The sequence below is a fragment of the Perna viridis genome, chromosome 11 (genome assembly GCF_037379345.1).
Source record: "Perna viridis isolate PV_CMFRI_1.1 ecotype Kerala chromosome 11, ASM3737934v1, whole genome shotgun sequence".
NCBI classification, from domain to species: domain Eukaryota; kingdom Metazoa; phylum Mollusca; class Bivalvia; order Mytilida; family Mytilidae; genus Perna; species Perna viridis.
In genome coordinates this window covers 10757641-10818588 of record NC_142455.1, presented here as the reverse complement: position 1 = coordinate 10818588, position 60948 = coordinate 10757641, and the positions used below count along the sequence as shown (strand labels likewise).

The 60948-nt window shown below is 34.3% G+C and overlaps 2 protein-coding genes and 1 pseudogene across 8 annotated transcripts; 2 read left to right on the top strand and 1 right to left on the bottom strand.

Annotated features, from left to right (window-relative positions):
• Positions 1-17177: 17177 nt before the first annotated feature.
• Positions 17178-41101, top strand: LOC148602957 (glycoprotein-N-acetylgalactosamine 3-beta-galactosyltransferase 1-like). 3 transcript variants are annotated; one of them, XM_088551626.1, is made up of 4 exons: positions 17178-17208; positions 34326-34586; positions 38579-39237; positions 40898-41101. In XM_088551626.1, the coding sequence occupies exons 1-4, from the start codon at positions 17187-17189 to the stop codon at positions 41039-41041; spliced, it is 1086 nt and encodes a 361-aa protein (XP_088407752.1). In that variant the 5' UTR covers positions 17178-17186; the 3' UTR covers positions 41042-41101. The 3 variants fall into 3 exon arrangements, with proteins under 3 accessions (XP_088407752.1, XP_088407753.1, XP_088407754.1); XM_088551627.1 differs by lacking the exon at positions 17178-17208 and adding an exon at positions 21223-21567; XM_088551628.1 differs by lacking the exon at positions 17178-17208 and adding an exon at positions 29027-29161.
• A 150-nt stretch (positions 41102-41251) lies between these two features.
• Positions 41252-53584, top strand: LOC148602955 (glycoprotein-N-acetylgalactosamine 3-beta-galactosyltransferase 1-like). Of its 5 annotated transcripts, XM_088551624.1 has the most exons (5): positions 43474-43567; positions 50091-50140; positions 51088-51342; positions 51471-52129; positions 53355-53584. In XM_088551624.1, the coding sequence occupies exons 2-5, from the start codon at positions 50122-50124 to the stop codon at positions 53463-53465; spliced, it is 1044 nt and encodes a 347-aa protein (XP_088407750.1). In that variant the 5' UTR covers positions 43474-43567; positions 50091-50121; the 3' UTR covers positions 53466-53584. The 5 variants fall into 5 exon arrangements, with proteins under 5 accessions (XP_088407751.1, XP_088407750.1, XP_088407749.1 ...); XM_088551625.1 differs by lacking the exon at positions 50091-50140 and having other exon boundaries at positions 41252-43567; XM_088551623.1 differs by lacking the exon at positions 43474-43567 and having other exon boundaries at positions 49939-50140.
• Positions 47862-48790, bottom strand: LOC148602956 (uncharacterized; annotated as a pseudogene).
• Positions 53585-60948: the final 7364 nt, after the last annotated feature.

Below are 60948 nucleotides of genomic sequence, written 5' to 3'. Positions count from 1 at the left end.
TTTTTGACTCTACAAAAATGTTTACATCATGAGACTTAACTAGTTCGATAAACTCTGGACAATTGAGTTTCGACTTCAGTCCACATACGTTCAGGAACAAAATGTTAATATCATTCTTTTCTTCAGAGGGGGGAACAGCTCGTTTCCTGTGAGCGCCATCCTATCTGCCATTTTGAGGACGCAGAGGCCGGTTATTTGGTCCGTTAGGAGTGTTAAATTGTGGTACGAAGTTCGGCGGTCCACGGAAAGGTGGAATATTTTGCTGTCCGTTGTTGACAGGCCCATGATATCTTGGGGGATCAAAGCGTGGTGGTGGAGGTCCAGCGAACCGAGGCCCATAACAAACTAGCTTCAGCGAGTATTTTTTTATATAGCCGTTGGGTAACTGGAAGCCCTTGCGTAGGAAAATATGTAATCACAGGTGGTTGTTGAGGAAGTCAATATGGCGGCGCTTTTCAACAATTTTTGTTGGACATTGTTTTTCACGAATTCAGAAGGTGTGACTTATTCAGTAGTTAAATTATTCCAGTTAAAGCCAACATCACAGCCGATTACAGCTAAAAATTTCAGAAGGTACATGTAAGAACAAATTGAGGAAAACTGGTTGAAAAAAAATCATTTTTTAACAGAAATGTTTGAGCTAAAAAGTGTACTTTTTTAATATTTGGTAAAAATCGAAGCGACAAAGTTTCGTGAGTAAAATAAGATGATATTCAATGTAATTCTATGATTTCAGAGATTTTAATAAGCCTATATACGCTGAAATCTGAGTGGGAACATTTTTTGTACCTAAATTGTGCACGGCCCTCTGAACCCTTATGGCAAATATCGTATTTTTTAATACGTGCAAAAATTATATCATTAGTTTATTTTTTAAGTAAAGAAATATTTAAATAATTTTGCATCAGGTGCCTTTTACATTTTTTTATCAGCATATCTGTCTCAATTCTTTGCCACGTTGTTTCTGCTAAGAATTTCTATACATAGATGATATTCCTGTGATATATATGGATTTTTACCTTGTAAGGATAAACAGTGTAACTAATGGGTGTTGCACGTTCAATATTTCATGCTGGGATATATCGCGATCTTAGTACTTACTATCAGTACCTGTTCTATGTATAATTGCCATTTACTCAAGACATGTCATTTTTACTCGGAAGTCATGTGACTTCTGAATCTTAAAATCAAAATAACTTCCAGTTGATAACCGCCTTAAAAGTACTTCCACCGCGCAAGAGATCTGGCGAATGAATATTAAAATGTATCAAATAGATTAATTCGTTTCAAATTACGTTTTTTTTTTAATTACATAATTGTCTGTCAAAGGAAAATTCAAATTCAAAATTTGAACTATTGGGGCCCCTATATTATTAATGCATTTGAGCGCTAAGCTTGTCGTACAAGGCGACTAAATAGTGCTCAGAAACCTAGCCGGGGGCTAGGCGCTCTGCCCACAGAGCAACTGGGATGTGTGCCCCAGGTGGTGGAATGGGGTATTCCTGGCATATTACATGCTGGGGTTGTCAGGCTATAATACGGAAAACCTGACCGCAAACCATAGTGGTGCACCGTGATGGGAAAGATGCCACGTTCCTCGCACGTTAAAGAACCCTGCTGTGGTATTCGATAGGAGTAGGAACCTTTGCGCTCCGCCACAGGAGGCTAAATTGCCCGACCTTACCCATCCCCCCTTTTTCTAGAAGCAATCAAAGTTTGTCGACCCTATTGTCCTTGTGTCCCATCCTTTTTTTTTTTTCATTTCATGTTCATTTTATCATCCTTTTCATGTTCATTGTCTGAATATAGCTGAAATATTGCTGCTCGGACGTTAAACCCCAACAAACAAACATATTAATGCATTTGAAAAAAAAAAGAAAAGAAAAACGAAATTTAAATTGAAATTACGAATCATCAGTATTGTTTGGATGTGTAGTTCTAGTAGTGGTGAAAGCGATGACCCCGTTGTAAATAATTAATCTTTTTGGAAGTACAGAAAGAACAAATAACCATCAGCCGATTATAAAGTTTTAAAAATACCGAAAAGTATGTCACGACTTCCGAGGTTCAACGCCATTGGCGCTTTGATTGTTATTAACGGTTTCTTGCACAACGAAACATTTTATGGATTAAGGTAGATCATATCTAATATTTTTAGTACATATGGATGGATTTTTCTGGTTTTTCACAAAGACGACATTGAACGAACATAGAATTTATATGTAAAAAAAAACATACGTCATTGAACTCGATTTCGAAATAATTGAACCTGAAAAAAAAACCAATTTTACTACATATTATATGGATTCTTTAGTGAGTTTTCAATATAATATTGCAAACTACTATATAACTGGTCGATAGAATTGCTTATAAATTTATATAAAGATCTTTAAGATTATGTTCTTTCATATTTCAAAAAGAAAATATGGAGTCACCGAACTCTTTTTCTTGTGATATAAAAACCTGTAAATTTCCAGTATATACAGACTGTATCTATAGAACACCCCCCCCCCAAACATCTCCCCTTGAGAAAAAGATTTTATATAAATAATATTTGTAATTTTATTATACAATTTTTATGTAAAAATTTCTTTTTAAATTATTTTCAGACGTTATTTTTACATCATACCATACAATATTACATTTTGTTAATAGAAAATGAATATGTCTATATAATTTTGCAAGATGGCAGAAAAGAATGTTCCGTGCAATAAGAAAGGAAAAAAAAATTTTTTTTTTAATTATTAAAGTTTTAATTTTATATGAATCAACATAAGTGACCGATTTAAAATATGATACCCATAGATTTCAGTACCAGTGAATGTTAGATATCGCAAATATAAACTCAAGCTATTTTATTTAAAAAACGAGCCTCTACAGATTTGTCAAAAATGTGAAAATTCAATCAAGCGAAGTGGCATTTTGCAATATTCAAATTTTACGAGATATAAAACTTTTCCTCTGATTCATTTAAAATAATTAGCTGCTTGATATTCGATTTCTGTCATGGGAGGAATCCTATCGATCGTCCGTCTATGATATCGCCAGTTCTTGTGGAAGATCGACATGAGAAACGATGCAAGGTCTCCTTTTACAAATTTGATTTTATTGATAATGCGACGTCATCACAAAACAGCAAATCGCGAGTTTTTGATATCATTTATTCGTATGGTCCCTTGGTTTGATATTGTAAAATATTCAGCCGTTCAAGAAGTTGAGAAAAGCGACCAAATGATAGAGAATATGCATCATCTATTCAAAAGAACACTTTAAAAATGATGTGCCATTCATTGCCTGATTCTTACACAGAATGGTAAAAACTGTATTTAAATAAATGTTGTGCTTTGGTGCTTCAATGATAAGAAACAGTACGTTTCATATATTTTAACTGAAAATAAAAGCAAATTAAGGCCTGACCACAATAAACAGTTCAAAATGAGGAATAGGCAGCTGTGTTATGCATATTAATGAAGTGCGCTCATTCACTCGAACTGGATCCTTGTAATGGATATACAGGGTTTAAATACCGGTTCATGTTAAATTCAGACACTGCCTACGGTAGAGGTTATTCATGGTGTAGAAAATCCCAACTGAACAAGTGACGCTTTTTCGGTCTACATATGCTATATTTTTACGTAATGATCTTCATTGCTGTATTCTGATCTGCATTTAGTAGATAATGTGCACTCATTTCTTACAGATATCAACCAAATAATATCAAATCAAGAACCACAACTCCTGCAAAATGCCAATTTAAAAAACAATCTATACATTTTTTAAAATATTTTTTTTCTAAAAAGTGCAACAACGCTCATTTCTTACTGATATCAACCAAATCAAATCAAGAACCATAACCCCTGCACACTACCAATTCAAACACAATTTTGTACATTTTTTTTTTTATTTAAAAAGTGCAACAACAGATGACAAACTAAGATTTTTGATATGATCTGTTACTGTGTCTGAATTAGAAGTAAAGGTGATTTTTATGGGTTTTTGACAAGCATGAATCACCTCCTGACTGACACCTACAAAAACTGATACTTGATTCCTTTTTTTGTTGTCGTACGTTTTGAATACATCTTCACCAGTTTAGAAATCAAACCCACGGTAGTCTTACCGAAGTGTTATTCCATTTTTTTTTGTTTTTCAATTTTTCCTATTGACCTTATCTACTACTTAAATTTTGTTATTTTTTGTAGTACTTCATAGGTATCGATACCAGAGCAAGCTTTATCGAAGATCAGAATTGGCAGTTATTGCTATTGTGTCAAATAGACAGCATAAAGAGGATACAGTGGTAGTATATTACTTCTGTGATGGTACACATTAAGTGCCAGTATCTGTAAGAATAAGGCAGGGGGTGAAACATGGTTTAAAAAAAACACCATTTTGATAGTTTCATTTGACTACTTTCACTATCAAAATCAAAAGAAAAAGTCAAGATTTGCCATATCATGCTGGACATTATTGAAATGCACTGAAAATGAACATTTTAAGGGCATATAACCCTGTCAAAAACCTCATTTTTTTTAACATCTTACTGAAAAAATTCTCAGCAAAGCCAGACCTGCAGAGATCAAATAATGATCTTTTCAAACGGAGAAAGTATCTTTGACTGGTATTATATTGTCAGAATGGTGGGATTTTGACATGCATGTTTCTGATTTTTCCATTTTGCCTGATTCTTACAAACGCTTACACTTAAAGAAAAATGGCTCAACATGTAAGACCAGTTCATGGCAGGGTTTATTCGATTGATCCAACGTTCTCGTTTTGAAATGAATAAAATGTACTGCAAGAACAATTAATAGCAATTAATCCATTACAAACTAAATTCATTTGAATAGGGTTATGTTGACAGAGCTAATTATTGTCATACCACAAATTTAATAGTTTCAGTTTACACCAAAGGTCGACCATCTCCAGTTTTGCACTGTGAAAAAAAAATTATTCCATTATAAGGTTTGGATTTCCTGAAAATCTCTTTTTTGTATATTAAGATACTAATTTTATATGTGTTACATTGCTTCATCTCAATAATGACTCATAAATATACAGCTGTGTAAAGTTTATAGACTAATTTACTTAATATATCAGTCCCCATTTATCATTACTCAATAAAAAAAAATTCATTAATTCTTAAGTTGAAATGCACGTTACACACACAGTTACATTACATTTTTTGATTTTTATATCATTTTTTTTATAAAAAAAATATTTAGTATGAACCCTTTGTGATTTGATCAGGAGGGATAGACGTATCTTGAATAATTAATCCTCTGATTTCACAGTTTTCCCAATACGACAATCCCAACCCTTCCTCCGATTCCCACATGGACTGGTGTGTTTAAGGAGGTAGACTTAGGGTAAGAGACATAACTCATGAAATCAAAGATATGTTTGTATTATATTCAATTTCACCAAATACACTCTCAAGCTTTCGTTTGAAGCAGAATAAATTGAATCCAAGTTAATTGGATGCTTACATAAGATTGATGTAAAATGCTGAATATAAACGTTCCAACGATTTTTAAGAGTTGTGTCCCTTACCCTAGGTCTACCTCCTTAAATCAGATCCGGTGGAATATGTTACTTTGTAAGTCAAGTGAGCATTCTGAGATATCACATCTACAAATATGCTGACACGTTGTCTTATTAGTGTTAAAGAGTAACCAAGGGAACCAAAATTAAAGTTAGAGTAATGTCTTGGAAAAGTATTAAAAATGTAAATTTTACATGTAGTATTGAAGCCTAAAACTAATGAAATTAGTTTTGTTTAGCTTCTAGTACTAGTAAAAGGAATAAAGTGGCCTTGTTTGTTTGTTTGTTTGTTTGTTTTGTAATTATTTGAATTTTACAGCTTTTTTGGTGAAGGTTATTTCATCAAGGGAAGATCAAAATTATCTCCTGCAATTCATCATCCTACTTGCTGTTATAAATATTAACTAACACAGAAATTCAAGGGTTAAAAATGCACAAAAAGGTTTAGGAGAATCATCACTAGAGTACACACATGCACGGTTTGAAAGACAATTAAATATTTGCAGAAATAATGGTATGACTCAATTGAAAAATAAATTTACGTGTAGTAAATATATTATCTGAACATATGCTGCGATTTAATCAAATTCGTCATATTCTTGCATCGTCTGAATATAGCTGAAATATTGCTGCTCGGACGTTAAACCCCAACAAACAAACAAACAAACATATTCTTGCATTTAAACTTCTAACTTATTTTGTAATATCAATTATAAAAGAGTGCTTATATTGAATCATCGCATGCCGCAAACGTATTTTTATCATTATTTTGTGACGAGCATTAAAATTGAAAAAGTTATTATCCACCATTTTTTAAAGCTTGATAAATGTTCTGTGATTAAGAAGCAGTCTTCATAAAAATCAGACAGGAGGCGTTTCACGCATGTCAAAAACCCACCGAACTCACTTTTATTTCTTGTTCAGAAACAGTTACTGATCACATAAGCAGTCTTAGTTTTTCATTTGGTTGTTGCTCTTTAGAATATATAATTTTCAGACATATATATATATATATATATATATATAAGTGTCTGAAAAATTCCCAACGATGTTAGAACTGTCAAATTTGCGAAGCAAATTTTTGGTCGTTCCCTCCGCGGGACTCGAACTCGTACCGCTGTGACATCTATGGCAACACCGCCTGCACTAAGTCCAGCGCCCTAGACCACTCGGCCAGCTAGGCTATATAAAAATATAGCTTTCGCTTGCCGGGTCATGTATGGTAGTACGGGACAGTTATATATAATTTTCTCAAAAATACAGATGATTACAGAAAGGGTAAAAACATAGCATAAGAAGACTGAAAAAGCATTATGTGGTTTGTGGGTTTTTCATTACTTTTTGCTAGCAAATACAATCAAAGTCAGATTATTAATTTTACGTTTGATCTTCTCTATCAAAAAGCTGAGTATTGCATATTTTCGGAATATTAAAAAGAGAACTGATGAGGGGAATCTGGGAAATACATTTTTTTTTCATGAAAGTCTACACATATTGTTGATAATTTTTATAATCAACTATAATTATTTGTATATGGCGATACCTATAGGGTTCTAGTTTCATTTTCCTTTCCGGAATTTTCGATGTAGAACGCATTGAAATTCGAAGACCAATTAACATTTTATTGTCTACTTCAGGGATCTGGAAACACTGCATTGAAGTGAAGAATCCTCTATTAAATGCTTTTCTTAACATTTTTATCATGTAGTAATTATCATCTTTATCGATATTTTTTAAGATGTTATGCTTTTAAATACTGAATTCAACGATATCTTAATGACAAATCTCCATGCTTTTGAATGGTTGACGGGAACCCATTCTCATGAAACCAAGGAGTCACATGACGAGTCTTACATACCCTATTTGGAATGTCTCCCTGGCAGTAAACGTGATATCATTCTTCAAAAGCATCTGATCAAGTTTAAGCGAATGTGTTTTTATTTGCTTTTATTTACATGTACGTTCAAGCAAGGACCAAAGATTTTTCATGAAACGTACTGTTTATATCAGAAGAAACGTGCTCCCAATGAATGTTTTATAAACTTTTACATTATATGGTTTCCAGGACAAACATGTGAAATTTAAGTTTGCCTTTTAAACATGTGCCTCTCCTATTTTTTAAATAAAAGTTCAAAGTTCAACTCGCACAAAATCCAGATTACCGTAAATTTCAGGTATTATGCACATTAAAACATGTATCTATCATAGCTGTCATAAGTACATAGCTGTCATAACTACATACAAAGGATTAATCTTGGGCTGTGACTTAGTACACGATGTATGGTAGTACGGGACAGTTCATCTAGGTGTTATGTAGGATTGAGGATCAAATTAATGATGCATGTCACAACAAATCAATATTATACAAACGTCTCAGAATCTGACGACTCTATTCGCTACACGGCTCCGTCGGATCGAACTGATACACAGAAACTTATAAAGGATCTGAAAAATTTCCAACGATGTTAGAACTGTCAAATTTGCGATACAAATTTTTGGTCGTTCCCTCCGCGGGACTCGAACGCGGTGTTGCCGTAGATGTCACAGCGGTACGAGTTCTTGAAATTTGGGGTCGAATTACTGAATATGAGCTTGAATTGCTAGACAGACATAGGTACTTCACAAGATTTATACTACAATTTTTCAAAAAGAGTACTATTGAATCTTGTAAAGCAAACCTAAGCCTATGGTCTATAGAAGGTTTTGTCGACAAGATGAAACTTTTGCTTTTTGGTAGACTTTGCCATGCTAACTGAATATTGTTTTTCAAGCAGTTATTTAATTTACGTGTTGCACAAGTGGTGACTGGAGATTGTAGCGTAGCAAATCAATCACGTATGAGAATGTTGAACTGTTGCGCAAATATGACTTTCTCTCCTTTTTTGAAAACTGTCTAAAAGACATTTTTTCGACCAACATTCCTTTGGTGAAAAATAGTCATCCAGTCTATAGACATTTATAAAGAAAACAAATTGATTTTTTTTATCAGCATATTGGCATGTTGATGACCTGGTCGTGTCAATGTTGGGTGGAGTCTCGACTGCCTTGAACGCATTATGGTCCGATAAATAGGGTCGCATCATGTGGTATTTAGCAGAATATGTCACAAAAATGTACTCAACTTTTTCATTTTTTTTCACCACCTACTTACATTTTCTGTAGGTGATATATATTATTACAGCAAATCAACTGCATAGAATGTATTTTATTAATTTGGTGTCTGTTATGAAAATTTAATTTGTGTATATAATAATGTTTACACAGCTTTGTCTGTATTATAGCTTATTTTGTTTCTAAAATATAAAATCTTCAACTATGCAGGAAATAAAGATAATCAATCAATCAATCAATCAATCAATCAGTCAATCAATTATAATCTATGCACAATTTACTTTATATGAATTTTGATTTTTATGGAAAACATAGTGCACATCTACATGAATAAATACATCTGTAAAGTCTTTTTTTAAGATTTTTAAAAATAATGGATTGGATTTCCCCTTCTTCTTTTACATTAAAAATATATGTAATAAATAATATATAGTAAAAACCCTTTTAATGTGACCTTCTAAGGAAGAGATTATTCAGGGTCACATAAAACAGGTGGTCTTTATATACAGGTCAGTTTTACATTGAATGTACTATACAAACGGATATTTTAATAATATTCTTTTAAGACAGGTTATCGCTGAACACAGGTAGTCAATAAACCAGGTTATAGCTGAATACCGGTGGTCACTAAGACAGGTTATTGCTGATTACAGTTGGTCAATAAGACAGGTTATCGCTGAATACAGGTGGTCACTAAGACAGTTTATCGCTGAATACAGGAGGTCACTGAGACAGGTTATAGCTGTTAACAGGTGGTCACTTAGACAAGTTATTGCTGAATACAGGTGGTGACTAAGACAGGTTATAGTTGAATACAGGAGGTCACTGAGACAGGTTATAGCTGAATACAGGTGATCACCAAGACAGGTTATAGCTGAATAAATGTGGTCACTAAGACAGTTTATCGCTGAATACAGGTGGTCATTAAGACAGGTTATTGCTGAATACAGGTGGTCACTAAGACAGGTTATAGCTGAATACAGGTGGTCACCAAGACATGTTACCGTTGAATAAAGGTTGTCACATAGACAAGTTATTGCTGAATACAAGTGGTCACTCAGACAGGTTATAGCTGAATGCAGATCGTCACTTAGACAATTTATCGCTGAATACAGGTGGTCACTTTGATAGGTTACTGCTAAATACAGGTGGTCATTAAGACAGTTTATCACTGAATAAAGGTGGTCACTGAGACAGATTATTGCTGAATACAGACAGTCACCAAGACAGGTTATCACTGTTTACAGATGGTCACTTAGACAAGTTATTGTTGAATACAGGTGGTAACTGAGACAGGTTAAAGCTAAATGCAGGTGGTAATTAATACAGGTTATAGCTGAATACAGGTGGTCACTAAGACAGTTTATCGCTGAATACATGTGGCTACTACGACAGGTTATAACTGAATACAGGTTGTCACTAACACTGTTTATCGCTGACTACAGGTGGTCACTAAGAGAGATCATTACTGAATACATGTGTTCACTCTGATAGATTATTGCTAAATACAGGTGGTCACTAAGACAGTTTATCACTGAATACAGGTGGTCACTGAGACAGTTTATTGCTGAATACAGACGGTCACCAAGACAGGTTATTGCTGAATACAGGTGGTGACTGAGACAGGTTATTGCTGAATACAGACGGTCACCAAGACAGGTTATAGCTGAATACAGGTAGTCACTGACACAGGTTATATCTGAATAGTGGTCATTAAGACAGGTTATAGCTAAATACAGGTGGCCATTAAGACAGGTTATAGTTGAATATAGGTGGTCACTAAGACAGTTTATCGCTGAATACTGGTGGTCACTAAGACAGATTATAGCTGAATACAGGTTGTCACTTAGACAGTTTATCTCTGAATACAAGTGGCCATTAAGGCATGTTATTGCTGAATACAGGTGGTCACTAAGGCAGGTTATAGCTAAATGCAGTTGGCCACTAAGACAGGTTATTGCTGAATGCAGGTGTTTTCTTTGATAGGTTATTGCTAAATACAGGTGATCATTTAGCCAGTTAATTGCTGAGTACAGGTGGTCATTAAGAAATGTTATTACCGAATACAGGTGTTCACTTTGATAGTTTATTGCTAAATACAAGGTGGTCACTGACACTGTTTATCGCTGACTACAGGTTGTCACTAAGACAGGTTATTACTGAATTAAGGTGTTCATTCGATAGGTTATTGCTAAATACAGGTTGTCACTAAGACAGGTTATCGCTGAATACAGGTTTTCACTAAGACAGGTTATTGCTGAAGATAGGTGTTCACATTGATAGATTATTGCTAAATACATATGGTCACTAAGACAGTTTATCGCTGAATACAGGTGGTCACTAAGACATGTTATTGCTGAATACAGGTGCCGACTATGGAAGATTGTTGCTAAATACAGGTGGTCCCTTAGAAAGGTTATCGTCGAATACAGGTGACAACTAGGACGAGTTATCGCTGAAAACAGGTGTTCAATTTGATAGGTTACTGCTATATACAGGTGGTCATTAAGACAGTTTATCACTGAATACAGGTGGTCACTGAGACAAATTATTGCTGAATACAGATGGTCACCAAGACAGGTTATATCTGAATACAGGTGGTCACGTAGACAGTTTATCGCTGAATATAGGCGGTCACTAAGAAGGTTATTGCTGAATACAGGTGGTCACTAGGACAGTTTATTGCTGAATACAGGTGCCGACTATAGAAGATTGTTGCTAAATACAGGTGGTCCCTTAGAAAGGTTATCGTCGAATACAGGTGACAACTAGGACGAGTTATCGCTGAAAACAGGTGTTCAATGTAATAGGTTATTGCTAAATACAGGTGGTCACTAAGACAGTTTATCGCTGAATACAGGTTGTCACTGAGACAGGTTATCGCTGTATACAGGTGGTCACTGAAATAGGTTATTGCTGAATACAGGTGGTCACGTAGACAGTTTATCGCTGAATATAGGCGGTCACTAAGAAGGTTATTGCTGAATACAGGTGGTCACTAGGACAGTTTATCGCTGAACACAGGTTGTCACTTAGTCGATCTATCGCTGAATACAGGTTAATACAGGTGGTCGTTAAGACAGGTTATTGCTGAGTACCGGTGGTCATTAAAACCGGTTATACTGTAGCTGAATACAGATGGTCACTTCGACAGTTTATAGCTGAATATAGGTGTTCACTTAGACATGTTACTGCTTAATACAGGTGGTCAGTAAGACAGTTTATCATTGAACACAGTTGGTCATTAAGACGGTGTATTGCTGAATACAGGTTAATACAAATGATTGCTAAGACAGGTTATTGCTGAAGACATGTAGTCATTAAAACCGGTTATTGCTGAATACAGATGGCGACTATGGAAGGTTGTTGCTAAATACATGTGGTCCTTTAGAAAGGTTATCGCTGAATACAGGTTGCCACTTAGACAGTTTATTGCAAAGTACAGATGATCGCTAAGACAATTTATTACAGAATTCAGGCGATCACTAAGACAGGTTATAAGTGATTAAAGGTGGTCACTTGTACTGTAATCGGAAGTAATATCCTAAACCCGGAGCACTATGTACGGACTCTTGATCTTTCTCGTGGTATCCGCTTTGTACAATCAAGACAGGTGTGATGTAAACCATCTAACATTTGTTCAAATATGTTTAAAAATCTTTTCCTCAAAACGAAAAATCACGTGATTATATGGCGTTTTCTTGGTTAACAATATTTTAAATTATTTCACATTCAAATGATGAAACTCTGAGTAAGATATACACTTAATAAGAAATTAACCTGTCAAATTTTCAATTTCAAAAACAAAATGCAATATTAGGTCAATGTATTTACACTGCTAAAATACAAATGTAGTACGGTCGCAGTATTTAAATGTATTGGTCACTCCAAACCGGAAAATTCCTTAGAGTTCTGTTAATAAGACGTTACACTGTAAAAGATAACTTGCCAATAAAAGGAAAAAAAATTCTCTTTTTCGGACGTAGTCGGTATAGATTCGCTTTTTGCCATTTGACCTTAAAGACGCTCTTCCATTGACATGCAAGTCACCTGATCAAAATTCTGCTTCCAGATTGGCCAAATACTGATAACTTAGTGGGGTTCGAAAAGGGAAATTGAAGTTGCGTGCATTGCGTTATTTCCTGATGAAAATTATAAGTAAAAAGAACAAATTTTACTGCGTCGGCTATCTTTATTTTAAAGACAGTACTTGTTTTGTCCCTATTTCAGTCGTCGTGTTGCTTTCTTACATTTCATTTTCGTTGTCTTTTTTTATAGTGTCAGTAACACGGTATAATTTGAACACCAGTAAAATATCTTATTGCAGCGACGGGGCCCAAAATTGACACCTACGTTATAAGAATAAAGTGGTAATGCCAGAAATACTTGTCTAAAGTTTTTTTTTTACCATCAACATGCCATTTTGAAGAAAATACTTATATGTGTACAGATATAATTCTTTAACTCAACCGAAAAAATAATACAGAATTAATTAAAAGTTTGATCTTGTCTGCAAAAGCATATGTCCCCTCCCCGTCCTACAAACTGGATCCCCTTGCAGTATCCATCACGTCCGCAGAACAGCTTTATGAATTCTGTTGAGAGGCTGCAGATAAGTTGCGCTAACAGGTTCAGTAGTTCCAGAAAATTTGAACTGACAAGGTAATTTATGAAGATTTTTGACAAATTTGTAAGTTCAAAGGGCACGCATAACATATGATGTTCTTGCTACATACATGTACCACATTTGGTAAAATTCGTTTCAATAGTTTCAGAGGAGTTGCGGTGACAAGGTAATTTATGACGATTTTTGGCAAACTTTTAAGTTCAAATGGGCATAACTCCTACAAAAATTAGGATAACAAAATTTCCTGGTAATATGCAAAACAGCATATGATGTTCTTGCTACATACCAAGTTTCGTAAAATTCGGTTCTGTAGTATCAGAGGAGTTGCGCTAACAATGTAATTTATGAAGATCAATAAATCAAAAAATCAATCGGATGTTTTAGCCAACATCTGTGTTTTAGTAAATATAGATTCAAATTTAGAAACAATGTGTCTTTACATACCTTAATAAATAACAACAACTGTAGTAATATACCTATAATAAATTTGGCGCAACCAATACTACAATCGCATTGTTTTAAGCATGGACTTTTAATCACACGTGAACGTAGAAATAGGGCAATTACAGAGTTGTAACATACATAACTTCATGCTGGGAAAAGAACTGTAAAACCATATCATAATGACATCACATCATATAAAAGAAATGAACAGCACATAACAAAATATGAACATGTATAAATAGAGGTGAGCAGCTGCTGTGTATAATTATAAGTGAACATCATATAAAAGAAATGAACAGCACATAACAAGACATGAACATGTATAAATAGAGGTGAGCAGCTGCTGTGTATAATTATAAGTGAACATCATATAAAAGAAATGAACAGCAGATAACAAGACATAAACATCATATAAAAAGAAATGAGCAGCCCCTGCGTATAATTATAAGTGAACATCATATAAAAAGAATTAAGAGCACACAACAATAATTGAACATATAAAACTAGATAATTAACAAGTAAATAAAAACTTTCTATTTTATAAACCTGTTTATACATGTATTAGAGCCGGGTATCAATCAATATTTTTTTTTAAATGCAAGGACCAGAAGTAGCGGGTTTTTGAATTTGTATAAACAGTGCTATCGCTGACCAGGTACAACAATAAACTAATGGAGCCGTAAAAAACTGATTTTGGGAACACCTGTGACAATGGGAACGTTTGGGGAACAGCTGTGACAATGGGAACGTTTGGGGAACAGCTGTGACTAACACAATTAATAACTGATTTATTTTTCTCGAACACATACACGTACGATTGGGTAAAATAGTCTTTGAAACATGTATCGATACCCGTAGTACATGCTTAAACCGGACAGGTTGTAACTGCTTTGATTCTGTTGTTTTTTTACATCTTACATTTTATGTGCACGTAACATAAGACAGAAATTTATTAATTTTGATAAAACACATTAGAGAAAGAGCTAACTATAACTGTAAGTAACTATAATTGTTAAAAAAATCTTTCTATTTTGAATTTTTTAATGTAAAACAATATTTTCTAAAACAAACTAGCTGACAATATTCATCTCGGTGGAGTTGCTGTTCCTTTGACATATTCCCCATATCCATTCTTGTAATATTAAACTGCTTTTTGTTGAAGAGTAATCGAGGGAACCAAGGTTATAGCTGTAATAAAAAAAATGCAATCCAGGGACAAAGACCAGACATGGAAAACAGACATACACAACAAAGAACATAAAGTAACTAAAATCATACATACAAAGTAACAAAAGTAAATGAGCAACTCGGACTCCACAAAATAGCAAATGGTTATGAAACAAAAATCCTTTTTGTTGATTTGTTTTCATAGTCTTTCTGTTTGTCTATGTTTATTAAAAAATTAACAAACAGTGAATATGTCTAGTAAACCAACTCTGTTTGACATTAAAGACGTGTGTACGGTTAATAAAGGTTCATTTTCATTTTTTTTAGTATTCGGTTTAGACAGGTCTCACTGTATATATAAAACTATTTGAAGGAACTAAAAAGTAAAAAATAAATAAGTATACCGGTAAGTACATGTACCTTTACTTTTGTTATAATTGTGAAATCCGCGCACTATTTTCGTGCCCTGTTACACCCTTTTGTTGAAAAATTACAGTTAAACCTGTTTAAACATGCAGAAACCTTTTGACAGACAGATTTCAAGGGTAACGACGATCGGTTTACACAGGTGTCAGGTTTTTAGGGATTGGTTTGAACCGGTCTAGCCGTAATTTTCTTTACAATTTGTCTGATATTTTCCACAACATATTTGCCCATTGTGGTGGAAGCGTTTTTTTTAATGGTCGACTTTCCAAAATTAACAAAATATGCTCCGCTGCATTTTTTTGTGCATTTTGATAAAATTATTACTCAATTTGCCAAAATGAGATGGAAAAATCCTGTCTTTTTTTCCTTGATATGATATGACGGTACAAATAGTCAACTTACTGTTACACTTTCAAAATGGTGTTTTCGATACCATTTATATTTCACCTACAGTGACTGCCTAATTCTTACAGAGGCTGCCACGTAATAGTTCACAACGCTACAAAATATTGAATGCAACATCTTTTATATTTATCAATACATTGACATTGTTCATTTGTTTCGATAATGTTGTCGATTAAGTGGTTGCTGTGCCACGTGACATTATTTAGTACACATACATTTCTGGGGTTTTCCCAAAATTCAATTGTTTCGATGGAAACACTGACTAAATTCAATACTGATTGATACACTTTTTTGCCGGAAGTCACATGATTGAATTTATTTGCTACTTTTGTGGGTGTTGTATTTTAAGGAGGTAGACCTAGGGTAAGGGACACAACTCTTACAAATCACTGGAACATTTGTATTCACCATTTTACATCAATCACATGTAAGCATCAAAGTAATTGGACTGATTTCGTTCTGATTCAAAGGAAAGCTTGAAAATTTAATATGACAGAAACATATCACTGATTTCAAGAGTTATGTCCATTACCCTAGGTCTACCTCCTTAAAAGGCATATTCAAATCTGAAACTGGCGCATGCAAATCTGAGCCCATGGGAACTTTTTATAATTACCTCTAATTGCTGTCCGGGTCGCCCAGGTAACATTTTTTGCCATTATTACACCCCATAAAATAACCCGATCACACAAGAATCCATTCCGATTTCATGAAACTTTTGATTTAACCAAGATGTAACAACGCTGAAATATAAGCATCCTGAATCCTACATGTATAATCCGAGCTTTCCTTGCAACCCCAAAGACGACGGCGTCATACAATTATTTGCACGAAATTAACAGAATTATCCAACTAAAGTGGGTTCCGATCTCCAAACTCTGACCCTATCTGCAACTGGTGGTTGTTTCTTAAGGGGCATTGACTTTATTTTGTTAGTCAACGAGAAAGTACACTGGACAGATGTTATATCACTGCACTGTTATTACAAGTTAGTCCTGTAGGATTTTTTCATTGACAAATGGGATGGGAAAATTCTGCCTTTCTCAAAATACAAATGAATATCACCTCGTATGCACCAGTCAGAGGAATATGTTTAGCATAGGTTCAATCCGTTCAGTAAATTATAATAGTTGATATAGCTGATTTTTTAAAACTTTTTTCTCAACTCCTCTCCTCTCTAGGAGGAGTTACTACTCTTCTTTTTTTTTTAGATCGCTACATATCCGGCAATTCTAAATGTAGCTGAAATGGCCGAGTAGTTCCGATTGTCAGTACTCAAAATGAATTTAATCGAATTATAATTAAATTTCACACATGTAGTGATTATTTTAAAAGATCTGTATTGTATTTCACATTTGTAATTTTAACACTTAAACAAATCCCTAATAAATGTAGGTATTTATAATTAGTATGAGAGATAAAACCTGGATATTTTTCTCTAGATAGAAGTAATTCTTTAAAGATGATGATGTTCACAAGAAAATGTAAGTAAATAGCTAAATAGTAAGAACTATAAATTAAGAGAGTTCAAGCCCCTAACAGCGTTTTACGCTCCAAACTTACACTAGACACTGCACCCAGGGATCCAAAAAATGCAAGATTACTGCATGGAATGGCTATTCGATTGTTTTGAACGACGTTTGATTTTAATGATGCCCGAGAATGTCGAAAGGCCTGTGTGAACGGTTACATGTAGTAAAGGAGAAAACGAATGTCTGCCGCTGCGTGGAGTTTGTTCAGAGATACTTCTTTTTACTGTTTCCTACTTAAAGTGCATGTTTTTACTAGTTTTTAATGTAGTTTAAATTTCGTTATAATATATATATATTTATTATATAAAAAAAGAAAAAAAAATACACAAAAACATTTAAGTAACACACTGATGGCCGGAAAAGTCGGCAATGTAATACCCTGACCAATTTGGTTCTTATGTGCGTTCGTAAAGTACATTGTTTATGCCGTCCTCGGAAATGGGATATTTAATTTAAACTTTAATGGGTATACAAATTGTTCCGACATAAAAGTGCAATTATGCACGGTTTGTACATTTCTTTCACGCTTTTGTTTGCTTCGAACGGAATGGACATGCAGTGGTGGAAGGGGTCGAAGGTCTGTTATATCTTTTATACAAGTTGCAATGTTTTCCTCATCTTATTACATGTAGTACATTCAATACGACATCTTTTGACAGATCTAATACAGTAAAACCGGTCTAAACCGAACCCCTTTTGGACTAGAGGTTTTGTTCATTTCAGGCAGATTTTCGCTTTTAAAAGGTTCGAAACACATTGACATTGACAGAAAGAGATTAAAGAGGATGTCTGGTATAGGATGGTGTTCGATTTATTTAGGGCACTGTTTAGAAATGTTTTACTGTAATGATACTTACACCGACTTTACCAAATGTTACTGCAGAAAATATCAGTCTGTTTCCGCCTTGCGAACAACACAATTCTTCCTAACAATTTCAATTATGAATTTGATACTATATTACTTTTTTCTCTTTTATCCATGAGGACATAAGACGACTGTAACTTCTTCCCATCTTTTAGTGTCCATTCCTTTTTTTTTTTTGCTTCTTTCAAGGTCTGATCAATTTTTATTAAGTTCATTTGTGAGTCCCCTACGCCAGGTTTTTTTAGTCTTCTCGTTTATGGTGTCCCTGTGGGTTCCAGTCCAGAGCTCGTTTGGTGACGTGTTTGTAATTCTTTCTTAGTACGTGTCCAATCCATTTCCATTTCAAGATCGTGTAAGCTGGTTTATTGATTGTTGTTTTGGTCTTTTCCATAGTACACTGTTAGATATATTTTGTTGGGCCATCTTATGCTGAGTATGTTTCTCAGGCAGTTGTTAACAAAGGTATGTAGAGATTTAAGAAATACTGCAGCTTCCCTCTAGGTGTCCGATCAATATATTGGGAGAACTGATTTGACGTTGGTAGTAAATATTTTTTTTATCTTAGTTCTAGTTGTTAGAGCACGGCTTCTCCTAACAGGCATAAGCATGGAAAATGCCTGTTGTGCTTTCTTTTTTCTTCCTGTAATGTCCTTATCTGTGGCTCTCGATTTAACAACAATACTTCCTAGGTTGTTAAAGTTCTGGACATCTTCTATGAGAAAATCTGATCAAAAGGCATTTTTTTCTAGTAAGTAGTAATTCTCATATATTTTGGTGTTTTTGTCGGTTTGGGCAGGTATTTGGTTTACACAGGTTCATAGCGTATTGAAAATGATATAAATGAATTTCATCATATGTTTTGAAGTCGCTAATATTGTAAGCGACTTCCTGCACTCTTAATATCAGTACTTTATATTCGCATATGATTTGCATAAATATGTAGTTATACGCCACGTAGTGCTGTAATCCTCGCCGTGTTTACCACCATAGCGCCATAATTTTAGCTTCATACGAGATAAAAAATGTTCCTCTTAAGACGTGTGTTGTACATGTGTGGGAAGTTGTTTAGAAGAAATGGTCGGTTAGCTTTGAACATTAATTTACCCTGTTTCTGATTCAGGCACTGGGGCTCGTTACAAGACTATACATGTCCTATATATTAGCACGCCCCGATATTTATGAATGTTCATTACCAGTTGCTTAATCTGGTTCCTAATCTGATTCCCTACTCAAAGAACGCGACAACGTACCTCTTTTAAAACATATCATACACGTGTGTGTATGTGTTGTTTGCTTGTATTAGAACGGGAAGTTCACATTAAAAGGAAAAATGATCTGTAAACATTGAATTTATGTAATATTACCCAGTTTTCAATGCTTACCGATCATTTTATCATTGAATTTATGTAATATTACCCAGTTTTTGATTCAAACACAGACGTTCGTTACAATTGACTATATAAAAGTCATATATGTTATCAGGACCCGATATCTATATATAGCCATAACCAGTTTTGTTTTATCTTGTTCCGGATGATTGAAAATATTCCGGTCATCATGGTTACGAAAGACTACGCAATCATATCAAGGGAACCAAGATTTTAACGGAAGTCTCCCGATTTTAGAGCAAATCGCATTCGTACCATTTCGGATGTTGAAAGTAAACCAAAATCAGTGACAGTGAATATTTGACGATTAGCGACTTTGAAGACTTCAGTCTTTGATTACTCAGGTCTCTGTTTTTTTTTTCAAGGCTTCGTTTTAATTAAATTCTGATTAATTGATAGTTTACCTACTTTGTATGATTACTACGTATACTATGATAGGCATATATATATATATATATATATATATATATATACAATGTATATATATACACAACAATAAGTATGACAAATTTAATAGCTTGGTAGCCCCAAGCAAACAAACCCCCCAATTACAAACATGCCCCCTGCATTGATAAACAGATACATGTAATAAAAAAGTCCAGTATTACAATAAAACATAACATCAGAATGCAAGCTAAATATGCAAAACCCAATACCCTTAGTAATGCTACTGGGAGGGTGGATGGGAAGATTACAAAAACAGCGCGTCGTCATTAGAAAATGTTTGCACTAGCAACGTGGCTCGTCAAAACGAGACTGCAGGATCGTATGGAGGCCCAGCGAAAAAAAACCAAAGCATGCGCGGCAAATTCAAACATTGTGCTAAAAAAACAATTTACATATAAATTCAATGACAGTTATAGAACCAAAATCTAATTGCAGTTCTAGCAGAGTCGGCTCTTGTAGGGCTGGCTCTAAAACTGTTCGTTCTTGTAGAGCTGTCTCTAAAACCGTTCGTTCTTGTAGAACTGGCTCTAAAACCGTTCGTTCTTGTAGAGCTGGCTCTAAAACTGTTCGTTCGTGTTGAGCTGACTCTAATAGTAGAACAGTTTTCGTTGAGTCAGTTCTTCATACAGTACTTGTAGAGCTGGCTGTAGTAGAAATCATCTCGTCGAGTCGGATCTTCAGAAACTTCTTGTGGTAGAACTGTTTTCTGGTAGAGCCAGCTCTTCTGACAGTTCTAGCTCGAGAACAGAATTAAAGCTGGTTCTGCTAAAAATGCCAATAAGCCGGCTACTCTGACTGTTTGGCCGAAAGGTTAACTGATCTCATCTGTTTTTGAATATATGAGCGGTAAAGCTTTGTAGTTGTGGGGGGGGGAGGGGGGATATAAAACTACGACGGAAATCGCTTGACTGTACTTGTTAACGTTAAATCGTTTGTGTCAATTTAAAGCAAGTCTCCAGGGTACTACACGCATTGTAAAAAACCTGGAGACTTTAAATCATAATTATTGTTAATAGTTTTCGAAGTAAAAAACTATTAAACAGGGATTCAGTTATGAAAAAGGTCGGATAAAACAGACTTTACTGTAATCTCATATAACTAAGTTATAAAGAGTTTTTGTGCAACAGATTTTTAGGCTTATTTTCAAGGCATTTAATAAATATTTAAACTGATAGAAATTGGCAATTTTATTTTTCTATAATTGAAAATTGTTTATTGGAAACGTTACTTGATATTGATATCCAGTACAGGTGATCAATTTCATACTTCATTATTGGGGTTAATCGACTTTATGGCAATACACAATATAGGAGTCCACTGTCGCTTGTCTAATGCGCAGTCATAATATATTTTGTTTCAACATAAAAACACATATTTTTGCCTAGAGATATACAACAATTTGTTTTGATTTGACAGTGGGTTATGTGTGCTGTATGATTGTATATATTAATATCTTATCGCTAACAACGTGGTTCGTAAAGATATAAATAAGTGTGTAAGTGTATGTGAACTGTTAGATACACGTTGGAATTGGATAAAATTAGTGTATTCGAAATGAGAAATAAATCAAATTCATTTTGAAGTAGGACGGGTTCTTTAACATGACAGGAAGTAAGTAATTTACATATTTTACATCCTTTTAAATACAAACAAACAGTTATGTCTATTTATACATGCAGTTATTCGTGTACGTTTAAAATTAATGTAAAGCATACATGTCTGCTATATGCATTACTAACTCTTAATATGCGGATTAATATTCATACATATTGGCATTTAGATTGACATTATTTACCTGCTTAATTATAACTTTTTTTTCATGTAACAGATATCTTTTTATACTGCAATTTCTTTTTTGGTCTCAACTATACACGTAACTTAATTTCAAAAGAAGGCATATATATGTTTGTGTAACCTGATTCTGTTCCAAGACCTATTCACGTAATTAGACTTTAGAGCAAGGGCTATACAAGTACCTCGGTTATACTACTAGTCCTAAACACGTTCAATGAATGATTATTATGAGACAAGACCTAAAGACATAATTCAATGTTTGGACAAGGCCTGCACCCATGAGTTAATGTTGGGACAAGGCTTATACCCATGATTCAAAGTTGGAACAAGGCCTAAAGACATAATTTAATGTTGGGATAAGGCCTAAAGACATAATTCAATATTGAGACACGGCCGAAACACATATTTCAATAGTGGGACAAGGCCTAAAGACATAATCCTTAAGGCGGATCAACTGAGTGCAGGGGATTGGCATACATCCTTTTTATTGGAAAATTTTCATGTGTAAAATTGACAAAAAAATGGTAGATAATGTTCTGAAACCTCCGCTGGCACCCCTCTTTTTCAAAGTGTCTGGATCCGCCCAAGAAGATATCCATTCTCCTTATACGTAAATATCATTATATCACTGTTTTTGAATTACGTTCCTTTTTAAATCTCTAAATCTTTCAAGTGCATTTTATAACCTTGACTGAATTGTATGAACACACCGTAGTAATACATATTTTATGTGTCTTAAAGGTCTTTTTCCGTATTCTATTTCATAACACATTAAAATACATGTATCTTCGATTTCTCTTTTTATCAAATACAATTATACTCTCAGTCTGTACATGAATTGCTCTCACTCATTTACTAATTCTTTATTATGTACTTTCTTCCCTAATTTAACTATTTAGGCCTCGACACTACCTCATTTCATTTTCACCGTCCTTTGTGTACTAACCCCCTTTTCTCAGTCTGACCTTTTACTCTCTAACTGTATATCAACCTCCCTCCCATATTCTTGAAACCAGGGACGGATCCAGGATTTTAGATTAGGGGGCGCACAGTTAAAATTTTTTTAAGTTAAATTTTTGAAATATTCTTCTAGAGTGGGTGCAATGTAGATATCTTTTGTGGTAAAATTAGCGAGAAATTAAAGTTTCAACCTCAAACCGCCTAAATCTACCCCTAACAACCCATGCCTTACAATTTTTTTAGGGGGTGCTCGCCTGCCACGCCTGCTGCTGCCGCCCCTGCTAACTCTTTCAAATTAATGTATTGACTATATACATACTATCAACACCTACAACGTACGTCACTCCATCTTACTATGCAGTTAATACCTTACTAAACAAAATTCCATTTCCACCAAGTGGCTACTGTAGAATCTATTATCGACCTTATCTAAAACTTTTATTGCCTTTCACGACAGTTTTATCGTTTGTATTGTAAACATGTCTATCTCAAGAGCCAAATAGGCTTAGGTTTTTAATTTTGCATTTTATTCATTGAGTGTTCAGTAAAAACTTATTAAAACTGAGCAATTCTCTAATACTATGAAACCTGTCTAGACCGAACCAATTTGGAGTGAGAGATTTGTTCGGTTATGGGGTAGACCTAAGGTAAGGGACATAACTCTTGAAATCAGTGATATGTTTGTATCATATTTAATTTCACTAAAGCCTATCAAACTTTCATTTGAAACAGAATGAAATCAGTTATTTTGATGCTCACACGAGATTGATGTAAAATGATGAATACAAACGTTTCAGTGAGTTGTGTCCCTTACCTTAGGTCTATCTCCTTAAGGCATGTGTTTGGTTTACACGAGTTAAAAGTATTGGAACTGAATTAAAAAGTCATTTCAGAAAATGTATGGTTTACAAAAGTTATTGGTTTATCAAGGATTCAGTTTAGTCAGCTTTAACAGTATTATATTTCTGGAAAATAGGATGCTTCATGCAGGAACAAAATTGAAAACAGATATTAACTTAAAGAATTACATCTAAGTATCCATAAAAACACTTCACTGACTTGACTTTTAAAAACATCCCTCACGCAGAGTCAGTCTTTGTGTCTGTACGATCATTAATGTAGCTTCCTTGTCAATGTTGGAGCCAACTGTTACATTTATTAAGTGCATAGGAGGCAGATTGAAGTTCCGTTTACGCTTGTATTCCTCATGTTACGTATCAAGGGTTCATCTGTACATGTATTGACGAAATCCTGAAAAAAACTTTATAAAAAGTTTGTCCAACGTTCCACTATACCTCCTGTTTTCGATGAATGCTGGACAACGCCTGTTTTGACCGAAATCGAATACCTATTAAGTTTTCTTGCACAATGTTTGTAAATATCCTATATATAGCTGGAGTGTTACTTACACGTATCTGTTGAACTTAAAAGAACCCTTAGCCATGCTATATAAGGAGAACACGTGTTCATTTTAAGTTGTTTTGCTGAACTCATGATAGTGTTCTTTTGACCGTTTATATATTTATGTCTTAGCCCATGTTTATTTCCCCCAAAATGATGTCTAACTTACTTATATTTATTTTGTTACCAGAATTTATTTGTATATTCTGGGTCAGTTTAGAGAAGTTTAGTTTTACTATGGTTTCTGTTCAGACTAGTTTCCGGTCAATTGCAGGAAGTTCAGAGAAGTTTAGGTTTCCTATGGTTTCAGTTAACACTCGTCTGGTTTCCGTTTTTCTCTGGATGCAGTTTTGAGAAGTTATGGTTTACTATGACTTCAGTCCAGACTGGTTCCGGTATATTCTAGGTGCATTTTAGAGACGGTTCACCACGGCTTTTGTTCACACAGGTATGCAGCTTTGCATGATGAAGTTTAGAAAGTTTCGGTTTGCATGGACTAATGGGCTTCAGTCCAGATAAATGTCCTGACCAGTTAATTCTGAAATATTTCTGTTTACTTTCATAATGGTTTCAAATCAGATAGTTTTTTTTTTAAATTTATTATTCATGTGTTCAATCAAGACAGGTGTCTTATTACTATGGATTCAGTTAAAATATATTCATAGATTACATGTAATTTGAGTTCATTATACACTCCCTTTGCGGGCACTACATAAATATAACTGATCATGGTGTCCGTCCGTCCACAACTTTTGAGTTACGGTTTTCTCAACATCATAAAAAATTCCTGTTTAAAGACTTTGTTTATAAATTTGTTTATATTTTGACCATCTCCCGTGCAGGTCCGGGTGATAAAAGAATGGGCCTGCAGCAGCGCTAAGCTTGTCGTATAAGGCGACTAAATAGTGCTCAGAAACCTAGCCGGGGGCTAGACGCTCTGCCCACAGAGCAACTGGGATGTGTGCCCCAGGTGGTTGAATGGGGTACCCCTGGCGTGTTACATGCTTGGGTTGTCAGGCTATAATACGGAAAACCTGACCGCAAACCATAGTGGTGCACCGTGTTGGGAAAGATGCCACGTTCCTCGCACGTTAAAGAACCCTGCTGTGGTATTCGATAGGAGTAGGAACCTTTGCGCTCCGCCACAGGAGGCTAAATTGCCCGATCTTACCCATCCCCCCTTTTCCAGTGGCATTCAAAATGTGTCGACCCTATTATCCTTGTGACCCGTCATTTTTTTTTTCATTTCATGTTCATTATATCATCCATTTCATGTTCATTGTCTGAATATAGCTGAAATATTGCTGCTCGGACGTTAAACCCCAACAAACAAACAAACATATATTTTGACCATATATGTCGATTTGCGTGTGAAGCAGGGTATTCTTTGGCCACCTTTTCAATTTCAGGCAGATTTCAATTTATACTTGCTTCAGCATGGACAGGCTTTCGATTTACATTAACATTTATAGTAATGGAGGTAGACCTAGGGTAAGGGACATAACTCATGAAATCAGTGACATGTTTGTATCATATTCAATTTCACCAAAGCATATAAAGCTTTCATTTGACACAGAATAAAATCAATCCAAGTTTCTTTAATGCTTACATAACATTGATGTAAAATGCTGAATACAAACGTTTCAATGATTTGTAAGAGTTGTGTCCCTTACCGTAAGTCTACATCCTTAAGTTTTCCCTGGGTTAAGATCACAGAAGGACGAGTATTCGGTTGACACGGTTAGTTCAGTTCAAAGAACTAGGGGCAGATTCAGAAATTTTGACAAAAAGGAGAGGAAGTTCCAGGGCAATGTTCATTCTGACATACACAAATCTAATATTTTATCACTGCCAATCAGGGATTCGTTTCTTTTTTGGTACATAATGTAGAACATGAAATAAACATATTTCAGTTAAGTCCTTATTGATTTCACATAATGTTGCTATAAATTAGATACTTAAAAAATTAAATATAATTTTTTGTTTATTATGTCATATTGAATTTCTACACAGATGTTGCTTATTATAATCTCTGAGTCGTGTAAATTCATTTGAGTGTGCCTTATGCATGTTCCCTCTCTTTTAATCTAGATTTATTCGAGCAATCTTTAACAATCATGCAAACATACCATTACGGTACTTTCGCACATTCTACAATTAAGAAATTTTACAGCGAGTAACATAGATGACATCACGGAATAGAATTGGGTTTCCAATTACCCGATGAAATATCTTTGGTAGTTAACTGGGATATAAATTTTCTATTGTATAAATATCTTTGTCAGTTATCTAGTTACCTACATGTACTTAGATTCGTTAGGTAATGGTCAGACCCATTTTATTCCCCGAAGTTAACTAGTTTACTCGCTCTAAGGATAGGTTAATTTCATATTTAATGCAAGCAAAATAAACATTTCAATAAGCATGACAGTATCAAATAAACAATAAAATTCTCTTGAGAAACCCGCGTCAAACAAACGTTTAACAACCATCAATTACAGCCATTGATATAGTGTCCATAACTGCTCAAATTGTTCAGTTTGACATTTGCGGTCGCAGCAAGCTGCGCCCAGCAAAGCATGCCATATTTGGTCTTTTCTCTAAGAGTCAATAGTTCACTCTGAAGAGACGTTCATGTCAAAGCAAAGGCTATTCAGTGCTGCATTTGAGAAACATACTTTATAAAACGTATTTACAAGTGCATGTATTTGAAGTTTATAAAATTTTGATCCATTTATGCATCAGTCTTTCTAAAAGTCAGACGGAAGGTGATTCATGCATGTCAATAACCCATCATATTCAGATTCATTTCTTGTTCAGACACAGTAACTGATCATGTAACGAGTCTTAGTTTTCCATTTGGATGTTGCGCTTTTGAGAAAAAAATTCTATAGATTGTACATGGAATTTGCACTTTGCAAGAGTTATTGTTTTTGATTTGGCTTCATTTGATTGCTTTTAGTGGGAGATAAATGTATGATTTTCTAAAAAGTGCAAATCTGAATGCAGAAAAGGTTGTTTTTGTATGAAAGTATAGCATACGTAGTCTGAAAAAGCATCGTTTTTTTTGTGAGTTTTTCTTGACCTTGAATCACTTTACCATTGGTAATGTCTGTATTTTATGCAGACTGGTACTTAAACACTTAAGTGTAAGTGTTTGTAAGAATCAGACAAAATGTGAAAAATCAGAAACTTGCATGTCAAATCCCAACCAATATGACAATGTAAAATCACTCAAGGATACTTTTTCTATTTGAAAAGACCATTATTTGATCTCTGCATCACTGGTTTTATTTTGCGCAGTAATTTTCAATAGAGTCTTAGAAAAAACGAGGGTTTTGACAGAGTTATCTGCCCTTGAAATGTTCATTTTCAGTGCATTTCAATGAAATTGTAACTCAATGTTTCAGCATGATATGGAAAATCTTATCTGTTTTTCTTGATTCTGATGGTGCAAATAGTCAAATTACACTATCAAGATAGTGTTTTTTTTTCATACCATGTTTCACCCACTGCCTGATTCTTACAGGGACTGACTCTTAAAATAATATCACTCAGAAAGGACCGTTTGATATTGAAAGAAGAAGTGCTTGTTGATTTCTTCTGATCAAAATATTTTTTTCGCCATATTAACTGTTCAGCATATTCGATTATTTTCTTAATACATGTACAAACATAATGTTCGGATAAGAGAAATTCACCATTTTTTATGATTAAGGAAGTAGACCTAACTTTTTGAAATCATTGGAATGTTTGTATTCAGGATTTAACATCAATGTCATATAAGCATCAAAGTAACTTAGATTGATTTCATTCTGTTTCAAGTGAAAGCTTGATAGGCTTTGGTGAAATTGAATATGATACAAACATATCACTGATTTCAAGTTACGTCCCTACCGTAGGTCTACCACATTAAGAGACAGTTATGGATCAAATAACCATTCTAGATTGTCATTCTAGTGTCACACTTTCGAGAAGAAAAGAAAATACTAATTTTACATAAAATTGGCACTTCCCAAGAGTTATTGTTCTTGTAAGGGTTGGTTTGAGTGGGAGATGAACGTATGTTTTTTTCTCAAAATATAGGTCTGTATTCAGAAAGGAAACCAGTTACTTAAAATAGGGGGCATATGTATATATTTATAAAGATTGAAAAACCATCGTTTGTTCATTGGTTTTTTTTAAACCATGAATTATCTCACCACTGACAGTAGTACTTGAAAAGATTGTTAAATATACAAAAAATGTATCTATAGGCTGCTTAGAGAGATAAATTATCAAATAAGTAATAAATCGCCCTCTGTTTAATTTTTAGCCTAAACTACGTACCACATGGTCGTACAAAATAACATGTTGTTAAGCTTATTAGAAAATACCTTTGGGGTAGACTAAAGTTTGTTAGAATTTCCAATCATGGTTAAAAGTCAATGATTTATCATTTCTTTAACAAGGAGACACGTATTTACACCATGAAATGTAAGTGTTTTGCATATAGTTTAAGCTCGCTATTATCATTTCATTACTTTGCGTCCGTCTTCGTCGTCGTCTGTCGTTAAATTTGTTCAAAAATCTTTTTTTTAATCCGCTCATTGGATTATTACCAGATTTTGGGGTGTCCATTATTTAGATCAAGCACAAAAATGGCAAAATGATGCAATGGCGAATATCAACCTAGAAGATCATTAACTGACCTACACTCCGATTACAAGACAAATACCCATATTCGTGATAAAGCATACGCAATTTATATTTAATATCTTTCCTTTTTTTATCAAAATTGACAAAAAAATATTGTATTGTTCGTCAATACATCAATAGTAACATGTTGACATTCTTGTGCTAATACTTCCGTTCTCCATTTGAATGTTTGTTAAATATTGTTCTCAGGGTAAACACTCTTCAATAGAGCGAGGTTTTGCAAAATGTAATAAATGTTGATTTTTAGCAGTAATACTCGCAGTGTACATATTTACTTGATCACGGTTCACTACTACGTTTGTCTTATTCTACACTTGATATTGGACGTATACATGTGCTAACAGTATGAAATGTGAGTTAAAGTACATTTAATCATATCAGTTAAAGGCATATTGCTTAGTTAGAGCTGACATGATTAAGCAGTATAAAATATAATATCGGAGGCTATGAGAAGTAACCAAGAACGTCACATGTACATGTATTCCCTGAAGGAATAAAACAGTCTGATAGAGACAGTTGACTTGATTAACTTGGCAAACATAGTAATTGTACTTTTACAGTACCTGTGTTATACAAATATTTACCCCCTAAAACAAACACAAATAAACAAACAAACAAACAAACAAACAAAAAATATAGACATTAACGTACGGTGTTGAGGTGAACTAACATTTAAATTATATTGTACATACTAACCACGGGTAATGGTGCTCATTGGGAAATCCTCCTTTTCCAACTCCCTTAAACATTCTTTTTGTCAAAATTATCCTTCATAGAAATTACAGTGAAACCTGTCTAAACCGAACCAGGAAGAACCCCAAAAACCTGTATAAACCGAACCCGGAAAAAGCCCAAAACCTGTCTAAACACCCTTAAAGTTCTGTCATATCAGTTTGAATATTGAACCTTGGTTAACTGGACATCTCTCTAATCCGAACCCATTTTTAAGCCTAAAAGGGAATCGGTTTAGAGAGATTTCACTGTACTTTGAAACGTACCCTATCCTCAACGTTACTGACGCTAACCAAGAAACGCTGCTGAAATGAAATATTTATACATGTAGCTGACTAAAAAGTGGAAGAGACTTATAAAGATGGAATACTCGTTTAATTGAATTCTTCCAAATTATTGAAATCTGTTCCATCTGCTTGTGATACGTGTTATACTTAGTAGTCGATTTGAGTTTTATAAATCTTCGAAAAAAAATCTTACATGAATAAAATCATTTTCCGAAATAATCCAATTTTTCAACTGTATTTGGTTTTCTATAATGCACACGAACTCCGAAAATATTTCCCAGAGTTCGTATTTACTGTAGAAATGAATCTGCAGTAGAAAAGTTAGAATATTTTGAAAAATGAATTTTTAAGAATTTTTTCCAAGATTTATAAGACTCAAACCAACTATAAGAGGGATTTATGAGGGTTTTTTTTTCTAATTGGCACTTGAAAAATTGATAAGAAAGAAAGAAAAAGAAAAATAAAGAAGAAAAGTTATTTCGGAAGACTTTAAGGACATTCCGAGTCGAATCGAATACATGTACCGATCATTTTGAAACGTTTTGCCACGTTAGACAACTACATGTACAAAAAAGAAAGAAAGTAATTAATTCAACTGAATATAAAATATTAACTGATATACACAAGAATTGATTTGAACCGGTGAAGCGTTAATTTTCGTTTCATTTTGATTCCTTCAGTGTAACAAGAATACAATGTACATGTAGTAATGGTGACTATATCAAAGAAATGACAACCCCACCGGGATCACGTGACTGGGATAAAAAAATGTCAAATAAATGTATTATTTAGTATCTTTTATCTCACCGACTGTTGCAACAAATGATTAGACATTTGAATAGATTTCATATTTATTACTTTAAATACAGTTATTATAAGTACAATGTAAATACACTAGCAACACAGTTGTAGATTTACATGTATAAGGAATTGATGTATACATGATACATAAGGAACACATAAATTCATAAAAAGGGGCGGAGGTGTGTCCAAACTATAGTATCTGCCAGTATTTTGCAAATAAATTAACAAGATTTTGCAACTAAAAGAGGAGGTTATGGACTCCTGAAACTGTTTCGAAGTGCTAACATCATAATAAATGTATTGACTTAACTCATTAAGAAAGATGTACGTTAAGTGTATTGATTATTTTTTTACCTTATTTTTTTATTATTATTTTTTACATGTTGAAAGTGGTTTGCTTTAGTCGAAATTAAAACTATTAATAAGATCTCTACATTTTCACCAATTGAAAATTTGGAGAACGAAAAAAAAAAGACAAAAACATTTGTATTTTTAATCAAAAATAAAATCTCAGCCCCGTCCTAACCCACCATTTTCGTTATAAAATAAAATTTTATGCGACATTAAAAGCTGGCAAAACCCTTAACATTAACACCACAATGATTCAACCAACACGTGTTTGCGAAAATGTGTTAAAGTATTACATTTGGAAACGTTTGATCTTGGGTTTAATGTCTGCGTGATAAATTTAGGAAGCCACCATTTTTTAGTTGATTTCAATCATTTTTCTTTTTGTGTAGTAATTAATTCTTTCCTAGACATGAGTCAAGTTATTTTTAGTAGAACCGCCTCGGTTGTCTCCTTGTAGCATGCTGGTCTCGAGTGCAGAAGGTCGTGGGTTCGATTCTTTGCCGAGTCACACCTAAGACTTTAAATTGTGTAGTCAGTGCCTTACTCCGCAGTGCTAGAGTTGTCTCGCAAGCTATTTTCTGACTTGGTGCCATCCTAACCTCTAGTATCTGACATGTTGGAAGCCACAGCAAATGTGAATGAGCTATACGTGTTTTAAAATGTTTTAAGTTTTTTTTTTATTTACATAAAAGAAGTTTAACCCCCCGGAAATCAAGCAATAAAAATTCTATTATTTGTTAAATACCTAGAAAACATTTGTAATGAAGACTTTTATCATAGTGACCAGCCATTTTGAATTAGGTCAATAATTTTACGGAATACAATATATTTAATATTAAAACGAACTTAAAATTGGTAATCGCAATTCGTTGGTTAATTTAACATTTTCGTTTCGCAAATTAAAATCCGTAATTTTGTCAACCGGATGTACTTATTCAAAATGTTGAAAACCAAATTTGAAGTTCACTTAAACTGCCTTTACAAAGGATATCCAAGATTGCTGGGTTTTCTTATCAGGTAGGTCATTTGTTTTTCTTCAGTTTAGTCACCTTCTCCTGTGTTAGGGTAAAGAAACTGTGTAAAATATTTTAAATGGTAAGTATTTTTCTATAATTCTTCTGCCGATTTCAAATAATGTTGGAACGAGCGTTATGCAATATGGCGCTCGGAGGTAAGCGGTTTGGGTATGGAGTAACGGAATTCCAACCTCTTACGTGTAGGAGTAGTCAGTGCCTCTCCGCCAAGCATGCTATATTAAGATGGTAGACCTAGGGTAGGGGACAGAACTCTTGAAATCAGTGATATGTTTGTATCATATTCAATTTCACGAAAGCCTCTCAAGCTTTCGTCTGAAGCAGAATAAAATGAATCCAAGTTAATTAGATGCTTACATAAGATTGATGTAAAATGCTGAATACAAACGTTCCAATGATTTTTAAGAGTTGTGTCCCTTACCCTAGGTCTACCTCTTTAAAGGGATAGAATAACGATTAGTTGGCTCGAAGTCAGAATAATTTGTATGACTAGCTTGACATGCCTATACCTGCGGGCTGTTGATTCTAAGAGTTAGCACGGTAAAGATCATGCTCAGCGTGTCGGACTAGTACAAAACAGGGTCTGTTCGATTTTTTATTCGTTCTCGGTACTTTTTATTTGGGTATAGGGACTGGTTTTCCTAAAGAGTGCAAATGAGTGTGCGCACAGTGTACAGAATAGTGGGCGTATTCACTATGGTTCTTTATTATTATTTATTTATTTTTATCATTATTATTATTATTATCATTTTCATACGACGTGTTTACGCTTGTGGACACCGAGAGTTAAGCCAATTTCAGTAAATTTAGGTAGTTCATGCAAAGATTGGAAAATAGGCGAGTGCCAAAACGTTTAACTTGTTCATATTTAAAAATATACACTGTTCATAAATTTTGGTTGCCTGGACAGGTTTTGTGTTTGGTTTAGACTGGTTTGTGTTTGATTTAGACAGATTTTATGTTTGATTTAGACAGTTTTGTTTTTGATGTAGACAGGTTTATGTTTGATTTAGAAGGTTTTGTGTTTGGTTTAGACAGGTTTGGAGTTATTAAGAGTTTGATTAAGACAGGATACACTGTACACTATATAAGCTATGGATAATACATTATTAGTCGCCGGTTAAAATGTTTTTATTACGTAGTGGTTGGTGCGAAGGGGGATTCGAGGGGAAAGGTTTGGCTCCCCGTTATGTTGGTAAGGTTGGTAAATTTAACTGAATTTGGGCAAAAAATGGGTACCAGGTAACCCACCTTTACAGGTTTCTAGATCAGCCCCTACACGTAATACGTACATTTTGAGTATTACTCCAGCTAAGAATCTTGCAAAATGTGATTCATGGTTGGAAAGCCCACATATTTTTATTTTTGATATTTTGTTTAAATTGAAATATTTAGTAAACAAGAATTAAAACGTGGCTTTTCATATAACTACTGCTCTTAGGAGATGAAAAATTGTATAGGATGTACTGTAGAATTCAAAATAAGGGAGATAACTAGATGACACTAAACTAAAATATCTGTTGGATTTTCAATGTGGATTATCTCCTAATAGCCAGATTGGAATGAATGATTATACATTTCATTAGATAGACCAATCAAAAAGCTCAATAACAAAAATAAAATGTGTAGATTTTTTTGGGGTGTACCACATATAACAGAATTTGCATGATTCTGAAAAATACTGTTACTTAAGTAAATATACTGAACGGTTCACGCATAATCAAGGTGCTTGTTTTTAGCAGACGTCGTTTCTTGCATCATTAACTTTTTATGTTAAAATGATAACACGTGTCTAATGCTTTTACCTAGCCAACACTTTTTCTGGTACTCGGTCACATTATTTCGTTGTAATATCAATTATACTTCCTGTAAGAGCTGGATGATCCATCCTCTCTTTTTCCAAGTTTCCCTGGTCTTAAGTTTCCCAAATAGCATCATTCGTTTTATTAACCTATTTTGTTTGCGATTAATTTTCAATACCGTTTTGTTCCCAAGCGATATATCCGTATTACTAGGCATCCTAACACGTTGTTTTTATCCACGTTAATGCCTCTTCCCACTTTTTACCAACGTCGATACTTTTGTTTGTGTTCAGAATACAAATAATAACATTTGTTTTATTGACCTATCTTGTTTGCGATTAACTTTAAAATTTTTAATACTTAAATTTTTGTTTCCAAGGTCCCAATCGATATTTCTCTATCAATAGGTCACCCCAACTTGTTGCTTATACACCCTCCTTTTTTATGCCTTTGTTTGTGTTCAGAATACAAATGATATCTTTGAACCCTTTTTTATTTTATTTCAGTGGTTGGCGGATCTCAAGCAACCAGGGCCTTCTGTTTTGGACTCGCCTTTGGATTAATGATCTCGTTTTTTCTCGCGTGCATATCGTCATTAACATCATTCAAACAAACAAGAGACTATTCATATGAGAAGCTCCGCTCATTGTTAGACACGAGGTCACTAATGCAAGCAACAAACTCTGCAGAAGATCTTCACAGCAATTTAGACAAAAACATAAAGGGAGTAAAGCCTGTTTTAATGGACGATAGTCATTTTCATCATGGTGAGTGAATTAATATGTTACGAAATCTGTTAAAACGATAAGGCGATAAATTCGGACTTTAAACGAGTCTTGAATAACCCGGTCTTGAGCTAAAATCATTGACGATTTTATTAAAGGTGTTAAACTGTCTATATTTATACTTGTCATACTTAAATGCCTCACCCAACAGAATCTACTGACTGTCTAAAAAAACCATGAGCTTATAACTTATATTGTGTTACTGAAACTTAATAAATACAAAGGGTTAATGCTGGGGCAAAAAGGTTTGCCTGGAGGAAGGGAAAACATACACCCATTTTTTTGGGTGGGGGTAACAAAGATAACTTCGTTTGATGTTTTCTGGAAATAAAAATTTTCCTCACCTTTCTTATTGTCAACTTTGTCTTGTTTCAAACGCACTGTTGTATGAAAGCTGTCTCTTTCGACTTTCAAGCAATGCAAGAATTTATCCCCACCCCAGTTTTTATTATATATATAGGAAGAGTACATTTCCTATATTGATAAGTCTAAAATAATTTGATATGCAGTGGTTCGCCCCTAAATGGTGATAAGAACCATTCCGAATACGTGCCATTTTCATTTAAAGTTCTTCACGTGATCGGAATGTGACATTCATCTACTTTTACAGTATGACCTGTAAGGTTCTTCACTTGATCGAAATGTTACAGTATAACCTGTCAGGTTCTTTAGATGATCGGAATGTTACTTAATCAGCGTCCTATTGACAATGTACGACAAGGGGAGAAATACATGTACATGTATTGAACGTAAAAAAATGGGTTTTTTTTTCAGACCATGGCTGAGTAAAGATTTTTTGGACTAAAGTTCGAAATATTTTTGGAGTTGGAGGAAAGATTCCAGCTCCACCTCATTCCGCTTACAAGAATTACTTATGGCTGTAAAAATCTCCAAATTTACAATCGCAGTTCATTAAAAACTTTGAGTTATGAGGCTTTTCCTTTTTGTCGATTTTTACCGTCATATGGAAGTTACAGTTTATGAACCATGATGGTTCTGGACACAGATTGAGTCTGAAATGTTGCATTCTTTTCTATAGTGAAAAATACTACATCAAAGATGTGTGATATTATATTTCGTTTTGTTTTAATATGGGGTATTCCAGTTATATATATAGTCCTGTTACGTCATAGTTTAAACTTTATACTCAAGTTTGTAAATTAGATACGGGTATGCAAATAATGTGGCATGTTTGGCAGAATACATAATTAAGCATGAGGAAAAGTTTGGCGGTAAAAGGATGGGGGATTTGGTCACATAAATACTGGATTTTTTGTCATTTCGATATTGAAGGTGCTCACAGTAACTTGAGACGTACAACTGTCATATGAGTTTTTTTTAAATATTTTTTCAAATATATATTGTAATAGTTATGCAATGTATAATGTGTTTAATCTTATTGAATATATTGCTGTTGGATGTGTATAAAGAATAAATGTGTTGTATCGCAAGAAAGAATAAGAAAAGTTACTGCGAGCAACTACACCTAATCATATCAGTGTCATACATTATGGCCCTATGGCATGGAAATGCTTTGAAGGTTAAAATATGGCTATGGTTGAAGGTTGGAAAATGAATATTGTTGAGTGTGACAAACATAAATGAATATACAACATATGTAGTCGAGATGTGGGTAGTCGTCATGCATATGAATTAAGAATGAAATACTTCAAATTCGGAAGAGCACAGCGATGGAGAATTTAATATAAAATTATTAACTGGAAAGAGTGAATAACCAAAATATTATCACGAGTGTCAAAGAACGCCTAGATTTAACGAGTGTGCGGAACTTGTTCCGCGAACAAGTAAAATCTTACTGCGTTTTTTGGCATAAGTGGTCATTTTGTTAATTCACGACAACCAATTGATTATCCTTAGATATTTTTCTAAGATATTTATCGTAAAGATTTTCTTCATTATTGGTTGCTACTTTCAACATAAATTTTAAATTTTGTGAACAGCGGATTGATATTCAATGTGTTACGTTGTGTGACGGTTTAGCGGGAGAAAGTCCGAGAGTGAAATTATCGAAAATTTTTACACAGGGAAAATTCGGTAAACCACTGCTATCTATATAATAAATAGTGAAACCTGTATTAACTGAATATTGTTTAAATCGAAAATCTGTGTTAACCAGGCACCTATAAAAGTCCCGTTACATCAATTTAAGTAGGTAGACCTAGGGTAAGGGACATAACTCTTGAAATCAGTGATATGCTTGTATCATATTCAAATTTTACCAAAGCCTAACAAGCTTGCATTTGACTGTCCAAGTTACTTTGATGCTTTCATGAGCTTGATGCAAACTGCTGAATACAAGCGTTCCAATGATTTGTAAGAGTTGTGTCCCATACCCTAGATATACCTCCTTAAATGTACTTTGATCCTTGTTAAACTGAACATCTGTATTTAGCAAACAAATTTCATTTGGATTATACAGGTCTCACTATACTCCCTTTTTTTAAAACGTACATTTGTAATGTACACTACCAAACACTATGTTGTACACATTTCTAATGGTGTCGTACTTTCCTAAGCACGTGTATACAATTTTGTCAAGATTTTCCAACCGTGATAAAAACATTTTTGTATCAAAGTACTTTGAAACCTGTGTAAACCGAATCTGTGAACAATAAAAAGAACCTGCCTAAACCAGACATTAAATAATACCTGTACGTCAATTCAAGCGTATTTTGAACCTTGATAAACAGAACACAAAACCAATTTCAAAGTCAAAAAGACGACGGACAGGTTTTATGTTTATTCTGCCTTAAACATATTTACTTTCTAAACTGAAGTTTATCAGAGGAACATACAAATTGTTTGAAAGCCGCAAGCCCTTCATCTCTACATTCAATATGCCAAGAGTTATCCTTTTAAAATTATCAATGTTTTGACATGTTAGCATCACACCTTGATTGCGGAAATATTTCATCAAACTAAGTATTATGAAACATGTTTACAAAACACGTGTACATGTCGACAAACAGCGAACATGTGCTAGGGGTGACTGATTAGTCAATATTACAGCGAGTAAATTATTTAATTTCATGAGATTGGTCTTTTCATGATTGAAATTTTGTATTATTACAGAGGAATTTAAATCCGATAGAAGTTTAAATTTCCTTGTCTATGTCAAATATACTGTCTAAGGCAATCAATCAGGTAATAGTCATTTCATAAAGACCAAATATATTCACTGAAATTAACTATTTTACTCGCTGTAAGTAGAACATGTCTTTACTATTTATTTGTAGCCATTAATAAGAACCAGGTATTGAGGTTTCATGGCAGAAAATGACTTTGGATCTGGGCAATAACAACAACAAGAACAAAACAAAAAAATAAGTTTTCGATAGAGTTCCGCACACAAATTACAATCCTGATTAGATACAGTACTAATCTAGACAAGGTGGACAATAAGATAAATGTATCAAGGAATGATTTAATATTACAATTATGTTACTATAAATATCTTTCTTGTCCCAATTCTCTGAAGAAAAAAAAAACTGACGCATTTTAACCAAACCATAGGTGAGATCATTAAAGCAAACTATTTTTTTTTTCAGTGAGTCACTGATGTTTTTGAAATGCCTGTTTTTTTTTTTTTTTTAAATATATGTTCTCAAGAACTAAACCCAATGGGTGTTTAAAAAAACTCGATTCACACAGGTAAAATGAAGATCAAATGAATATAGTCAAACCTGTCTTAAGTGACAGTACAAGGGGGTAATTATAGTTTTAAAGAAGACAACTAATCAAAGTACTGAAGTACAAACTCAATTATGATTTATTGTAAAAAGGTAAATTTTAATTCAATACTTTAAAGCAATGCTTTGTAGAATGTGTGTGTTCAGCCATTTAAACTAATCAATGATCATTGTCTTACAAACTCGGAATAAACAGAATTATGTTTAAATGGAATATTGTTTTGTCAGAACAGTTATTAAAAATGTTTTTTTTTTACTTTCTAGATAACAATACAGTTGCTAAGAAGTTGGAGAAAGACATTCGTGTTTTGTGTTGGATCATGACAGGTCCACAGAACTTAGAGAAAAAAGCTATTCATGTCAAAAAGACGTGGGCAAAACGATGCAATATTTTAATTTTCTTTAGTTCAAAAACAAATAATACTTTTCCTACTATAGGATTAAATATTTCTGAGGGAAGAGAACATTTAACGGGTAAAACCATGCAAGCATTTAGATATGTGTATGAAAAATATAAGGACGCCGCTGATTGGTTTATGAAAGCAGACGATGATACATACGTCATTTTAGAAAATCTCAGGTATTTTCTCAAAGACTACAAACCAAGTGACCCAGTTTATTTCGGCCACCATTTCAAAACCATAGTAAAACAAGGTTATTATAGCGGCGGGGCAGGTTACGTTTTAAGTAAAGAAGCACTTAGTCGCTTATCTTCGAAAGGTAAAAATCCGAAAGTATGTCGTCAGGATGGTGGCGCAGAAGACGCAGAGTTAGGGAAATGTATGGAAAATTTAGGTGTGAAGACAGTCAATTCAACAGATGCTCTTGGACGAAGCCGTTTCCATTGTTTTGATCCAGAAACACATTTATTTGGTGGCTATCCGAATTGGTATTACGAGTATGACGCAAACGGAGCAAAAAAGGTTTGTTTGTTAAAACTTTTACAAAGTTCTATATATTTCAAAAGTACTCATGCCCTGTGATTTTTTTCACACGCATACAAGCTAGCTGAGTGGTAGTAAATCGGAAAGCGCTCATAGGTCAGCGGATGAGATTGGGTTTCTACACACCTTTTTGTGTTTTTGCCCAATTTGTTACATGTACCTGGTCCAAAGAAAGACTTCAACATGTACAAATGGGAAATAGCTCTCACTGTACTTCGCAATTTTCTGTAATTATAATCAATTACAGAACCTAATTATGATATAAGGAAGGTGAAACCTTAAACGCTTCCGAAGAAACATATGAATTCAATCAGACACATAGATCCTTTTATAATTTTTGTTAGCACTGTTAATATTAAAGAGAAAGGCTACCTTTGTATTAAGTTCGGCTCTTATAATAAATCATACCCACGTAAACAAAAATAACCTTTATTGCAAAAAAACAACACTTTCATGAAATGCTCAAGGCTATGAAGTTCGAAATCTTTGAAATATATGTAAATAGCCATCTTGCTGAGCTCTCCTTTCTGAAGGAAGATCATAAGCAGACTTTATTGATTTTAACCGAAAGCTTCCGATTGGCCCGTGACGTCACTAAGTCGGTTTGGTACTGATACAAGTACTGCAAATGATATGTAAACAAAGAATATTCCGTAAATATTTCTACGATCCTGTTTATCTAATCACCAAAACATGTTGTCTTGTCAACATTACGATTGCAGGAATGATAAAAGAGAATATTCTAAACGTTTTTGATCGGCAACACGAACATTCTTTGGAGGTAGCTTTTCCTAATCTAATCTTCTGGTAGCAAATCCCGGTTTTCGTTAATGTTGTCTGACATTTACTTACATGTTGTGCCTCAATCATTTCTTCTATTTATTTTGGGTTGAAATTATAGGGGAAAAGTCCAAAATTTGCGATTTCTTCGGACATCATAATCAATTACCTATTTACTTTCACTTTACAAACCGAATTCGTGACGTCACAACTTAACCGATCATGGTGGCGCACATAGACGCGGGAAATTCAAATTGCCTAATTTAAAATTGCGGTTGATTAATCAAAAAAGGAAATAGTTTTGTTTCAATTTAATTTTCATAAACATTTAAAAGACTAGCTCCGATATTTATGACATGCACAATAACATGGTCTTCTCCTTGAACTTTCAAAATGGTAAATTTTGTTATGACATACGGTTTTATTGTCGTTTTGCATTCTTTCATTGTCATGGTCTGAAATATGTATGAGCCGAAATGTGCGGCTTTGGTAAGGAACTGTGGTTTGTCATGGTCCGAACTGTGTTTTGGGTCGAATTATCCCGGATTGATATTTTAAAGCTGATTACATTTTCGAAAACATTCGGGTGCCATGTTTCTTGGAAAATGCTAAGATTCGATTTGTATTTAATCATCGGAGCTAGCTAATGTTTCCTAGACTGGTATTGTTCTCAGTTGCATTTACCAGTACACGAGAATGAAGCTGCCATTATGCTATTTTCAAGCTTCCGATTTTACATGCACACACGGAACATTGATGGTTTTAGTATACTGAACTCAGTTGATTTTACATCCGTTAATGCTCTCTTACTAAGTTACGCCAATTTTAAAGCTTTAAGATTGTTTATTTTTCGTTACAGGGAACAGAAAGTATTAGTGACTATGCAATTTCCTTCCATTATGTACCTCCACAAAAAATGTATGCTTTGGAGTTTTATATATACCATTTACGACCATATGGAATAGAGTCTGGACATCAACATTTGAATGTGCATGCACATTGATGGGTGCAGTGTGGGCGTGGGTGTTTTTTTTTTTATATAGTAAAACGGCTTAAAATATTATTACGTGTTATCTTCGTCGCCCACCCAAAACTAACTAAATTGTGATGAGGACGTCCGTCTGTCCGCCCATCAATCGCTAAAAAAAACACTGTTTTAAGTTTGAATATTATGAAGATATGAACGTAACAACGGTATGAAACTTGATAATGATATCTGGTTACATGTACCTCAATGACATTTAAAACAGGGCCACACGAAGCTGTGAAAGCTGTGAAAAATTAAAATCAAATCACATTTAAACTGTTTCAACTTGACATCGACTCATCTAATTATCATGACGTAATGCTGAGTGGCAAGATTATTTTGTGCAACATCAATTGAAGGAGGAGGATGATTTTAGAGAGTTACGAATGGGCGAACGGGGGTCTAATGTATCCCTCTTCGCATTTGGTTGGCTAGAGGATTAATAAAACAAAACTGAACAGACGGATTTGTCAGTTTTTATCTCTAATTTGTTTTATACCGACTAAAAATCTAATCAGAACAACTTAGTACTTGGCAATACGACTCGGTTAACTCGTGAAAAACGACCAAGTTGTTCGTTATAACGACTTAGTATCTAGTATTAAGGAGTTCATATCCCGATTTAAAGACAATTAAACTTGATAACGTGCTAGCTAAGTCATTATAACGCGATATTTAGTCGTTATAATGAGTTGGCTAAGTCATTATGACGAAATACCATGTCTGTAAGGACTAAACAATAGGGTATGTAAATCTCGTTCTAGTTTCACTTTCTTTACCGGAATTTCCGATGTAGAACGTATTGAAAACTGAAGACCGACCTGTATTTTACTGTTTACTTCCGGATACTCGAAACGCTGTATAACAATGCAAAATCTTCTAGTTATGTTTTTTCTTGTAGAAATAGTTATTTGTCATTTTTATCGATATTTTTTACACAGGAAGATTTTTCCCATTAACACTAAACTCAACGCTCTCTAAATGACAAATATCTCTATGCTTTTGAATAGTAGATTAGGACCAATTCTCGTGAAATCAAGGGGTCACATGACGAGACTTATATGCCCTATAAACATCACCTGGCACTTATGGGCTTCCGTAATCAAAGACAGATTTTGGCTTTAATTGAACAGATTATAGAAATACCACAGAACATGCTATAGCCAGCCTAAATAATTAGATAATAGAATATAGAAATAAAAGTAACTGATCAGCGTCTTTCGCCGAGTCGCTCATAAAATGTCACGTCCGGGGTAGACTAACAAGGAGAGGAAAATTATGACATGGTGAACAAACAGGTTTTCATGGAGCAGATGTATTATAATACACCAAATTGATCCATGATGACGAGTATAAAACTTCTGTATTTTTCATTGTTACAATGTACAAATAACCGAGTGTTTTGGTTTTCAATGATAATATTGAGGATTAAAAAGTTCTTACCGGAGTCTCTATTGAAAATCTGGGATTTCTTTCGCCACGAGTCTTTTAACGAGTAGAGCACAGCGGAATGAGTAATTTGCTTTTGCATTTTCATTTTCGACAATTAATTTTTTGCATTTCCGGCAATTAATTCAGAGAAGCAGTCTTTTGGTGGGAGAAAGGAAAGTCCGTAAAATTTTTACAACCATTTTTCCTCTTCTGACGATTTGCCCATGTACATGCACATTACTCAAACCCAAAGACTGAGTTTCCCTCCACTAATTCTGTCCAGGCAAGATGAAACCTGCAGCAGTCGATCCGAATACTTGGAAAGCTCGATGTGATGGCGTTATACACAACGCTCTCCAAATCTAGGTTAAAGTTGTTAAAAAACAAACAAACAAAATACAAAAATATAATAATAATTAGGTCAGTTTTGCCGTAAAGATAATTTAAACACGTGCTCACTACTTTGTTTCACCTGTTAGTTCTATAACATAAAACCACGCATTTTATGTTTATCTTTTATGTTTTCATCGGATATTTTCATTTTTTATTTATAGTAAAAATGCGAGGTTTTATCATCGGACCTTAATTTGAAGGTATAAAAAAACAACTTTAAATTCAGACATTTTAAGAATATTTTTTTCAACAAAACTATATTATTACAAGAAAAAGAAGTCACATTTATCCCAACAAACCTTGTTTGGAAGATAATATTCCCCCGAATTAAAGCACGAAGTGGCCTACAGCTAGAAGCTGACATCTTGGTATGGTACGGTTGACTGCATTTTCGGATTCATATGGTGGAACGAGTTTTTATCATTTAAAGGTTAAAAATTTTTTTTTCATTCCAAAAGGAATGATCACAAAAAATTATGAAAACCTTCATTTTTTAAAATTTTATTATACTACTTTCATATTCACCACATGATTTTCAAATATATTTTATCTTTGACAAAATGATGTGTGAATAAATTTCATTGCGCCATTAAAACTTATCGATTCTGGTGTTTATGGAATCTTACATGTGCTGATTTAAAAGCAAACTTGGATGTTTTAATGGAATTTCTGCATCTGGTTAGAAATTTATTTTACAGCCACGTTTTTTAACTTTGTACTTAAATCATTCTTAAATATTTTTATTTGATATTACGTTACATTTAGACAAAAACATCCCGCAGGTCAATTCGCCGGAACGTTACTCCCGCAAAATGGCGTCCAATGTTTTGACTATAAACAAAAAATGAAAATATGCGATGAAAACATGAACAATAACATGGAATGCATGATTTTATGTTATTGAACTATATCACCTGTGTACTACTAAGGGTCAAGAGGAAGAATTATGAAATATAAATAGTATTACGGTTCGTAGAATTCCAGACCATTACAGTCTGAAATGCCTTTTAGGCTGTTACAACGTAATTACTACACTGTAACGTGTATTTTGAGGTAGGGAGGAGGGGGGAGCATACAGACCATGCAACTATTCATCCTTAATGGACAGTGCGAGTCAAGAGAAATGATGATGATCGCCACTACAACTTCTGTAGAATAGGACGCGTATTAAGTAACAGTCTTTTAAAGAATAATGCAAATTCTGTAAAATTTGATACACATAAAAAAAAGCTACATATTTTTATTTTTGTTATTAAGTTGCTTTATAGATCTATATGATCATGTGTATAATTTTTCATTCCAATCTGTCTGCTCTCAGGATGTAATATACATTGAAAATCCAATAATTTCTGTTGTATTTAAGTGTCATTTACAGAGTTACATGTATATCCATTAAGTTTGAATTCTACCGTAAGGTGACATAATAGTATTTGGTAGTTAATGAATGAGTTAGTGTATATATCCCAAGCTTACTATACCACGTGACTTCATTCACAGACTTCTGCACGTGCGTTTTTAAAAATTAACGTGAATGGATTAAAATTGGTTCAACTGTGTAAGTACATTACTATATATTAGAAATTAAAATGCATATTCTTTAGTTAATCTACATAGATGCAAGAATTTTGATAATGTTTTTGATGAAATATGAAAGATTGCGATATACACGAACATTACAATACGTTAATAGCCCATTCAGTTCGCTCACATTTGGATTACGAGTATAATATTGTGGAATAAATTTGTTTCTAGCCTCCACAATTTCGGGATGGTTACAAACAAATAGATAATGATATTCATTTCCCAGAATTTTACGAAATTTGCATATTCGCTGGTGTATCGGTATGCTGGCCCATCTCCCAGTCTCAACAGAAGTTTTACATTAGAGCATCTAAATTTTGCCATATAAATACGATCATCCGTGTTCAGCTTAATCAAATACGACTCTAACTTAAATTCAGTCTTAAAAGATCCATAAAACTTTCCCCGTGAAGAATTACCTAGTTGTGAGAACCAATCCTGAATAAATTAATCGACCAATTTTTGTTTTACAACTGATTTTAACATATTTTTCTTAACACTCAACTGGTCATTACATATAAAACTCAACCCAGTTCCATCAAATATGGATTTAACAAAATTAATCAATTTAAATGAAAAAATATTATTTATTTGTAGCTTTAACATAAGATTGTATATAATACTTGACAGTCTATTATTTCCTTCTTAATGAGAATTCCAAAAACTAACCATTCTCAGTGTAATAATTATTTCCATGGGAAAACGTCCAAGTTCTCCATACACCATGTAACTTGGTGTATTATTTCGTATCTTTAATATCTTTTTGCAAAATTGTAAGTGAATCTTCTCAACAATTTTTATGTTTTCAAAACCCCAAACCTCGCTAGAGTAAGTGAGAATGGGACTGATAAGAGAATCGAATAATTTTAACTGTAGATCCACCGGAAGAGATAAATTTTGCAATTTTTTATACAAGGCATACATAGCCTTGGTAGCTTGATCAGTTAACTTCTTTTTTGCTGCACAAAAATTTCCGTTATAATTTAATAACACACCCAGATAAGAATATGAATCTACAATATCTATGTCATTACCAGGTCGTTCGAGGATTGTGCTTCCTCTTGCTAAAAATGACAATTTTGGTTTTTTGAGTATTGACCTTTAACCTCCAAACATTACAATATTCTTCAAATTTTTCTAATGCATTTTCATACCTTCTACTGATTCACACATAATAACAGTATCGTCAGGATACAAAATGATAAATAGTTTAATTAACATTCCCAACAGATCTAAGCACATATTAGATATACTTTCTAAACCATCAACATCATTTTCTGTGAAAAAGGTTTCTAAATCGTTGGGATAAAGAGAAAACAGGAAAGGCGATAAATTTTCGTCCTGTTTCACGCCAATATCACAGCCAAAAAAGTCCGAACAATCATTCCTTTTCTCACACAAGATTTGATATTTTGGTACATATTATAAATGACCTTAAATATCTTTCCCTGTATGTTCGATCTATGCATCTTTTGCCATAGACCTACTCTCCATACTGTGTCAAAAGCGCTCTTAAAGTCTACAAAAGTACAGTATAACTTTTTTCCAAGTGAAAAATAAATAGATAAAAGAGAGTGTAAAATGAAAATGTTATCAGTGGTTGAAAACCCTTTCCTAAATCCTGCTTGTGCATTGGTTATAATATCAAATTCTTTCGAAAAAGTGTTCAATCTGTTATTTAGTATTGCTGAAAATAGTTTACTCAAACATGAATTTAATGTAACACCTTTATAACATGACGGATCAGATGTAGACCCCTTGTTCTTAAAAATAGGGATAATAATACCTTCACCCCAACTCTCCGGTATCACCCCTGAATCTAAAACCAAATTAAATAAAGAAACATAAATGGGCATCATATCGTCAATGGAATATTTAATATACTCATGTAGCACTTCATCTGTTCCATTTGACTTCCCATTCTTCAAACATTTCACCACTTTTTGAATTTCAACTTCAGTAATCGGAGAGTTGAGTATCTCATTCATTTCTGGAGTTATATCACTTACATTAATATCAACATCAACACTCTCATCCTCATGTACATTTTGGTTTAATTTCTTAAAATGTTCAGTCAACACCTTCAAATCAATATCGTTAGGGTTATTTTTATTTGTTTTCAGACAATTGTTAAGTATCCTCCAAAATTCTTTACTGTTTGATTTTGCAGTTTTCCGAATGTTTGTCTCAAATTTCAATTGAAAGTCATTGTATGCCTTGCTTGTGACCTTTTTATACAGTTTACTGCACCGAATCATACTCAGCCGATTTGGCTCACTCTTGTGTTCGTTATATCGTTTCCTAGCCTTGTGGAACTTTCTTCTATGGTCATAACATTGAGTATTATACCATAGCTTTGAATCGGGCTTCATTCTATTTTTTTGGGGGGTTTATTTTTATTGAATACTTGTTGTCTAGCTGATTAAAACACTCCACAAATCTTACCAATGACACTATCCATGTCATTTTGATCAATGTAATCGATCATGTGTAAATTATCAATATCTTATAAAATATCTGTCAACTCAATTTGTTTACCGTGTAAACATTGGGTGAACTCGACCTGTTTTTTTGTCTCTCCACTTGACTGGTTTTGTGACGGGTGAGTTGTTATCTTCTTGATTCACCCTACGTGAATTAATGCGAAGAGAAATGTGTATTGAGTTATGTACATCGGACAATACAGGGTCAAAATCATCAATATCAAAATGACAAACACAAGGAAATAAACTGGTAGATGGCAATAAATAATCAATTACACTTACATTTTCACATGTTTTCCTGCCGATTCCTCGGTCAAGACATATCCTGGAATTAGCAATAAACATATTTAGCCTCTTACAATAATCAAGCAGTTTATACCCATACATATTTGGTTGACAGCTACATTGAGTAACTCTTTGTAAAGGAATATTTAAGGCCTGTTAGTTTTTTGTAATCCTCCATATAATTGAGGATATCATCATCCTGATCTAAATCAAGGATATGTAATAAAGTATCATCTTGTATTATATAATCACTCAGTGTACCTGTCTCAGCATTAAAATCTCCTACAAGTGCACAATGCATATTTGGACTATTTCTAATTAAGGTTGTCATTTCGTGTTCAATATCATCAAATGCTTCCTCATTTGCATTTTGGAACCTTCAGGAGGAATATAAACACAACCAAATAAAATCTTTTTGTAACCCCCCTCCCTGATCTAAAATTTTTACCCACAGAACAAATTCACTCTCCGTATCAACAACTGAAAGTAGATTTTGAAGACATTTTTTTGTACATTATTGCTATTCCACCTGATTTTAGAAAATTTTTTCCTGTTTTTTGTCACATATACATAATCAACTGGAAGCTCAATTCCATCAAAATTATCACGTTTTGTCTCTACAAAGAAGCATATGTCATACAATTCAATTTTTTCTCTAAATTCAATAAATTTAAGTTTAGACATTAGTCCGCACACATTCAGAAATAATACTTTCAAGTTTGAAATTGTCTTTTCTTTATTTTGCTCTTGTTGGATTGTATTCCCTCTTGTACACCTGTCCTACGTCGGATTCTCCCTCTGACCTGTCTGCATTGGAGAATCCTGGCTGTTTTGTTTATTTTCAGGTTGAGTTGGAGGAGGATATGGTACAAAAGGACCCCTTGGGATGAATCTCCTCCCATCTATATATAGTTTGTCCTCTTTTAAAACTGCATGATGCTGTTTGTATCTGGCATCTTTAAGATATGGTATGAGCTCCTTTCTCCTCTCTATAATTTCAATTGGATAGTGCTCATGGACACTGAATTTATCATTATCTTTGAGCTTATCAATTCCCACACTCAAGACCCTATTTTTTTCTTTTCTCTTCTCAAATTTTGCTATGATACCCCTAGGGGATTTATCTGGTTTTGGTTTGAGCCTATGCACAACATGAAAATTGATATCATCCTCTATTTTTTAATTCTGTCTTAATAAATTGAACCAGTGTTTCCTCTGAGTTCTCATCAGGATCATATGTGTCTGTGATACCCCTAAAGATGAGATTCTCTCTCATTGACCTGGCCTGCTGTTGGATGGTTTTTTTTTCTTTTAATATTTCATTTTCTTGTTTAAGATTAGCCATTTGTTCATCCACATTTCTTAATCTGTCATATGCACCATGAATGCCTTTATCCATTTTGTTCATTGTCTCATTGTTTGATTTCATGTTCTGTTTTATTTCACGTATTTCATTTTCAATTCTTTTAAAATTGTTCTCCATAGCTACAAGTCTTGACAAAATGTCATCTAATATATCTAAAAATCTTAAAATATGTAGGTTTTCCAACCATTAATCACAAGTGTTTGCCAGGTGTTTCCAAATCAACCAAAGATATCATCGATTCGTGACGTATTTAAATACCTAATTACATGTATATCATTTTTGTTAGTACGTTTCAATGAACACAATACCGGGAAAGTTGGTCCAAGTTCTTTTCCATGATACTACACTGTGCAAGGACTGGATAGGTAAGCCCCCTTAAGTGTGGCGGACGGACGGAGTTGGTATAAAAAGAGGGACTTACCGTCAGACGTACGATATAAATTATACAAGCATAAAAATACATGATGTACTTATATATATTTTGCATTTTGATTCAACTTTATAAAGATAAATAGGTAATATATAGAATTGAGTAAGCCTGGAAAGTTCACTTTCTGCGTAAATTTTATCAGTTTACAAATATTACTGAGATCTTTACAATTTCGAGTTTGCATCAATTCCTTCATTTTTAAAGTACATGTATTTGGTCATACTCTGTACTTCGATTTCAAGTGCATACATGTATTTCTATACATATTGAAAAAGGGCAGACAAATACAGGTGGAATTGATCACCAATATCTCCGAGGTTACATAAATTACATAAACGATTATTTCTGTTTATATTTCTCTATCTTCCTGTATTAATCGGTAAAATTAATCATACTTAAGTATGAAAGACTGGATACTTCAAGCTTCCTTCCACATTTACTATGATTAAAAAACTTATAGAAAAAGTACAAGAAGAGACACAAGCCGCCTCGGTGTACATGTATATTTTCAACAATCTATTCTCTAACAGTAAAACCTGTTGATAACAAAAACTGAACATTCCGAGAACCCGTTTGAACAAGACTCTTTTAAAAGTTCCGTAAATCAATTCACATATATTTGTTACCTTGGCAATCCATACACCTTTCTTAACCGAACTTATTACAAAGTTCAAAAGGGGGTTTTGTTTAGATAGAGTTCATTGTTACACAGTAATTGCTAACTTTCATCTTATACTTGAAAGTTAGACCTTTTAAATTATATGGAAATAAATCAACGAAGCACAATGAAATTATTTCTAAATTTTTAGTATTTTTCAAAGTCTTTGTCTCGTTTACCCTAACCAAAATGCTTTTCTACAAATACTTCAAACGACAGATAACAAATTTGGGCGGGAATAAACGAACACATGTAAACAACACACCTTTCCTTTCATCTTGAAGAATTTGATTATTTTATTTTATACTTCAATTTCATCAAATTCAAGCTGTTACATGTATGACAAAGACATCAATGTAATCATAGACATTTACATCCGCCATTAACCTCCAATTTAGGTGAAACTGGTTTAAAAGATTTATACTAGGCATGCAGAGAAAAGATTTTAGTTAAGTACAAATTTTATTTAACTCTATTTTGTGGGCATGCATATATTGAAGATATGAGCTGAGAAACTATAAGACGGTGAAATCGAAGCAGTTTAAGACATGTTATGAATGTTTGTCGCAGGTTAATAGACAAACTATAAGACGGTGAAGCAGTTTAAGGCATGTTATGAACTTTGTCGCAGGTTAATAGACAAACTATAAGACGGTGAAGCAGTTTAAGGCATGTTATGAACTTTGTCGCAGATTAATAGACGAACTATAAGACGGTGGAGCAGTTTAAGACATGTTATGAATCTTTGTCGCAGATTAATAAGTAGTCGAGGATGAAAAGTATAATAGTTGATACGGATTCTGTATTTATCTATATGCATTATGGTAATGTATATTGTTTCATAGGTTTAATAGGTGCTGGTACCAGTAACATTTGCATAACCCTTACATGTAATTATATTGGGTTATGACAGTCTTTATGACCATACGTAAGTTTTTCCGACATAGTCGGTATAGTTTCGCTTTTTAGCCTTTGACCTTAAGGACGTTTTACTATAGAAACGCAACGCACCGGATCGCACTTCTGTTTCCCGATTGGCCAAATACTGATAACCTAGTGGCATTCGAAAAATCTGTATTGAAAATTTGAATAATGCGTGCCATGTGTTATTTTCTTGAAAGAAATGTAGAAACTTAGATGTTAAAACAACAAAATTTTACTGCGTCGACTATCTTTTTTAAAAGATAGAACTTGTTTTAAGTTGTGTTGAAGGTTTTTATAGCATGTAAACATTCTGTCTATTTTGAACGGAAATTACAATGTATATTCACTATGATGATTTGTCAGTTAGATTTACATTTAAGGGTATAAATGTATTTGTATACGCTATTAAAATGTCTACGGATGTTAAAAACTATTCACTTATTACGGCTTTTATGACTTTCTTATTTTCAGTGTCAAGGCAAGCAAGTGTCACCAGATATTTCGTTGTAGGATTGGTATCTGGACTTTTGTTCTCATTTACCTTCTTATCATTTTCATCAATCATTAAGACACAATATTTTTCTTACGAAATGATCAGGCGGCCGTCTTTAAACGCAAAGTCGTTTGTACAGACAGTCAACTCAACCGAAATACGACGTTACGGATTTAACAAAAGTGTCGAAGATGATGAGCTAGCTTTAATTAATGACAACAACTTCCATCATGGTGAGTTTTTTAGTAGACGAAAATATAGTAAAAAAACAAAACAAAAACAAAGTTAAAGAATAATTAAACATAAACAAAACTCCTGTCAGATAAATATAACTGATGTCATTTTTTATGTACTTTTATAGATAACACGACAATCGCAAAAAAGTTAAAGAGGAGAGTTCGCGTTTTGTGTTGGGTAATGACTTGTCCTCAGAACTTAGAGAAAAAAGCTGTTCATGTCAAAAAGACATGGGGAAAAAGGTGCAACATACTACTATTCTTTAGTTCAACAACAAATGTTTCCTTTCCTACCATAGGATTGAATGTTTCTGAGGGTAGAGAACATTTAACAGCAAAAACTATGCAAGCGTTTAGATACGTGTACGAAAAATATACGGACGCTGCTGATTGGTTCATGAAAGCAGACGATGATACATACGTCATACTAGAAAATCTCAGGTATTTTCTCAATGACTACAAACCAAGTGAACCTGTATTTTTCGGCCACCATTTTAAAACGCACATGCCTCAGGGCTACTACAGCGGGGGTGCCGGATATGTTTTAAGTAAAGAAGCACTCATTCGCTTTGGAAAGTATGGACAAAATAAAAGTATCTGTCGCGAAGATGGTGGCTCTGAAGACGTTGAAATGGGTCATTGTATGGACAATCTCGGGGTAAGGACTGCAAACACTACAGATGCTTTGGGTCGAAGTCGATTCCACTGTTTTAACATGGGGACACATTTAGCAGGTAATTTCCCCAAATGGTATTACCGAAAGGACTGGATTGGACCAAGAAAGGTATTTGCCATAGAAATATTGGAAAACGATTTTTTCAATAATAAAACAAACTTTGAATTTGATGGATATTTACAACAGAAATTTAATATTTTCTATGAATTTCTATCACCAGAGTTTTTTACACTAAAGACCTGATCAAATTATCACATTTAGTATAACGTACCTAGGCAAAAAAAATGCCTGAACTGTTAAAGTGGATTGTGAATTTTTTTTTCGTACTTACGATTAAAACCCATATACATGTACATGTATATTATCATCTGCGTGATTTTAAGACTGGGTTGATACTTAAGACTTTAAACCGCAGGAAGGCACCTCACCCAAACTTCATTCACCCAAGATCATTCTGTCTCTGATCTGACAAGCATTCATTTCATTATAACATTTTAATACCAAAGACTGAAGTCTTCGAAGTCGCGAAAAGTCAAATATTCTTTGCCACTGACTTCGAAATGGCATAAATGCGATATGCTTTAAAATCGGGTGACTTCCGCTGGAATCTTGGTTCCCTTGATATGATTGCTCTTTCGTAACCGTCATGTCCCGAGTGTTTTCAGTCAAAACAACTGCTTACCAGGAAGTGTGGGTAATGTTTTGTTCCCCAAGTTTCTCTCAAATGTTCAGTGATCTTTTGGTCGTTTATGATATTGATCAGGGAACCAGATTAGGAAACGGATTAAGCAACTAGCAATGGCCATATAGATGTTGGGCCCTGATAATGTATATGACCTATATAGTAAATTGCAACGAGCCCCTGTGTCCCAATCGGAAACTTGATTATATTCAATGCTAACCGATCATTTCATCTTTTAATGTAAACTTCCCGTTCTCATACAATCAAAAAAACACACGTAGGACACATGTGTATGATGTTTAAGAGGAACATTTGATATCATATGAAGCTATGACGGTAAACACGGCACCGATCAGTGACTCATGTGGAGTAGTAATATATATAATGATGCAAATCATATACAAATGTGACGTACTGAAATTACGAGTGCAAGAAATCGCTAACAATATTATCTACTTAAAAAGACCACACTTGGTGTAAAGCCTATCGAATACTAATTTTGAAATCTTCGTCTGAAATGCTCCCCTGGTCAGTCAATGGAACATTGATCAAGTGTATATCTATTATTACCATGCTGTATAACTATTTAAAACATGGCTAGAGTTATTTGTCTTTTATCACTTTGCAAATTGTTTCTGGTTTTCTTTTCAGGGACAAATTAGTGACTATGCCATTTCTTTCCATTACGTGACGCCTCAGAAAATGTATGATCTCGAGTTCTATGTCTACCACTTACGGCCATATGGAATTTCACATGGGTGACACAAATTAGACAATGGCGAAAATCAATAGATGATGTGTTTTCAGATTATATTATAATTATATGTTTTGTATTGGTAACTTTATTGTCGAGTCTTTTAAAATATCACATTAATATATGATATTGGATATTTTAAACCCATATATACAGACTTTTGGGCTCGACGACACACTGCATAATTATATGGGGTTAGACAGATATATGGTCTATGGCGCTAGATAACGCATTTGCATTGACAGATGCGCTTGACACACAGTTTTCGGTGATAAATATTAATATGCGGCAGGTTATGGCGCTACTAATACATTATGTTTGCATAGATTATGACCTGATACAGAATATTGACAAAGTCGATGGCGCAGTACAATATATTGACAAAGTGTATGGCACAAAGTTTATACATTGCACAATATATTTAACTCCACAGCATGTTGACAAAGTATAATGTCATAACACAGCAAATTTGCAAAGTGTGTGACAGTTAACAACACAATAACAAAGTCTTTGCCACTATTCAACAACTTGACAGTCTTTGGCGCTATACATGGCATTGCTAAAGTCGTTGGCAAATAAACAGCGTATTTCCAAAGTCTATGGCACAAAAAACACATAGACAAATTCTATAGGACTATGTCATGAATACAGCACGTTAACACTGTCATAGGCAACCATGTCATGAATACAGAACGTAGACACAATCATAGGCAACCATGTCATAAATACAGCACATTGACACAGTTTTGGACTTACACAGCACATTGACAAATGCTACAACGCTTACAATGTATTGATTTGGTCTATGGTTTTCCAGCACGTTTTCATAGTCTATTACATTAAATAGTATATTGACGCAGTTTACGGCGCTTACAGTACATTAACATTATCTATGTTGTGACACTTTTCAGCACATTGAAATAGTATGTAGCCCTATACAGCATAATGACACAGTCATTGACAAACAATATATCACTATACACCACTCTGACATACATGTAATCTATTGTGCGATTAAGTTCATTGACATATGGTTCTATAGAGCGCACTGTTCTCATTTGTGGTTTTCGTACATCTGTACACAGATGTTGCATAAAGGGCAATAATTTGTAAATTCTGTGGTATGTAGATTCGTTCCTATTGGTTGTACAGTATGTGTGTTCAGTGAACCCGGATTAAACCATACCCCGAAAAATCCGAAAACTTTCCGAAATCAGAGACTTTTATAAGATCTTTTATATCAATTCAAATTTATTTTGTATCCTTAATTATTATAGCAAATACACTGCTATACATGTATACCTGTCTAAAAAGGTGTTAGCTTTTCACGTCACCGTTTTTGTTTTTTTTTAACAAAAGTCCCCTTAGGATTATTGCCCCTGAAATTCTAAAATTGTCGATTTGTGTGGTTTTAGCATATATAACTTGAAAACCATGATATACAGAAAGAAACTTTTAGCTGACGACAAAAATACAATAGGATCCAATTAAGATGAAAGGGGCTTTTTATTTGAATTATTGCCTTTGAAAGGTCACAAAATACCTTTTGACAACGTGAGTAAAAACAGGCTACCTATGATGTCTCCCGATTCCCCTTGGGCTCTTCTATAGGATCGAACAAAATTCGGACAGATATAAATCGATTGACCGAAGTTATTAAAAGATTAAAAAGCCACTTTAAATTCTTCGTGTGGAATCTCTGCCGCTCGAGTAACAGGCAATCCAGAATTACATTTTACGAACAACATTGACTTAAACGGATTGGGTGTACACATTTTGCAATTTTCTGGATATGTTTAATGAATATACACGTGTATAACAATGCAATGTCAAACAAGATCGTAGATCAATATGCATACGCTTCAATGTACATGTATATATGATATTCTTTTTTTTTCGAGCAAAATTGAAAGAGAATATTTAATTTCTTGTCAATACATCAATAGTCAGATGTTGACATTCCCATGCTGGTATTTCCGTTCTCATTTTTCAATGTTTAATTTGTTAAGTATTGTTTTAAGGGTAAACACGTTGTATAAAGACGCTCTTTGCACAATTGAGCGCTGGTTTGCAAAATAATATTAATAAAATTAGTGCTCAGTTCACCAATGTTGATTTTTAGCCGTTTCCGTGTTTATAGATATATTGAATAAATTTTGGTTGTTGCAATAAAACAAATAATGTATGAAGTCACTGAATATTCTACCGTTTGGTTTGTTATTTACTTTCGTGAAATTTGCCTAAACCGGACTTTTAACTAAGGTGCTCGAAGTTACCGTGGTTGATATAAAGGAATTTATAAGAATGTTTAGTTTAGATAAGTTCGGAGGTTAGAACTCCTTTTTGTCTGAAAAGCTGGTTAATTTTGCTGAATTTGAACAAAAATGAGCAAATTGTAGCATGTATACATAACCGACCCTTATAAGGTTCTGTATCATCCTCTACGTAATATAATTCTTTTAAATGTCCACGCATGTAGTCCATGTGTACATACTAGCCTGTAGCAGGCGTGTGTTCCATGTTTAAGAATCAGGCAAAATGTGTATAAGGTGTCACACATGAAGGAAAAAACACATATTTTATGGCATTTTTCTAGTCTTAATATCTCATAACCTCCAGAAACAAACATCAAAGTGTTTACGAAATTTGCATTTTGAATATTGATAGGTCTAATTTAATTGAATTTCACTATAAAAAACGGGTGTTTCTAAAAAAAAAAAGCAGAGGACGCTTACCTTACCGATGCACGCGGTCCATTCTCCCAGTTTTAGATTGAGTCCGAGTTGCTCATTTACTTTAATTTGTTGCTTTGTACGTATTTCCGGTATTTTGGTCATTACATGGTCTTTGTTGTGTTTCTTTTGATTTCCGCTAGAAACATAGTTACCTTGGTTACCATTCCCTATGTAAGCCATCATAAATGATTCAGGATAAATTTAAGTACATTTTGAGTTGTTTTCTAGATGTATTTAAGGCATAAACGACCAAAATGAGAAAAATGGTGTTCTACCCATTGTATTATTCTAACACAGAATTGTACTCAACTTTTTATACAAAAATAAAAACGCTTTTATGTAGCAAAAAACTATTTATTTGGTACTCGATCAGTTTATTTCGGTGGACCATCACTTATACTACCTTTAAAGACGTGTTAGAGCTGAATGACTTCTCCCACTCTTGGCAAAGTTTCCTTAACTTAAACATTGCATCCAGGAACATTTGTTTTGTTGACTTACATGTATCTTGTTTCCGGATAACGTTCAATACTTATTTGTTCCTGGTGATACTTCCTTATTTATAGGTCACTAATTCAAGCAGCAAACTCTGCAGAAGTTAGAGTTTAGACAAAGATATAAAGGAAGTTAAGCCTGTTTTGATGGACGACAGCCATTTTCAAAATGGCGGGTGATTCAAAATGTTACGAAATCATTTGAAAATGATAAATTCGAACATTTATCTAAATCATGTCTTGGCAAATCCGGTCAATGGTTAGCGGACGCCAGTTTATTGTGTATCACTGATATCAGGATATCTGTTAGACTGATCACTAAACAGAAATTAGATAAAACTTGAATTCAGTTAGCGCGGTGTTGGACCACTCAGCAATTGTAGTTGTCATTTATGAAAATTTGTATTTCCATGGACACAGTATATATCGGGATAAAAATAGCAAAAAGTCTCAATAAATCTAAAAATAAATAACGTAATTCCTTGCTATTTTAAGAGAACCGAATGAACAATCTACATATTCAATTTTACTTATAAATTATTGCCACAGTAGTCTTTAACGCATACGATGTAAACTATTATTTTCATGTAGTACATGTAAAATTTGATTAAACTAATGTGAGTGATGTCAGAAGCTTTTATAACATGGCAATGTCGGTAATCTTTTTTTAATAAGTGTGCAATGCCGTCCGTTCATACCTCAAGTGCGTTTTGTTTAAAAATAAAAGAATATAAATACTTTACTATTTAATCGCAACTCTCGATTCCCCAATATGACAGTTTCAAGATAGTGAAACTTTCCTGATTTAGACCTTCTTTATGAAACATCTTTTGAACTACGTCTGTATATGGTCCGGCATACTCTCAGTGTTGCCTTTTTTGAACTACGTCTGTATATAGTCCGGCATACTCTCAGTGTTGCCTTTTTGAACTACGTGTGTATATAGTCCGGCATACTCTCAGTGTTGCCTTTTTGAACTAGTGTGTATATAGTCCGGCATACTCTCAGTGTTGCGTTTTTGAACTGCGTGTGTACATAGTCCGGCATACTCTTAGTGTTGCCTTTTTGAACTACGTGTGTATATAGTCCGGCGTACTCTCAGTGTTGCCTTTTTGAACTAGTGTGTATATGGTCCGGCATACTCTCAGTGTTGCCTTTTTGAACTACGTCTGTATATGGTCCGACATACTCTTAGTGTTGCCTTTTTATCCATGATTTCCGATTTTCTTGATTATTATTTTTTCATTTATAGTGGCACTCGATCGCATGATAATGATATCGCTTTACAACAGGTGGGGCAATTATTTTTCTACCATTTATTACTGAGATACACCATATGTTTTCCTGACGCAGATAACAGAACAATGATTATTCAATATTTTATTTCAAATCAGAGCCTTATCAAAGGAGTGTAAAAAGCATATAAAGGTAATTAACGATTAATATAGTACAAGTTAGTAACATATTGCAATTCTTTGATATAGATTTTGCTTCAGTTATAAGCTAGGCTTTCTCGTGTGTCTTAATCAACATTCTATGCAATAATCATTCCGACATTGAGAATAGGTAATTGAATTATGCCTGTCAGATCAATCTGTACAGATACCGGAAATAGTACAGTTCTCCACGCATGACAAGTTGACTTAAAAGTCTCCGACATGTCCGACTAATCAAATATTGAACATATTAAGAAATATAAGATACAGATGAGATGAGTTCAAACCTCTCACAAAACTGTTCTAGAAGTGTCAGAAGAACAGTTCTATGACAGATTTCGAACAGTTCTTGGAAATTCTAGAGTCCGCTCTTCTGACAGTTCAGTTCTATGACAGATTTAGAACAGTTCTCAGAAATTCTAGAACCAGCTGTTCTGACAGTTCAGTTCTATGACAGATTTAGAACAGTCCTCGGAAATTCTAGAGCCAGCTCTTCTGACAGTTCAGTTCTATGACAGATTTAGAACAGTTCTCAGAAATTCTAGAGCCAGCTCTTCTGACAGTTCAGTTCTATGACAGATTTAGAACAGTCCTCGGAAATTCTAGAGCCAGCTCTTCTGACAGTTCAGTTCTATGACAGATTTAGAACAGTCCTCGGAAATTCTAGAGTCAGCTCTTCTGACAGTTCTAGCCGAGCTGGCTCTACTACTAGAACTGTTTTCGTCGAGTCGGCTCTGTCAGAAGAGCTGGTTCTAGAACTGTTCTATGACACCTTTAGAGCTGTCCTAGAGCCGGCTCCTCTGACCGTTCCCCTGAGAGATTAGAACTGTCCTAGAGCTGGCTCTCCTGACAGTTCCCCTGAGAGATTAGAACTGCCCTAGAGCCGGCTCTTCTGACCGTTCCCCTGAGAGTTTAGAACTGTCCTAGAGCCAGCTCTTCTGACCGTTCCCCTGAGAGGCTAGAACTGTCCTAGAGCCGGCTCTTCTGACCGTTCCCTTGAGAGGTTAGAACTGTCCTAGAGCCAGCTCTTTTGACCGTTCCCTTGAGAGATTGGTTAGACCTGATCCCATCTATACAAATGTATCTGTTACTTTTAAGGATACGAATATAATCCAAATCTTGGTTAATTCTATATTCTTTGAGAAGTACTACATCAACTATGTACTGAAGTTGTTCTTAGAAATGTACCAGATATGATAGCTGATCATCCACATTAGACTCGTTAATTTTCTTTGTGACCCCAATCCGTCTAAAATTACTAAAAAATACCTATCATACAGTATACGTATATAGTAATGTTCGATATGCTGTACACGTGTTTCGGGGAGCAACATCTCATTAGAATCAAAGATAAAGGAAGATCTGAATACAAAAATCAACTGTATATAAGAAGTACTCAAAACCAGAACTAGAAGTAGGAAGCCAAATCCATCACCTAGAGATTCTACCGTATGCAGTACATGGAATGAATCCTCAGTGTTTTAGATATTTTGAAATTTGTAATACTGCAAATTAGTTGGGATAAATATGATAAATAAAATCTGATAGTATCCGGGGTCAGACATGTCAGACTGCAGGGTTAGTGAATACCCTCGTTTAAAAGTTAATGTCGTCACAAGCAGTGAAGAATTTTCTCAAATTTTAGTTTCTTCTCGATTCGTGTGGCACCAAGGCTGGATTTCTTTCAACCAAAATCTTTCGGGTGCAAGTGTGGATACAGTCAGGTATTGTCAGAGGGGCAAATGTGAACAAAGACTGATGTTGCCCGAGGATCAAGTGTGGATACAGACAGGTGTTGCCAGAGGGGCAAGTGTGAACAAAGACTGATGTTGCCCGAGGGTCAAGTGTGGATACAGACAGGTGTTGTCAGAGGGGCAAGTGTGAACAAAGACTGATGTTGCCCAAGGGTCAAGTGTGGATACAGACAGCTGTTGTCAGAGGGGCAAGTGTGAACAAAGACTGATGTTGCCCAAGGGTCAAGTGTGGATACAGACAGCTGTTGTCAGAGGGGCAAGTGTGAACAAAGACTGATGTTGCCCGAGGGTCAAGTGTGGATACAGACAGGTGTTGTCATAGGGGCAAGTGTGAACAAAGACTGATGTTGCCCAAGGGTCAAGTGTGGATACAGACAGCTGTTGTCAGAGGGGCAAGTGTGAACAAAGACTGATGTTGCCCGAGGGTCAATTGTGGATACAGACAGGTGTTGTCATAGGGGCAAGTGTGAACAAAGACTGATGCTGCCCGAGTGTCAAGTGTGGATACAGACAGGTGTTGCCATAGGGGCAAGTTTGAACACAGACTAATGTTGTCCGAGGGGCAAGTATGGACAAATATAGGTGTTGCCAGAGGAGGAAGTAGGACTTGAAATTGTTTGTCTCGAAAACAGCCATTCCCCACAAAAAAAAAAACAAAACAATCAGCCCCAGCCTTCCTGTTGTGGTATGGTACATTGAAGAGATCCATTCGCTTATAGTCAATGTATTGTCAAGATATCACGAAAAAGCTTGTTTATGACCACTATTTTCCAAGCAGTTCAAGTGACAACTCAAAATCAATCACAATTATCCTTTTGTGGAATGGTATCATGTTGTATAATTTCAAAAAAGATCCATGCACCTCTTAGGGTCCGGAAACCAAATTGTGTACCGTCACCAGGCGATGATAGCACGATATCATTATAGGACAGCAGGTTTCTTGTGGTCCTGAAACATATTTGTGAATTGAGAATATAATACGCCTTATACATCAAAAGGATAATACGCCTTATTTATCATAATAACATCACGCCTTATACGTCAATAGGATAATACAACTTATACGCCATGA

What these genes read in the sequence shown, in the direction of transcription:
- LOC148602955 (XM_088551621.1), top strand. Translation starts at nt 50,952, where the DNA reads ATGTATATTCACTATGATGATTTGTCAGTTAGATTTACATTTAAGGGT. An exon ending in TGACAACAACTTCCATCATG is followed by an intron (nt 51,343 to 51,470) that starts GTGAGTTTTTTA and finishes GTACTTTTATAG; the next exon opens with ATAACACGACAATCGCAAAA. An exon ending in ACTGGATTGGACCAAGAAAG is followed by an intron (nt 52,130 to 53,354) that starts GTATTTGCCATA and finishes TTTTCTTTTCAG; the next exon opens with GGACAAATTAGTGACTATGC.
- LOC148602957 (XM_088551626.1), top strand. Translation starts at nt 17,187, where the DNA reads ATGATGATGTTCACAAGAAAAT. An exon ending in GATGATGTTCACAAGAAAAT is followed by an intron (nt 17,209 to 34,325) that starts GTAAGTAAATAG and finishes ATTTTATTTCAG; the next exon opens with TGGTTGGCGGATCTCAAGCA. An exon ending in ACGCAAACGGAGCAAAAAAG is followed by an intron (nt 39,238 to 40,897) that starts GTTTGTTTGTTA and finishes TTTTCGTTACAG; the next exon opens with GGAACAGAAAGTATTAGTGA.